Here is a 71,364-nt window from a genome sequence, read left to right as displayed (position 1 = left end):
ATTTCAATCTTCCACAATTCAGCTGACTTCAATTTGCATTTCCCATTTCATGGTTCCCTATCCAAAAAAATAGAAGCCCAAATGCATTATACGAGCCAAGCTGCAGCAAAGCCAAAAATTACCCCCTCCAATACATATAGAAGAACTCCAAAAGCAGTTCCCAAAATTGAGCTCCGACACTCTAGGGTTCACACTTAACGTTCGAGATAACAATAATTTCAAGTAAAGTAATAGCAACCAAACGAAAATCAAATAAAATACCTGAATTTTCTGGGGACACAGCGTTGGGAGGAGATTGAGATTGAGATTGAGAGTGGGCGATCTGAAGCGATCCAAAGGAGTGAAATTGGCGGGATGGAGATTGAGAGGAGGAGCAGAAGCGTCCATGATTAGAAGAGCTAGGGTTTGCAGAAGGAGTTGGAGAAGAAGACGACGAACTGGATCCTTGGGCTTTGTCAGGCAAGATGGACATGAAATTGTTCGATGGTACTCCCACCCCTCTTTTTCTGGGTCGTCTTTTCAATTTCTCAGCTTCGTCTTTTCTCGTCTTTCTCTGTTATCTCGTTTTATTGCTTCTATTTCGCACGCTTTCCAGCTACGCACGTGTCAACATAATTACACATAATTTTTTTTTTTGAGAATTATAGAATTTCACTTTACGCCTTCCTGTTGGGTTATTCACTGTTTTTGATTTTTTTTTTATTTTTTTATCATCGTGTATATTATAAATTGTAATTGTTCATAACATTATATAAATTTTTAAAAAATTTTGAATGGTCAAACATGTTATTTTTACGTGTGCAACAATATTTTTTTAATTTAATTTTTGGTACTGGAAATTATTCAGAATTTTTTAAAAATCACGTTAATGTTCTAAATAGCTTCAATATACACGATTATAAAAAAAAATTATATCAAAAACTATTCAAAGGTCGATAACACTTAAAGCGTCACCGCCGATAAGACTTAAAATGAAATCCTTACCGTAGAATGGTCCAATTTTTTTTCTTTCATTTTACTAAAAACCCATTTATTTATTTATTATTATTATTTTAAGATAAGATAATTATAAACATATTAATTTGCCATATAAATAATTGAAATGACAGCATATTATTGATATTATTATGAGAAAATTAGATGAGGAGGTGCCGACACACCGCATCTTGACCGTGGACAACTTGATCCATTTTTCTATTCTCATTTATAGATAGATGGAGTATAAATGAGTAAAGATAATAATTTATATCAAATTATTTTTTCTGTGGTAAATCATTTTAAATCTACTAGAATTATCTTAAATAAATGTGAAAAAAAAACACATATCTATTCTATATTATATATAATTATTATCCAATGTATGTTTGTTTAATTTTAGAAAATTTACTTATTTGGTATTTTATGTTTTTGCAAAGTATTATTTTGCTACTATTTGTTTTCAATAATACTCATATGATATCCTGTATTTTAAAATCGTACATATTTGGTACCCTAAATTTAAATTTGATAGATAAAATTTTGTCAATATGATCAAACTGTTATCAGTTATATGTAATTAAGTAATTAAATTTAAATTTGGAATTTACATAATTGACAGCAGTTTGATTAAATTGGTAGAATTTTATTAATTAAATTTGAGTTTAGGGTACCAAATATGTACGATTTTAAAATACAGAGTACTATATGAGTATTATTGAAAACAAATGGTACTAAAATGATACTTTGTAAAAACACAAGGTACCAAATGGTTACCTCCCCTTAATTTTATTTATAAAATTTATTAATTAATTTTATTAAACTTGTATGATTGTGATATAAATTTTAAATAAATAAATAATATTATATATAAAAAAAACATAAGCATATAAAAAAAAATTAAATTAAAATACTATTTATAATTTTTTTAAATATATATAATATATTAACATTTTTTAAATATAAACGATATTCTCTTAATAAAATTTAATATTATGTATTATATATTATTTTTATAATGATAATTTATAATATTTAAATTTATATTAATATAAGTATTAAATATCTAGTTTTGTATTAAATATTATTATAATAATAATATTTGAATCTATATTAATATAATTATTAAATATAGATACAAGTAACGTGCAATGCACGTTTGTTTAGTTTTATGAATAGAATTTATTAATTATTTTTATTAAATTTCTATCATTGTCATATAAATTTCAAATAAATAAACAGTGTTATATAAAAAAGAATGACATAAATAAATTAAAAGAAAAATTAAACCAAAACATTGTTTATAGTTTTTTTAAATATATATAATATGGTAACCTTTTTAAATATAAATGATAAATTTTTTAATAAAAATTAATATTATGTATTATATATTATTATTATAATAATATTTTATAATATTTAAATTTATATTAATATAAGTATTAAATATTATTATATAACATTTGAATTTATATTATTATAATTATTAAATATCTAGTCTTATATTATGTATTATTATAATTATAATATTTTATAACATTTGCATTTGAATTTATATTAATATAATTAATAAATATATATTTTTTAGTTAGTTTTAAAAGTATATTTCATTCAATATTTAGAATATTCCGTTAAAGTTTATAAAACAAATCGTTAAAACAAAAAATTTCCGTTATCTACGCACTTTTTATATAGAAGTGTTGACGCGGTTCTTCACCAACAGGTAATTAAGAAAATAAGAGAGTGGGATTAGTGTTAAGTATTGAACTGAAACAGACGAGTAATCTTAAAATAAAACGGTAATGCAAAACACTTTTTTTAGGTAGTTCAAAGGTTAAAATCCTTCTACTCCACCAGTCAATATTATTGGTAGTCTTTTGTGTTCTTTACAGAGTATTTCTTTACATAATAGAGTCCAACCCCTTGCAACTCCCAGGCTCTCCATATTTATAGGAGAGGGCACCTGGGGGTTGGCAAAGGGGGTCATCCCGTGACCTTCTTACTTATCATGTCATCTCTGTGACATTCATGATTAATTCCTAAAACCTTACAAATGAAGTGAGGTCTAATCAATAGGTAAGGGGGATAGTGGGCCGCACGGCCCAACCCAGTCGTAGGCGCCTGAACACGCACATTTAGGCTGCATATCCGAGAATTCAGGGACATATCAGACACGTGATGCCTGATATATACACATTTACATTGCGTGGTTGACTTTATAAGGGGGTCATAGATGCCAACTCAAGCCCGTACCTCGAGTTGGACGTCTTCTTAGTCCGTGGTGTCCATACTCCTGACCCGACTTCTTAGCAACTCCAGTGAACCTGTGGTTACCTCAAGCTAAAGAGGTGAGACCTGGGAGCAGCAGCTCCCGGGTACACATCATCCTCGTGGTTGATACACAATTATGCATACTTAACCCTGCTAATAGCCCGTGGAGAATTTAGGGCGTATAAGAAGAATTTACGTTAATATATTTATTATATTAATATAAATTCAAAAGTTATAAAAAAAATATTATTATAATAATATATAATACAAGACTAAATATTTTATAATTATATTAATATAAATTTAAATGATATAAAATATTATTATGATAATAATATATAATCCTAAATTTTTAATGATGTTGACACGGTTTTTCGCCAACATATAATTATACGAATAAATATGATGGATTAGTACTGATTGATAAACCGTAATATGAAAATAATAGTATTCTAGGATGTGAGAATAAATTGCAAGGAAACAATGGACACTCATTTTTTAGGTGGTTGGAGGTTAAAATCCTCTTAGTCCACCAGCCGATATTATTGATATCTCATCACTATTTATTACAAAGTGTTTGTTTTACAAGAATAAGCCAACCCCTTGCACTATCAAGGGTTTCAGTATTTATAGGGGATTGATCTCTGAGTAGGTATTTGTAATGACCCACTACTCTAGACTATTTGGACCATTAACGAAACTATACCTAAAACTTACATTTTTACGAAAATACCATAATTTATTGAGTAACTTGCAAAATGAGAGTTATTTACAAACAAACAGAATACTAAGAAGGATTATGGGATCCCATTGTTTTAAAACAAAAGATGATTTAAAAATGAAAGACATTACATATTTGTTGCGGAAAATACACATAAAATCATAAAAATTTAAAAGGAGACTACATCCTCGAATCGATTAACGCTCGGCCCCTTGACTCCATTCACCATCGATACACATCCTCCAAGCGTCACGAATCTTACCGCCTCTAAAGCTTATTTTCCTGCACATAAACAGAAAGGAGTGAGCCTAATGCCCAGCAAGGAAAATCTAACACATAGTCATACACATAAATTTCATAATGAACGTAAAGACATATCATAACACATAATACACTTATTATAATGGCCATTATTACTTGGGGTCCCATAGACTAAACAAGCTTATGCCCATGAGATTAGTGGGGTCCTACCAGCTAAATAGGCTTATGCCCACAATCTTTTTGGGGTCTTGTTAGTCAAATAGGGCATATGCCCAAGCCTACAACATACACATCAATAACATATGAAAACATAACACATAAAATAGCATAAACATAAACATATAGATTCTAGCCTATTTTCCTTACCAAAGTTACCGGGATTATGGACTGAGTTGGGACTTTTGGAACACTCCTAAAACCATAAGAAAGAGTGAGTCTAAAGAAAGGAGATGAAATGAAAGAGATGAAAAGACTAAACCATAAAAAAAAACATACTTACCGACTTATATGCTTAAGAGCTTGGATTCCCTAACCAAAATAAGAATAAGGTTAGGGGACTGAGTAGAAGGTTTTGAGAAAGGAAATAACATAAAATACAGAAAGGAACTAGAGTTTTGGGTTTACCTCAAAGATTGCAAGATCAATCTAACCTCCACCGAAATACTATAGAACTCACTTCCCAAAGTGTTTGGTAAGCTTATGATGTTTAAGCTTATAGTTTTTCCCTAAACCAAGTGTTTACACTCTCACACTCACTTAACACTAGCAGCTTCTGAACTTAGAGCAAATGGTGAATAATGGCTGGGTACTAGGTCCTATTTATAGAGTTTGAGAATGAAAATATCTTGATTTTACTTGAATAAAAATAATGGCTTTTTAGGTGAAAATCATTTGAATAATCGTTCAGCAGAGGCTGAAGACTCGTTCAGAAGATGCTGGACTGTTGAAGGAGTTTGAATGGCTGAAAGGAAAAGAATTCAAAAGTATTTGAAAACATGCTGGTGGAGGCGATATATCGCCCCCTATAGGCGATATATCGCCTGGACCTTTGTTCCCGAGGCGACCGTGCATCGATTCGTGTTTTTCGTATCTACGTGCTGCGATATATCGCCCCCTATAGCTGCGATATATCGGCATACGCTGAATATTTAAACACGAATTTACACATTTTTAGCTAAGTTTGAATGGAGTAAACAGCCTTGACTAAGCCCTCAACGTACTCAAAGCTGCTGACTGACCCTATAACATTCAAACTTTACCCTTATTTAATTTAATCCTAAAAAATACTTAATCCTTAATTACCATTCAAAACATGTGCTTAAAATCCTATTGGTTGATGTCTAAACCTTATAATATAATAATATAATCCTTAATATCAGTCACATTAATCAAACCTTAGGTTATACTTAATATTCTCAAACTATAGGTTAAACTTAGAAAATCTATAAGTACTACTATGAGTGTCCAAATAACTCCCGGTCTGAACCAAAAATCCATAGTAACAATGATAACACTAAACATACTATAATACTACTAAACAATTAGCTAAGTAAAGTTCTTGGACTCTACAGTATTTGGGTCATCCCGTGACCTCTTCATCCATCAAATCATTTATGTGACATTGATGATTAATTCATAAACCTTGCAGTGAAGTGTGGTCTAATCAATAGGTATGGATGGGTAATGGGCCGCATGGCCCAAATCAGGCGTGGGACGCTTGAACACGCACGTTTATACTGCGTGTCCGAGAATTCAGGAATAGAATAGACACGTGATGTTTGGGATATGCACGTTTATATTGCGTGGTTGACTTTACAAGGAGTCGGGGGTGTCAGGCCTCTGATGCACTACGAGCTTAAGGTGGAGCCAGCTTGTGGCTCTCACCATGTCGACACAATGGCTCCAAGGAATAGCTAAATGATTAACCAGCTCGGGTTGGTTAAATTAGAGGATGGTAAAAACAGCTCCGGATGGATGGCTGACACGTGGCAGATTGAGTTAGGCCCTTTTCTAGCTCGCCGAAGTGTGCGAATATTCAGGGCGTACATTTGCCCCCTAAGCCCTTGCTCGTGACTTACAACGTCACCTCTGATCTTCACAAAGGGGGTTTTTAAACTTCCCTTTCGACTCTTCATGTTCTGCCCACTACATTGGTACCAGACACGTGGAACGTCGTGGTTGGAGACTGTTTGGATTCCGAGAATTGCATTAAATGGCCTAGCCACCTTTCTGCTGTCGTTTCGCCTCCCGAGTTATGACCCTTGTATCTCGCATTAATTTGATCAGACGGTCCTTGCTTCCTCATGCCTCTTACGTATATATAATATAAAGTGGGCAATCTTCAATACTAGTCACTCTTTGCTTGAAAAAATTTCTCTTTCATTATCTCTTTTTGAGTTTCAGAAGTTCTTCTTCTTCCAGTCATAATCCCAGAGATCCCCAAATTCTTGCCACAAGAGTATCCCAGAAGTCCAGCTTTAAGGCTTCAACCAGGACTCCTACCCTTGCGCTTTCAGCACTTTCACTCAGAAAAATATACTGTAAGTTTCCTGTCAATTTGCATGCTTCGTTTTCCCTGTTTCTTTGATAGGCAAATATATTTTTTAGTCGTAAACAATAGGTTGTTTCTGGCTAGTCTTTGGCGCGTAGGTTTCGATTCTAGGCATATTGATTACACCTAGAAACACGTCTAAGAATGTGATGTTCATAACTAGGGGACTTTTGGGTTATTTTCTGGGTAAATTTAGGAAATGCCTATTTGGAATATAAAAAGTGAAAGGGTTTTAGGGTGCAAAACCGGGTAGTTTAGGGGTCACGCTTCCTAGGTGGTCTTTCTTTCAAAACTTCCCTTCCAATGCAAGTAATAATCTGCCTCTCCTGACACAAAGATCCCTGGAGATCAAGGATCCGTCTGAAACGTGGGCGTGTGACCATGGCAACGCGTGCCTTCACACACCACGGGCTGAGATTACCTTAGCTCGTGTATGAAAATTGCTTATTCTCGTTTGAGTCATTTTCACGACATCCGTTTCCACTCCAACGGGCTGATCAAGGGGTTGGCTGGTTCCGTCTGATCAAGGGGTTGGCTTGTTCAGGAATTCATCCACGGTGTTGGCACCTCTTCTTTGGATTTCTTTCCACAGCCCGCCCCCAACGAGGATTCCAGTCCTCAAAGCCATGAGCTTGGAACTATCATCCGCGCCCCTAGCTCGGGCTGCAACGTTTGTGAACCTGCTCAGGTAAGCTTTTAAGGGTTTCTCAGGTTGTTGCTTCACGTTCACCAGGGTGTCAGCTTTTATGCGGGCTGCTTGAGAAGCTCAGAATGCCCTTTTGAAATCGACAGAAAAACTCTTCCACGAGCTAATGGCCTACTTTTTACACTGCTTGAACCACTGTATAGCTGGTCCGATTAAGGTGGAAGGGAAAATCAAGCATCTCAGCTCGGGCTCGATATTATGGCCATCATCAGGGTATTGAACATACCCAGGTGATCCGACGGGTCCCCTTCCCCATCGAATTTGGACAGATGGGGCATCCGGAATCCCGGCGGGTACGTCGTGGCCTCTATGCTGGGGAAAAAAAGCTTGAGCTCTCCCCCGAGTCATACTCGTCCTTGTCCTTTTCTGACAAGAGTTTATTCATTAGCTCCTCCATCTGAGCTAACCGTTCTAGGGTCTGGTCCTTAGTCCCTTGGTTGTTTTGGGGCTGTTCAACAGCTCCAGTTCCATTGTACGCGTTAGGCGGATTATTGTCCCTCCAAGCTTGAGCTTGGTTTGGCGGGACATTCCCACTGTCATGTACTTCGGAAAGACCCTATCGGCGAGCATGACTGTCATTTTTGGCCGGATCCCCCCTCTGCAAGTTGAGGTGATCTCGAAGGTCGGTCCTCGAGGCGGCTCGAGGACTTTGCGCTGAACTTAAACGGTTACGTAGGTCTCCACTGGGTTTGCCACTTCGGTGGCTCTTGGTCCAGTAGCTCCCGTTGGAAAAGCTTGGAGCTTGCTGCCGGAGGTGAGGATCCGGAACATTCCCGTGTTCTCGTGGGCGATGGGCAGGAACAGTGGGAGGAGGATTCCTTCTGCTGCCCCCGTGCGCTGGAATATCTCGTGCAAGACGAGGGGGAGATGGGTATCTTATCGACGAAGGGGGATGCTTAATTGGTCGTCCCGTCCGGCCTGATTAAACTAGCTCGCGGTCGTTCTACTATGCCGTCTCCAGTTTCCTGCGCTCGGCGGTCTGACTGCGGCACGGGAGGGCTGGCCAGAGCAGGCTGTCTGCGCGAGCTTTCCCCTGACCTCCTCCACGAGCTGCCACGAGCTCTTCTGGGTGTGTTCGATGGTGGAGCCGAATTAGGAGTTGAGGTTCTGACTGATCGGCTGAATTGCTGATTGGTCCTGGGAAACTCCTCAAACATAGCTTCTTGGTTATGGTGTGACATGGGTGCAGAACTCGGGGTTGAGGTTCTGACTGATCGACTGGGTCTGGGCCGACTATCCCTGCGGGACTTTTGAGTCCCGCTTTGCCTTTTTCCGACGTTAACGTCGGTTGCAAGAGGGGGTAGTCGGGCCAAGACTTCCTCGATTTGCTTACTTGCTCTGGATAGCTGTCTCATCAACTGTATGTTCTCCATTTCTATCGCCGTCAGGTAACCCGGGTTCGAGTTTGGCAGTCGGGGCGCCGAACTCCCGGTGTCATCCTGGCCCATCGGTTGCCTTCCCAACCGCTACTGGACCTTGGGGTTTGGTTCGTCGGATATGGCGGCATGGTGGGCCTTCTGCTCATCATGTTGATCTGCCTCGTTACCATGCCTCGACCGAGTAACCACCATGATCAAGTTTTTGTGATAGCACTAATCTAAATCCTCTCAATAAAAGCACCAAAATATTGACGCAGTTTTTCGCCAACAGATAATTATACGAATAAATAGGATGGATTAGTGCTGATTGATAAACCGTAATATGAAAATAATAGTATTCTAGGATGTGAGAATAAATTGCAAGGAAACAATGGACACTCCTTTTTTAGGTGGTTCGGAGGTTAAAATCCTCTTAGTCCACCAGCCGATATTATTGATATCTCCTCACTATTTATTACAAAGTGTTTGTTTTACAAGAATAATCCAACCCCTTGCACTATCAAGGGTTTCAGTATTTATAGGGGATTGATCTCTGAGTAGGTATTGGGGTCATCCCGTGACCTCTTCATCCATCAAATCATTTATGTGACATTGATGATTAATTCATAAACCTTGCAGTGAAGTGTGGTCTAATCAATAGGTATGGATGGGTAATGGGCCGCATGGCCCAAATCAGGCGTAGGATGCTTGAACACGCACATTTATACTGCGTATCCGAGAATTCAGGAATAGAATATACACGTGATGTTTGGGATATACACGTTTATATTGCGTAGTTGACTTTACAAGGAGTCGGGGGTGTCAGGCCTCTGATGCACTACGAGCTTAAGGTGGACCCAACTTTCACCATGTTGATACAATGGCTCCAAGGAACAGCTAAATAATTAACTAGCTCGGGCTGGTTAAATTAGAGGATGGTAAAAACAGCTCCGGATGGGTAGCTGACATGTGGCAGATCGAGTTACGCCATTTTCTAGCTCGCCGAAGTGTGCGAATATTCATGGCGTACAAATAATTATATTAATATGGGTTTAAATATCATAAAATATTATTACTATACTAATATTTAATACAACACTAAATATTTAATACGTATATAAATATAAATTTAAATATTATAAAATATCATTATAATAATAATATATAATACATAACTTCAATTTTTATTAAAAAAAATATAAAATACAAATTTGGCCCATATATTTATTCTGAATACGCAATCGGCCTCTGAATTTTGTTAATTTTTATTTGTTATTTATTTGAAATTTATATAATCATCATAAAATCTTAATAAAAATAATTAATAATTTTTTTAAATTAAACTAAATAATTGTGCATTGTATTGTACATTGATTGCAACTAGTTTACAAGTAAAAATGTGTAGGCCAAAACTTAAAAATTAGAGAGCTATTTATCTCTCAGCTTCAACCTAGATAAGTCCAAAAAGAGAATAATATTATCTTCTTGCCTTTGTCGAAGCTACCACCTTCATTTCTTTCTCCGAATGCACCTATCGTAAGCTCATTATTTTTTCCATCACTACTCATATTTGAGCATTGATATTGGTGGATTCACAGTTTTCATTTTGACTTCTCTATACTTAAGTTATGTTGGCATGACATTACTTTTTTAAAAAAAAAAAGAAATGTGAGTTTCTTCAGATGACTTTTTATTTTTATCTGACTCTATCGTCATTTAATTGCTTTTAATTTGAAGTAGGAGTATACCGTGGCATTTTATTGACCATTGTATGTAAATTGAAAGATGTCAAAGTTTGAAGCCTTTTAATGAAGGAAAACAGTTTAAGATATATTCATAATTGGTCTTTAATTCGTGCCAAAGTAAAATAAAATGTCAACGTATCTAGTTTCATTAAAATACAAAACAAAATGAAACTGTTACAATTAATTCAAAGGCTAGTCTTACATAATTTTTTATTGTGGTATTTACCACTACTTCTACGATATTTACGTTCTACTACCAATTATTTGCCTAGTAACGATAAACGTAGACTCTCGAACTTCAGATAAATAATGTTTAGGCGAAGTGTATAAATGTATATCCAAGTAAAAAATAAAGAAAAAAATACAAAGGGTGTCGAGGTCTGGTGAAGTTTGGTGAGGTATGTTCATGTTGAATTTTATTGAGATTTGGTGAGGCTTGGTGAGGTCTGTTCATTTCAAATGTTATCAAGGTATGACGAGGCTTGGTGTGGTCTAGCGAGGTGTGTTCATATTGAACGTTATCGAGGTGTCTAAAGAGGCTTGGTGAGGGTTGTTCATATTGAACTTTATCAAGCTCTGGTGAGGCTTGGTGAGATGTATTGATTTTTTTTTTTTTTTTTTTGCAAAAAATGCATAAAAAATTAGATTCATTCAAGTTCAAGAAAAACAAAAACAAAAAAAATGAAGATAAATATACAAACATATATGTTCAAAATATGATAATAAGTATAAAAAAAACAACACTCAAACACTATATGTACTTACCCATTGATTTTATGCTCCAAAAGAAATTTTTGGAGGAATGGGAGTTCCTTAATAGAGAGGAAGGTTGCCTATGAAGAAGAAGCATCAAGGAGGAGGCATCGCCGCATCTTGGTGTGGATTAGAGCTATAAATGTGGGTCGGCCCGACCCGGCCCACATTTTCATGCCTTCAAATAATTCAGGCCGGGCTGAGCCCATATTTCAATTCGTGTCAGGCCAGGCCGGCCCATATTTGAAAGAGTAAGCCCAACACAGCCTATGGGCCTGACCCATGTCGTGCTGGCCACTAATCTTATTCAGGCTCAAATTTGGGCCCACTTTTAAGCTCATTTTATTACTGCCAAAACATGTGAGGATGGTGAATTGAACCATTCACCTCTTCTTTAAAAATCAATGGACTCACCACCAATCCAAATACATTTTTTTGTGTAAATTATAGTTTTAGATATTTTTATATACTTTTTAACAATACTTTACCCAAAATTATATCAAAGATAATTATTAGAATTTGAATACCTGTTAATAAATGCTAAAAAAATTAACTCACAGATATTAAAATAAATTAATACCTCTTCTATATAATAAGTGTGTAGATAACGAAAATTCTTGGTTGTTTACCCATGAATGGACTACTAGGCATATTATGATTATGTGTGAAACACTCACACCAAACCTTAGGTCCATATGAGTTCATACCCAATAGTTATGCTTACCCGATTGAGCGTAGCGCACTTATGCTAAGCTCATTTTGACTTTGCGTCAATACCACCGATTATGTTTACTTTCCATCAAGACTTGATCTAATGGTTCTAAAACCATTTTTACTTCATCAATGAGACCTTAATCATACCTCAATTATATTTAGTACATGCACTAATAGTCAATTTTACACCGAAATACTAGTAATCAACATTGTACTATTTTTCACTGCTTAACATCTTTTGCCTTCTATATCTCACTCTTCTCACTTGATTTCATGTCTTGTCCATGTTGTACTATTGAACATACACATATACATTATATACACAACTTTTATACTTATACATGGAAACACTTATAAGAATATGCATATGCTCAAATCATATTGTATGATATGTAATGCAATGAAATGTAATCATGTGAGTATTGGCTATATAATATCAAAATAATGTGGGTGCTACAAATTGGCCACCCCTTGGAAGAACGGATGAAGATGCAAGGTTGCCTTTGCCTCAATGTGATACCTCGACCAAGCGCTGAAGGCGCCCCCAGGCAAGTTTGCCCACTGGTCGATTGAAGGCTTTATTAGGGTTATCCCAAGAAGTCCGTACTTCTTGAGATAATTCCCTACCATCCTAACTGTGATGTTACTAGGAGGTACTACGTACCATTCGACCCTTGGTCGAATGACGTCTCGAGGTTGGGCTTTAGTTTGAATTTCTGGCTGGGAGATGTTTTCAGGTTGAGGGTTAGTCAAAAGAGTTTCAACTTGAGGAGCAGGTTGATTGGCAGTAGGCTTGGTTGTTTTCTTTTTCTTTTGTGCGATGGATTTTACACGACCCATATTGGTTGGGCTGGTTGAAGGTCTACGTGTGGGGTTATGTTGAGAAAAGGGAATTTTCGAGAATGACAGCGACGACTGTTCTTGATCTTCGAGTAGTAGCGCGAGCAAGTCGTCGTTGATCGGTCTCTTACTCCCCACGAGTCGTGCATGAAAATCTACGAACAGAGATGGAGAGATGAGAATCTATGGCCAATAGACTAAAGAAGTAGAAGCATTGGGATATCGTTGCTCGTGTATAACAGTTAAGCTTTTATACGACCAGCAGCTTCCTAACATAAACATTAGATAGTATGCGAATAACTTGGAAAACAGATTAAAAAACAGAAGTGCAAAGTTTTCCCAAAAAAAATTTCGACTCTGAGAAAGGGCGGGAAAAACCAAGTTTTTTCTAAATGTATAAAAATCAAATTTTTACTTCGATTTTACGCCCTAAATCAATAATCCTAACTCCCAAGCCAATTCCTAAGCCTCATTTAGTGTTTTTTCCTTATCCTATCATGTTAATACCTACTAACACGATTATCCCAATCATTTTTTTTCAAGATCATTCAGGAACTTAGAATTAAAAAACACACCTGAATACTCGAAATATAACTATTGCATGGCATCTCAGAAACGAAGAAGTTCAAGGGACTTACTTGAGTATAAGGTTGAAGGAGAGATACGAGCGTTAATTTGAGTGGTTGAACAAAGACTCCACGGATCACCGAAGTCGTCTGAGTTATCTAGGTCCTTCGCACCACGGTCTTCAGTTTTCTATTTCGTTCTTTAGTGTTCTTGAGGATAGAAGGAAAGTAAAAAGTGAATCTGAGAGTTATTTATAGTGGTCGATGCATAGTTAATAAAGTAATGATGGGAGATGGTTTTTCGAGGCATGAAAAAGTGTAATAGCCATCAAATCGCTTTTTTGGAACTGCAATGACATGATTAGTTGCCTTTTTCTAAAAAACAATGATGACTCTGACAGGTCACGTGAAGGGTCACCCGAAGGGTTGGTCGTTTAAGTTTATTTTATACTGGTTGTAATAAAATAAACTTGGGTGGCAAATGTTTACCCAAGAATGGACTACCTTATGATGTGGTATAATTGATCTACATGTGGGAAACACGTGGTAGTTTTAAGTGAACATATCATCCTCGACCCTCGATTAGGGTTGTGCAGAAATTTTTACAACCCGCCCAACCCGAATAATCCGCCCAAACCAACCCGAAAAAACCGCCAAAAAACGCAACCCGAATAAACCGACCAAAATTTAAACCGCCCAATTGTTACATTGGACGGGTTGAAAATAATTATCAACCCGCCCAATTAAGAATTTATTATTTTTAATATATTCAAATAAATATATAAATTAATTAAGTTTTGTTTTAAATTTTTTACTATAAATTTAAAATATTGTTTTAAGTAGGGCTGGCAATTTTCGATACGACACGATGACACGACTCGAAAACGACACGAAATAAATGAGTTTGGGTGACACATTTAATTTTCGTGTCATAATCGTGTCGACACATTTAACACGTTTATTAAACGTGTCATTTTCGGGTTAACCCGCTTATCCCGAAAATGACACGCTTAAGACACGTTTAAGATTATATAAACATTTTAATTTATTTGTATTATGTTAATCGTGTCAATTTCGTGTCAATTTCATGTCGTGTCAATTTCATGTCGTGTCATTACATGTTTAATTGTGTATTAATCGTGTCAGTTTTAGATTTGTGTCAAATGACAAATTAATTAAACGTGTTATCGTGTCGACACGTGTGACCCGCTAAGATAATCGTGTCATGTACGGGTTTGGATTTCTGACACGAATAATAATCGTGTCGTGTACGGGTTTACTCTAATCGTGTCGTGTCATAATCGTGTCGACACGATTATGACACGATAACATGAATTGCCACCCTTAGTTTTAAGCTTAAAAATATAAACATCACATTATTAGTACTATTTGTTTGGGCTGGTTGACCCAACCAACCCGCCAAAAAAAATATGCAATTTTGGTTTGGGCGGGTTCCCTTAGTTTTAAGCTTAAAAATATAAACTTCACATTATTAGTACTATTTGTTTGGGCTGGTTGACCCAACCAACCCGCCAAAAAAATATACAATTTTGGTTTGGGCGGGTGATAACTTTACAAAATAGAGTTATTTTACCATATTTTGTATACTAATTGTTGCTTAGTTCTTGAGTTTTTAATTAACTTATTAAGTTTTTATGTAATTTTTAATTTATTAGTCTTAGTGTAGTTTTATAGATTTTTATACGTTTTTATAGTTATTATATTGTAATATGTTGTAATTTAATTATTTGAATTATTGTTGTGTGTTTAGTGGTAAAAATAAATGCATATTTATTCAATTTAAGTGTCAAAACAAATTAAGTTTAAATTAATATTTTCTTTAAATTAATGAGATGTATTTGTATGCTGAAAATATTTATTTGAAGTTAATTTATACTATTTTATAGAAATTAATTTGCATTTTTGCATTTTTATTTAAAGGAAATCAATGATAGAAGTGGCATTTTTGAGAAGAAGGCAAAGAAAATGGCTCAGGCATGGCCCAGGCCCAGCCCGCCTGTCCTCTGGCCCAGCCCGCCTGTCCCCTGGCCCAGCCCGCCTGTCCCCTGGCCTAGCCCGCCTGTCCCCTACTCCCACGCCAGCTGTCACCGAAGCCTCCCAGCCTCTTCAAGAAGCCAGCAGCCACCGTGGGCCTTCCTTCTCTTCAGCCTCCACGGCCCAAGTCCCCAAGCCTCCTGGTGCTTCCTTCTTCAGCATCTCGGCCCAGCCCGCAAGCCCACGCGTGCCAGCCGCCTGCCACCAGCAGCCTAATGCTGCATTTTGTCATTTTTGAGCCTAAAAATGCATAAGTGTACCAATTGTCCCCTAGGCTCAAAATGCCACTTTTTACCCATTTTCTATACACTTTTTACCCCAAAATCATCATCACTCCTACAATTTACCCCTATTTACCACATTATTATTAATTTAATCAATTTACTTAATTTAAATTGATTATTTTAATAATCTCATTTTGGTTATAAATAAGGGTTTTGAAGACCATTTGGGGGTGCTTCATGTTTTGGTTACCATCTTTTTCTCCCATTTTCTCTCTACCATTCTCTCTTCCATTTGGGTTTTTCAAGAGCATTTTGCAAGTATGTATGTCTTTTATTTTGTAATTTCTACCCTAGTTATGTGCTTCTAATCTTTTTCATAAGATTATTAAGATCATGATGAAGCAACTTGTAACTAGATAATATTTATGTTGTATGTTGATTTCCATTGTAATACAACAAAGTCTATGGATTTTTCTTCTTCATATACTTCTTTCATCTTAAATATCTTGTATTTTAGATTGTTAGAACATATATACACTTTGTTCTTCATTATTGCATAAACATAATATTCTTTGTGTAAGATGTGTCATTAAATTGTACACATCCATGCTTAGAACAAAAATATTATGTTTTGCCTTATAAATAATGTTCATTGATTTATTTGTTATTTCATTAGATTGATTTACACTAAATGCTTTGAAATTATAATTTTGAAAAGTGAAGAAAAATCCTATCTTTTTATAAGAAAATTGTGCTTAAAATTATAAATATTTTTGGAAAATGATAGTTTAAATTATTTTAACTATCACTAAAACTTGGGAATCAATATACTAATAAATATTATTAAACTTACATTTTGTGGATTCTAGTATCTTAATAATCTTTTCTTTTAACACTTATTGTCAACTCATTATTGCTTTATTTTTATTCTCTTAAATAGCTTTATTTTCAATCTTTTATTTTATGTTCATAATATTAAAATTCATCAATCTTTGGAGCTATGTTAGAATTTATTACTTTTGATTTAAAATAGTTTCATTTTCGATTTTAGACAACTCCTTTGGGTTCGACATCCTTGCTTACGATCACTATTCTATATGGACGATTCGTGCGCTTGCGATATATAAATTTTTAAACATACCCGTTTTGGGTCCATCAGCGGGTTAACCCGCCCAAATTATTGGACGGGTTAAATTTTTTTTTTTCTTAATTGGGCAAGTTACGGGTCACTTTTGCTAACCCGATTATGACATTGGACGAGTAAAAATGCCTTGTAACCCGACCAACATGCCCAATGCTCAGCCCTACCCTCGACCAGGATCATTGGCTTAACAAGTAATCATGGGCGACCAACCTCGTCGCGTATATTCAATTATTTCATTCAAATATGCAATCTTGTAATTACATATTAATGACAATTTTCATTATTGTTTAGATACACATGTATTAAATGTAATTAAGGCTCATTGGCCTAGAAAATCTCCTTGAGCCTATAAATAAGAATCAAAGGGCTCAAGAGAATAGACTTTTTGGCTTGAGAACTCTTGGGCTAAGAGATTCTAAGAGAGAAAAAGAGTGTTGTTATCCATCACAATTGTATTTATCTGAGATCTAGTGAAACTCGTGAACCCTAGTTCATTGATCACTGTTCTTGGAATACTACATCAATAAGAACACTAAGTGGACGTAAGTTGTTACCATTCTATTGGGGCCGAATCACTATAAATTCGTTTATAAATTGATCTGGAGTTCTTCTCATTTTTCATCTTATTTTCTATTTGTTGACGCCGTTTTTCGTCAATCAGTGAAAGAAAAACGGCGTCAACAGTTTGGTGCTTTCATTGAGAGCCTTAAGCATTCATCCCTGAAAAAATCATGGCCACAAACAATTAGAACACAATTGAAGAAAATGACCCAAGACGTCCTGGAAAACAACCAATGGAGAACCCGGATGTTGAAGAGAGAAGTGAGTCTTCTGATTCCCGGGGACCACCTCCTCCACCAAGAGATGAGGATATGTACTACAATCCGGAGCGGTACGTTCCTATTGTGGAACTTGAAAACCGGCAATTGAAGCAGCTGTTGGTAGTGGCCAACAAACGGAATGAGGAGTTGACAAGGATGGCTGAAGAGGCGCAGGTGGCTCAGCCCCCGCCTCCGCGCGAAACCAAGTCCCTCCTCCAAGGGACGTGCATGTTCCTCCCCGGAGACCCCGTGGGCGTCCACGAAAAGATGCTGCCACAAGGAGGCCGACTCAACCTCAGGCACCAGCAGAGCCATCCGCTTCACTTAGGCCCCAGAGGAGTACTCGGGCTCGGGCCCCGGCTAACCCGCCTGTGGAAGTGCCTGCAGGAACTGAGAATAACCGAGCCCCTGCAGAGGCTCGGACTCAGGTACCTGGGAGCGCACCAAACGCGACCGACCCATCTCGGGCAAATTCTGGACCCTCTAGGCCGCGACAAGGGTGGCAGCCACCGTCACCTATACGGTTCCCTCCATCACCCATAAGATATCCTTCGCCCCCCCGCAGGAACGCTCAACCCATTCGAGATCAGGGCGAAGGGCGTACGGGGGGAAGACAAGGAAACGAGGAGGCTTTCCAGGAGCGGAGAGGTGCCCCATCTGAGAAAATTCAGACGTCTCGGTCTCGCATGGCGTAGACGAGGCGACGTGAGAAGAATCCCTCACGAAATAACCAAGCAATGAGTTTTACCAGTAATGAGTCCGGAGAGACCAGGTCGGTCAGCAAGCATGACCGAGGTCGTAAGAATACCGGAAGCCGCAAAAATCGTCACGACCTGCGAGACCACCTGAATTAGAGTCGGGGTTATGGTGACCAAACGAATCCTGACTTGAGGAATCGCTTGAATAGGCGTAGAGATCCCATGCGGAGACGCGAGCCTGGGATTGTGATCGATGACAGCCGATTCCAGACAGTACCTCCTACGGACCCAGTCCAAGAAAGAATCGATCAACTTGAAAAAGCCTTTAGGCTTTTGAAGAATGAACAAGGAAATGGTCGATATGAGGACTCTGACGAGGAGCTCGAGCCATTTGCTCCTCATATTTCCAGTACTCCATTTCCTCAAGGGTTCCGGATCCCTCACGTCCCAACGTTCGAAGGAAAGGCCGACCCGTGTAGTCACCTGAGCACGTTCAACACTATCATGAGAGCCAGTAACGTGGGTTACGAGCTCAGGTGCATGTTGTTTCCAACATCATTGGCAGAACCTGCCAAAAGTTGGTTCGAAAAATATAAGAGACACTCAATAACTTCTTGGGAGCAGTTGTCTAAAGACTTTAAGAAGCAGTTCAGAGCAATGATGTGGGTCAGACCAGAGGCATCCACCTTAACTAACGTCCGACAACAGCCGGGCGAAACACTAAAAAGTTACCTAACAAGATTTAATCTGGAAGTCGCCCAAGCTTGGGACGTGGATGACAGTGGGCACCTAATGGCTATCCGAGCTGGTGTATTGCCGGGAAGTGCCCTTTGGGACGACATGCAAGGGAAACCGGTAAGGTCAATAACCGAGTTCAACAGACGAGTGCAGAGGTTTGTCAATGTAGAGGAAGCGAGGTCGACGCTCAATACGACTTCCCAGCCCGAAACTACAACGATAAACATCAACTCTGCCTCAACCTCGGCGGACCCAGCAGCTCCAAAGCCTGCCACGGAGAACCCCTCCAAGAGGAAAAAGAACGAAGGAAGTAACCCCGAAGCCAAGGGAGGAAAGAAAAAGAAAGGGGAGAGGTATTTCTCCGTGTATAGAGTATACACCGTGCTCAATGAATCTCGGGAGAACATATACCTTGCTAATGAAAACCAGGTCCCCTTTAGGCGTCTGGACCCGATGAGAAATCAAAAATCCAAAAGGGATTCTAGTAAGTATTGCCGGTTCCACAGAGACACCGGACACACAACCGATGAATGTCGACAACTGAAGGACGAGATCGAAGGATTGATCTCGAGAGGTTACTTCCGACAATATGTCAAAAACCAGAATACTAGTCAGGCAGCCGCGAGCCAGAAAGTAGCCGCGCCTTCGACGACACAAAACAATAGTTCCCGAGCTCGGGAAGAAGACAAGCCCCCGCCGATAGATGGAGAGGATGTAATAACCATCTCGGGAGGGCCTCATCTCGCAGGAATGGGCAGGAACGCCCAAAAGAGATATGTTAACGAGCTGAAAACTGGGGACGGGTCTCCTTATGAACCCGAACCTAGGGCTCCCAAAAGTCAGAGGATTGAGACACAACCAATAACCTTCACCGAGGAAGACGCATCCCATGTCCAGTTTCCTCACCACGATCCGCTGGTCATTGCTCTTCAACTGGCCAACAAAAGGGTCCACCGAGTTCTCATAGATAATGGGAGCTCTGTCAACATCCTTTACAAAGCAACCCTCGAGAAGATGGGACTCTCCCTTCGCGACTTGAAAGCGTGTGCAACTACTTTGTACGGCTTTTCAGGAGAAGGAACTGCCTGCATGGGATCCATCAAGCTCCCCGTGACCTTGGGAGACTACCCAGTCTCGACAACCAAGATGATGGAGTTCGTGGTAGTAGATTTACCATCAGCCTATAATGTGCTGCTCGGGAGACCCGCCCTGGTCAGGCTGGGGGCAGTTTCATCAGTAAGGCATTTGGCCCTTAAGTTCCCAACCTCTAGCGGGGTCGGGACATTGAAAGGAGACCAATTAGCAGGGAGGGAATGTTACAGCATCTCCTTGAGAGGAAAGAAACAGACGAGCGCACAAGCACTCGACATCATACAAAACAAAGACGGAACGGTCTTAGAGATTGATGAAGAGATTGATCCAAGGATTGAGGAGAAAGTTGACCTCGAACCCTTAGAGGAGCTCGAAGAAATTTAGCTCGAGGAAGCTGATCCCTCGAAGAAGGTGAAGGTCGGAAAACACCTCCAAGATGAGGCAAAATAGCAATTAATTTGCTTTTTGAGGAAAAACCAGGATGTCTTCGCGTGGTCACACTCAGAAATGGTGGGGATAAGCCCGAATATAGCAAGCCACGCACTGAACATAGACAAAAGCTTCCCCCCGAAGCAGCAAAAGCGAAGACAGCTGGATGAAGACAGAAAGAAAGCACTGAAGGAGGAGGTTGACAGGTTAAAGGCAAACCGATTCATAAGGGATGCTTTTTACCCTGACTGGGTAGCCAATCCGGTGTTGGTCCCGAAGCCCAATGGGACGTGGCGAACCTGTATTGATTACTCTGACCTCAACAAAGCTTGCCCAAAAGACTGTTTTCCATTACCAAGGATTGACCAGCTCGTGGACGCCACGGCGGGGCATGGCCTGATGTCGTTCATGGATGCTTATTATGGATATAACCAGATTCCCATGCATGCCCCCGACCAAGAACATACGAGCTTCATCACGGATAAAGGGCTATACTGCTATAATGTCATGCCATTCGGGCTCAAGAATGCTAGAGCCACATACCAGCGGCTTGTAGACATGATGTTTTCAGAACAAATAGGGAACAACATGGAGGTTTATGTTGATGACATGCTTGTCAAGTCTCAACTCAACAAGAACCATGTTGATGACCTCGAAGAGTGCTTCGGCGTGCTCAGGAAGTATAACATGAAGCTAAATCCTCAGAAGTGCACTTTTGGGGTGTCTTCGGGAAAGTTTTTAGGCTTTATTGTAAACTCTCGTGGAATCAAGGCTAACCCCGACACGATTAAGGCCCTGATTGACATGCCCTCACCTCGGAGGCACAAAGATGTCCAAAGCTTGACTGGCAGGATGGCAGCCCTAAGCAGATTCATCTCGAAATCTACGGACCGTGGTCTTCCATTTTTTAACTTATTAAGGGGAGGTAAGAAATTTGAATGGATGGAGGAATGCGAGCTGGCTTTTCAGGAGCTCAAAAAGCACCTTGCAAAACCACCCGTCCTGTCAAAGCCTGAAACGGGAGAAATACTGTACCTATACCTTTCAACCACCAAACACGCGATAAGCGCAGTGCTCGTTCGAGAAGAAGAGAAGGTGCAAAGACCCGTCTACTACATCAGTAAAAGATTACTGGGGCAGAGTCAAGATACCCATTAATGGAGAAACTCGCGCTCAGTTTAATTCATTCGTCTCGAAAACTCCGCCCCTACTTTCAAGCGCATCCCATCCATGTGCTGACTGATCAACCGCTTAGGCAAGTCTTGTCCAAACCAGAAGCTTCAGGTCGACTTCTTAAATGGGCTATTGAGCTCGGACAGTTCGAGATCACCTACCACCCGAGAACGACCATTAAGGCACAGGCATTGGCGGACTTCATAGTGGAATGCACTGGAATAGCCGACGACGAGGTAATAACCACGGCCCACGAGTTGTGGAAACTTTACGTCGACGGCTCATCAAATGAAAATGGAGCGGGGGCAGGGGTCATTCTGGTTACCCCCGCAGGGAGTAGATTTCATTCTGCCTTAAGATTCGACTTTAAAGCGTCGAATAATGAGGTCGAATACGAGGCTTTACTCGCGGGACTTTGTATAGCAAAGGAGCTCAAAGCAAGAGCTATACATTGCTACAGTGACTCCCAGCTCGTGGTTAATCAAATCCTAGGAGAATACCAGGCTCGTGGTACAAGAATGGCAGCTTATATGGAGAAGGCAAAATCCGCATTAGAGTGTTTCGAATTCTATACAATCGAACAGGTTCCCCGCGAGCAGAACTCTAATGCAGATGCCTTAGCTCGACTCGCCACATCCACTGAAAACGAAGAACTGAATGTTGTACCCATAGAACACCTATCAGCACCTAGCATTAATGAGCCATAAGAGGAAGATGTGTGTATGATCGAAACAGAGCCGACCTGGATGACCCCAATAGTTGATTATCTCGAAAATGGAGTCCTCCCAAAAGATCGAAACCAGGCTCGAAAGTTGATGTATCAACTTCCCCGTTACACCATTTTGGACGGAAAGCTATACAGAAGGGGATATTCCATGCCGTTACTTAGATGCGTAACCCCTCCCGAAGCTAAGAAGATCATTGAAGAAATTCATGAAGGATTTTGCGGAGATCACACCGGGGGGCATAGCCTGTCCAAGAAGATCATACGCCAAGGATATTTCTGGCCAACCATCAAAACAGATTCTTTCAAGTACGTGAAGAGATGCGACAAATGCCAGAGATTCGCCACGATACCCCGAGCTCCACCATCCAAGCTGACCATGTTGACTTCCCCATGGCCTTTCGCGGTATGGGGCATCGACCTTATAGGCTCTCTCCCAACCGGCAAGGGCGGAGTAAGATATGCTGTGGTCGCCGTGGATTACTTCACAAAGTGGACAGAGGCTGAACCATTGGCGACTATAACTTCAAAAAAGATCCTTGATTTCATGGTAAAAAGCATCGTATGCCAATATGGGGTACCAAGGAAGCTCGTATCCGACAATGGAACCCAGTTCGATTGCGACTTGTTCACCAACTTTTGTGAAAAGAACGGCATAATAAAGAGTTTCTCATCAGTAGCCCACCCTCAAGCGAATGGCCAGGTCGAGGCTGTAAACAAAACTCTCAAAAGTTCTCTGAAGAAAAAGTTGGAGGAAGCGAAGGGGCGGTGGCCCGAAGAATTGCCCCAAGTCCTTTGGGGATATAGGACCACAGCTCGAACATCAACAGGGCATACCCCGTTCTCTCTAGCATACGGCTGCGAGGCAATGTTGCCCATCGAGGTCGAAATCCCAACGATCCGAACTCATATTTACGATCAAAGTTCAAACCATACTCGGCTCGAGGAAACCTTAGAATTGATTGAAGAAAAGAGAGAAGAGGCTCAGCTGAGAAACGCTGCTTACCAGCAACGAACTACCAGGTATTTCAACAAGAGGGTCCGAGATCGAAAGTTCAGAATGGGAGATCTGGTGTTAAGACGAGTATTCTTGGCAACGCGAGATCCAGCAGCTGGGGTGCTCGGGCCGAATTGGGAAGGACCATACCAGATAGAGTCAATCATCCGTCCTGGTGTGTACAAACTTGCGAGATTGGACGGGAGCCTGGTGCCACGAGCATGGAATGGCGAACACCTTAGACCTTACTATCAGTAGTGTAGGAGGAGTGTTGCCTATAACCATGAGTTTCTATTTGTATTAGTTTGTTTGCTCTTTAATTTCCATCAAATAAAGATTTATTTCATTCAGTGTATTATCTTTTTTTTTTTTTTTGCAATCTCTCTTAATTTAATAACCTATGGTCACACTCATAGGATATTAAGGGGGCATCATTGGTATATATACCATCAGCTTACAAAATAAAAAATATATAAAGTATTTGGATATAACCAGATACGCGAGCTTAGATAGTTCGGACATAACCGAGTTATCAAAAACATGAAAGTATTTGGATATAACCAGATACGTGAGCTTAGATAGCTCGGACATAACCGAGTTATCAAAAATATATAAAGTATTTGGATAAAACCAGATATGCGAGCTTAGATAGTTCAGACATAACCGAGTTATAAAAAACATGAAGTATTTGGATATAACCAGATACGCGAGCTTAGATAGTTCGGACATAACCGAATTATCAAAAACAAAAAACGTTTGAAGTTAGCCAGATGTGCAAACTTAACAGGTTCGGAACAAACCATCCAAAAAACTAATTGACAATAAGTAGGAACCTAAACCTACTTCGGGATAAGTCGAGATCGAGGCTGGAATATCTTAAAGAAAAATAGTTTCAAACTCTTAACCTTGGAATAAAAACTGAGGACGAGGAAAAGTAACTAAGCAAAAAAAAAGATATAACCAAACCATTCACGTTACATACCATATAAGTACTTTCGAGTTCATGGTTAAAGTAACATCCGACTTTGATGAATAACGAGGTCGGGAGCAGATAATTTGAACAAACTATGCATGAATGCATCGAGTTTCGAGCCTAAATCTAGAATATGTTTGTAAGAATAAATAAACATAAATGATTCATCCATATAAAATGTGCAAAATATTTCGAGCCAAGAAATGTAAAGCATACAAAAGTCAATGTTAAAAGAAATTGTATCAGCCCCATGGGCATATAAATTAAAAAATTTACAAAAATAAGGGGACGCAGCCCCAATAAGTGATTTCCCTGATATTAGATTTAAGGAGGAGTCCCCTTGGCCTTCTCAGCATCAATAGCACCGGACCCCCCAGGACGAATAGCGTGACTATCCTCCTTGGCCTTCTCAGCATCAATAGCACCGGACCCCCCAGGACGAATAGCATGACTATCCTCCTTGGCCTTCTCAGCATCAGTAGCACCGGACCCCCCATGACGAATAGCATGACTATCCTTCTGAGCAGTCTCTTGAGCAGCTTCGCTTGCCTCAAGACGGGCATTCCACCGCTCAACATACGTGGCCTCGAGAGGACCCAGGAAGCTAGTGTCGAGGTCGGCATTATCAGCCTAAATCTTGTACATGGCTTGGTCGACTGCTCTCTCCTTCTGCTCTTTAAACTCGTCCCGGAGGCGGGCCTTCTCGCTCTCCATGATGTCGAAGGTAGCAGATTTCTCCTCTTCGAGCTTAGTATTAGCCTTCTCAAGACGAGTCTTCGCCTGCTCAAGCTCGGTATTCGTCTTCTCCAGCTCCTCGAGACGGGTCTTCACTTTTTCAAGCTCGGTCTTCGAGTCCTTGAGTTTGTCAGCCATCTTAAGCTGGAGGTCCTTCGACTTTTGGGCCAGAGACATGCTCGTGTGCACCTCGTTGGTCAGCTTATAGTTGAGCTGTGCTGAAACGACAAGGGCCTGAAATACAAAGAATGAGTTAGGTCGCGAGCTGAGACACAAGCATTTAAAGGAGAGTTGCGAAAGCTACCGTGGCAGTGAGTTCGATACTCTTATCATAAAGAGTATTGCAGTCCGAGGCCTTGTGCACAAGGTCCCAATGGTCGGCGCCGAAGCCTGAAAAGCTTTGACCCACTCGAGAGAGGATGTCCGAGCTGAGCACAGCCCCTTGGGTCCCAGCGGCGCCATCAAGCACGAACTCCTCAATATGAGGTCGGGCCGTCGGCAGCTGAACCTTGGAGACAAAAGGTGTAACGCCCTGGCTACCCCAGAACAGTTACGGTGAACGGTGGACCGAAAATTTGACTCACTACCTGAGTCCTTTGGTCAAAAACATGCTCTAAGTGTAATTAACAGGTCAAGGTATAAAGCTAGTAAAAAGGTAATGGAGATTTTCATTACAAACTGCTCTGCAGAGCTAAACAAAACGTTTACAAGCTGTTCTCAGTACAAAATGGTCACTACTGTTGTAAAGTTACAATCCCGCCGACTTAAGCGGCAAAAATAGGGTAACCCCCTAGTTCCTCTGAGAACACCTTGATCGTGGTGGTCAAGCGGCTGCATATGTACACACCACCACATCAGCTCTCCACTCAAGGCTAGGTGAGCTTCTCTTTCCCTTTACCTGCACCACATAGCACCCATGAGCCAAGGCCCAGCAAGAAAACATAACACTTTATATAAACATTATCAAATGATTATCATTATAATCACACTGAGCATAAAGCTTTCAAACAAATGAGTAAACACCACATGAGGTCCTGATAAACCACACTGAGTGACTGACAAGCAAGTCACTAATTCAAATGGAAGAGTGGCTGATAGGTAAGCCACTAGCCTTCAACAGGTTCTGGTAACCGTACTGAGTGACTGCCATACATGTCACTAATTCAGATGGGAGAGTGGCTGCTAAGTAAGCCACTAGCCTCCAAGCGCTTATTTCATTCGTCGACCCTCGGGGTCGGTCTGGCATTAATGCTCTTTGAGTCATTCAATGCTGATAATTGATTTGATCAAATCTTGTTGGCTTGCGTGACACACGTTAAGGCCGTCCTGACTAATAAGTCAGCTCAACATGATCAGTGCCCAGTACCACCGCCGAACTTGACTAATAAGTCACAGCTTCACAGTTGATACTTGCACCCTTGCCAAACCTGACTAATAAGTCAGTACCATGCACTAATGAGCAACATATGCTAAGCATTCTATATTCAATTCATGTCCATATTCTCACAATCACATGTCTCATGAATATCCACACATGTCACATTTGGGGTGCAGTTTTCTTACCTTTGGTTCGAGCAAGAACGAATAAAAGAACAACCCTGAGAACGATCGACTTTTTGGTCCTTTAGCGGTTACCTGGTCATAACCAAATCATGGGGTTCCATCAATAAAATGAATAATAAAAGGTTTCCAAACCAAAACCTAACCTCCGGGACCTCAAACACTGCTCAACCGGGTAGTAGGTTCAATCCCGAGGCCTTAGGCTTGCATCCCCGAGCCAAAAAGCTAATTCTGGCCAAAAATGCCTTAAGGGCCGCGGCCCGCCCCTCAGACAGAGGCGCCTAAACCCAGCAGCCCCCAAGGGCCGCGGCTCACCCCTGCCATGCCGCGGCGCAAGCTCCATTTCAGCCAAAACCCCTATTTTTCCTCCCTTGCGTTTTCCCTTAAAACCAACCCTTCAAACCCAAATTAAACACCACCCAAACCTCTCTCAAACACCCATTTAAAACTCCAAACATCACCCATAACTATCCCTCATCATAAGCCAAGTAAAACATCCCAAGAACTCCCCTTGATTCCAACTTTCCATAGCAAAATCTAAAGCTGAAAACTATGAACGAAAACAGAGCAAAACCAGTAAAAAAAAATGGATAAAACTCACCTCAAATTCGAAACCAAACCCTCTTCAATGACTGAGCTATGTCTACAACCTCAACCTCCAAGTTCCCTAGCTTAATTCCACACCTTGAGCTCAAAACTCCAAAGAGGAAGAAGAGAGAAATGAACTTACGGGAAGGAGAAGAAGCAAAACTCTATTTTGGTTATGTTTTATCTACAGCCATCTAAACCATATATATCCAAATCCCAAATGACCATTATACCCCTAGGTCTTTAAAGCTTCTAAAACCAACTCAAGGGTAGTTTTGACATTTTCCACCTACACCGTTAATCATAATTAACGCTTCCCTTTTCCCGCTAATCTCAATATCCTCAAACACCAATATTTCACCTCCCGTTACCCTTTAATGTCCGGTAACACTCTAATCATTAAAACACCCCGAGACTCACCCCGAGCCCCGAGCTTAAACCTGTTATGACCAAACCGATAATCAACATTCCTTGATCGTCTCATGCCAAATGACTCGAACAAACCCACATCATAATGTGGTCTCAAATTATATCACCAACATGCGAATAAATAATCAATTTACCCTCAACGGCCAAATTACCATCACACCCCTGTAACAATAAATATGGACTCACATGCATGCATTTCACATCATATCATAATATAATCAACATATACATGCATTTTATCAATTAATAACATAATTAAGCAAGTATGGCCCTCCCGGCCTACTGTTCACGTCGTTAAATACATCGGAGAATTTGGGGCATTACAGAAGGTTTCTTCGGGGGCCGACCGACTGGTATTTGAGTATCGGTCGGAGGAAGCGAGATGGGCACGGTTGAGCCAGATGCATCAACCTGGACAATTGGCTCCCCGGTTATGCTCGCAGTAGTCTGAGTCGTCGGGGTTTTCTCGTGGCGTCTAGGGATTTTGGAGAGTCGGTCGGGCCTCCGCGAGGCTCTCGGGCGTTTACTCTTCTGAGCTCCGGCCCCATCATCGCTAAATAGCACAGTGTCAAGATCGAGGTCCATGGCACCTGCGCAGTTCCAATCAGAGTTAGACTGACAATAAGCTTGAAAAAAAAAAAAAACCAAGTGAAGAAAAGACCTAACTGGAACTCTTCCCCGAACTAGAGCTCGGGGACCATGAAATTCCCTCATCTTCAGAAGAAGCAAGGGGAGTTCCTTCCCTATAGGTGGGTGATAACCTCGAAAGGTCCCTATAATCGTTGGTCCCGTACTGGACAGCTATCCCGTTCCACATCTCGTCTGAAGTATACATAATGTCATACTTCCCGAGCCCGCTATCAAACCTATGGACACAGTCGTCTACCCAACTCCATATGTAGAAGTGGTATCTATCATGTGGGCATGAGACTAACCTATTGGGCTTATGCCTTAGTAAGGTGGGGGACCACATTCTCGAAGTATGGAGGGCTTTACCTTCATCCGAGTCTGAGCTCGAGGCTTCGTCATTAGCCTCGTTCCCCGACGGCGGACTCCTTGTACGAACTGGAAGTGGGGTCCTCACCTCTCTCCTCGGAGGGAGGACGCTTGTGGGCAGCGACACCTGCTCCCAGCGTTCATATTTTTTATTGGACCAGTCCGTGGTAGACCGGCCCTCCCCCAAAAGCCCGCATTTTCGGAGCTTATCCTCATGTAAAAGGTACAGGAGAGACCTCCTACCATGAGGGAGTTAGAGCAGGGTCTCCTTATGTCCCTTCATTGTCTCGTCAGGAGTGGGACGCTGAAAATTGGCTGGAAAGCAAGATACATGTCAACTAAGTACGGATCTAAGAGCTAAAATCTCGAGCACAGAGATAAAGATAACGGGAATACTTACGAATCCGCCTGAACGAGTAGTGTCGAGACGGGGACAGACCGTCTGTCCAGAAGAAGGCCTTTTTGAAATCAGGCGGATGATTGGGAAGATCTTCGAAGACCTTCTTTTCTTTGGGATAGCTCGAAAGATAATAAAAGCCATCTCCTCCCCGAGCTCGGGAGGGGTTGCTTTTCAGACAAAAGAGATATAAAATCTCTTGAGGCGAAGGCCCTTCCCACGTCAGCTTGTGGTATAGCGACCTCAGGGCAGACAGCACCCTGTAAGAATTGGTGTTGAGCTGGAATGGAGCCAACCCAACGAAATCCGTGAAGTCCTTGAAAAAAGACTTCAAAGGCAATAGTGCCCCCGCCCTCATGTGTTCCTGGCTCCATGCCGCGTATTTCACCTTGGCGTCGCGGCCCCCAGGGGCGAAACAACTTCGTTCGTGGTTGGCCAGAGCTCGACACTTCAAAGAACCAGACAAGCTGAGGCCATGGTGGGCCAAGATGTCAGTTATCTGACTAGTCGAGGTAACCGAGCTCCAATAGTGCTCGGCCTCGAACATTTCTTTCCTCGGCTGTGAGGAAGAAGGTTCCCCCATTAGTGAAAATTGAAGTTCCCCTGGATTGAATGCGACAGTGACCTTTAGTGCAGGGTCGAGGGGAATTGGCCTAGGCCCTGAATTGAATTCTGGATAAAGGGCTTCCCGAAGAGTTCTCCTCTTCCCCTCTATGACCTCGTCTATCTGACGACGATAATGAGCTCAAATATCCTCCTGCTCGCGCGCAAGCTCGTACTCCCGAATTCGGCGTTGATTTCGAGCGAACAACGACTCCGGGCTTGGGGTTTTTGGCTTGTAAGGGATTTCCAGCAGCGACCCCCACCGTCTTTCCAGATTCTGTGACATCTAGCGAGAAAGAAAAAATGGTGAGGGCCATGCATGCAATAGTTCAAAGGTTACGAGCTTGACAGGACAAGCTCGGGTCTTGTGGACGAAACGAGCTCGATGTTAAAACCCTATAAAAGAATCAGAACGTGTATTCTACAGGAAAGAGGAGGAGAGTGGACATAATTTTTTGAAAATCCCGAAATATTAGGGGAAAAAGATGGCGGTTATTCAGAAAAGGTAACGTGGGGTATCGTGCATTCTTTAAAAACCAAGATTGTGTTCCCAAATATCTTGGTGTGCAAGATACGCTTTTTAAATTTTGAAAACCACATAAACTGGATTTGAAACCAGAGATTCAACGCCTAGTACGAGAACGTAAATGTAGAAGCCTATTAATCAAAAACTCCCTAGCATATAATACTAAATATATCAGTGCATTCCCAGAAATAACAAGAACACAATGGACAGAAACTGGCATAAAGGAAAATAAAAATTGCACACTTACACAATAATGGCGGTTGCAGAGAGATCGCTGATCGAAGGAGAGGCTGCAAATATGAGCTCACGGACTCGAATGAATCGGGAGTTCTTTGTTTTTTCGGCTGGGAAAACATGCACGAGAAAGGCGTTCTCTGGGATGGCCTCTGGCTTCGTCCTTTCCTTTACTTTGTTTCTGATGCGTGTAAAATGAAAAGAAGAAAAAGACCTTGGGTATTTAAAGGGAGAGAAGTGATGAAGAGGATTAATCTGGGCCATTGGCTAGAATCCTCAAGAAATCCAACGGTCAGGGGGCAATGACAAGGTGGCGCCGAAAAGATGGCAGATGAATGATCGTGGGCATGTTTCCAAAGTACTCAAGTGCCATGAATGGGCAATACCCAACTGACGCGTGTCCATTTTCAGGAGTATGACGGTACGGTTTCCGAAGAAAGTAGTTTAAAAGTTTCCTTCTCTTAGGATTCGAACAAATACTTTTGAGGGGGCAAGATGTTATACCCAGATTTCGAGCCATGTTAAATGTGACCTCGAAAGCTGAATTCGCAGTGTCCGAAGTATGCTCCAGGATTAGATATTGAGCCTGCAAGACTCGAGACGACCTCGAATGTGGTGACCTTGAAATATTCACGATCTCGAAGGGTAGCTCCCGAGATGCATCTATCCCCAGGAATGACCTCGGATCAGGGGCGCCGAGCCTGACACACGTGCGACCTCGAAGCCATGTGACCTCGAGAGATGTCATTAGCTCGAAAGCTGATGAGAAACCTGGGAGATTAAGGGCTTGGAGATATATGATAATGACTTTGAATATCTATAAGTGTTGTTTATAAAGGGCGTGTTCTGCATTTATTATTGTAAATCCCATAAAATCTTGGGATGTTATTCGATTAGTTATACGCCTCCTGGTCTTCAGGGGACGTTTCCTTTTATATCGGATTGCAGGCATTTAAAGCCATTTATTTTATTTACACAAAAAGAGTAACTACCCAAAATATGTGGGATAGTATTCTGCATCCTTCTCTATAAATAGAGAAGTCGTGCACCATTGTAATGGACCGAAAGTCTGAACCTTGAGAGAAAACTCTGAAGAATTCATTCTTAAGAATTTTCAGAGATAATCTTGAGTTTAATAACAGAGACTCGTGGACTAGGCAGATTTAACTGCTGAACCACGTAAAAATCGTGTTTTGCGTTGTTATATCTTAATTGGTCATTACTATTTGTTGTTTACGTGCTCTTCTTTCACTGATTGACGAAAAACGGCGTCAACACTATTGTTTATCGACTTTGTGTCGTTGACCAATTCGAGGGTCAATATTGGTTTTAACGGTTTTTTATTTTTTTAATGTTAACTTTAATAGAATATTATTATATTTAACAGTAGTTTGTAAACACTTAAACTTAAATAAAATAAAATAAATAATTAAAAAAAATTAAAATAGGATAGTTTTAAGATTAATATAAATTTAATAAAAATAATTAATAAAATTCTATAAATAAAACTACGCAAATATACATATGACACTTTGTTTGTATTTATTAAAATATAAATATTGAGAAAAATAATAGACTTTTATTATCATTTTAATTTATAAACAATTGATAAATAAAAATTCATTATTATTATTAATGTAAAAATATCAGATTTTTTATCGTATTGTGGTTTCAGGCAAGTTTGTTCGTGCTTTCGTGTCATGCCTTCGGGCTTGTTATGCTGTGCCAATTTTCAATTCGTATCGTACCTGGCCCAAATCTATATTTTTTCGTGTCGTGTCGTGCTTCTCGGGCTAATGCCGGTTTCATGTCGTGCTAGAAAGCCCAACTCATATTTACAACTCTGAATGTTGGAGTGGTGGCGGAACTCACGGCCGGAGGAGATGGATTTTGGGGGAAAAAATTGAGATAGAGAGAGGTGACAAATTATGTTGAGCGCATTTTAGGAACTCTAACAAAGTTTAGCATGTTTTGGTATAAAGAAAGATAGCCAACATTTTTTTAGTTATAGAGTAGGGACTTTTAAGTATAGAATATGGAGTTTTCCTTTTAGATTATAATTGCTTTTTATGTAAAATATAATAATTTTTTTTAACACACATTTTTCGCCCCGATGACATCACTAGGATGGATTTTATGGCTGGAGAGATCCTGAAATTTTAATTATTTTAACTTTTTCTTGTATTTGTTGTATTATAATAATTTCCAAAAAAAAATATCTTTTAAAATAAGAAAATTGAGGTACGGGGGTGCAATTCGTAAAAAGTAAAGTTACTTTTGGCAATTTCTTTTGAAAATGGATAATATGTTATTGGTGTATGAGTTGGATGATTAAATATTTATTAATAATAGGCTGGGAATGACGTCTCTAATTGAATCACCGTCGTTGCTCATTCCTAACAAAACTCCAAAATATAATTTTAGCCATATTGGAATTCTTTATTATTATAAATAAAAATAAAATAAAATAATTACTGGAGTGAGAGAGAGATTGGGAGGTGTTTGATTTGATTTCAAGAAGAACAGCATTTAAATTTAAATACATATTATATCTATAAATATCTATAGATTTCTATAAATATATAGAGATAGAGAAAGATAGAGAGAGAGAGAGAAAATAGAGCATTTTTAGTTTGTGTTTTTGTGCGAATCGTTTTCAAACTTCATCTTCTTCCTTGAAATTCTCCGCATTGATGCGCTTCGCTTCTTGATCTCGCTCTCGATCTGCCTCCGCCACTCCGATCTGAATTATCACCGGTAAGTTCATCTCTCACGTCGCCAGATCTTTCTTTGTTTTTTCTGTTTTTTTCTGATCTGATGTATCGAAATTCAGATTCGTTCATGCGAAAAATTATTAGAAAAATAATCGGATAATGTAATTGTTTGTAGATCGTCTTTGATTCGGTGTACAATGACGGCCGACGCTTTTGAATCTGTGGCCGCCAATGGCGGTGAGGCGGTGACTCAGGAACAGTCTGATCGGGATCCCAGCCCTACTACTACCAGTAGTCACGATCCTGCCAATGCCAAGGACGAATTCGATGGTTCTTACGTTTTCGTTTCAGGTACGGACGACAGGGATAAGGATCTCGTTGACTCTGATCTCAATAGTGGCGAAACTATTCACTTGCCTGCGGAAAATAATGACAGTGTTCAATTGGAGGAGGGCGAGTCTTTAGTAGTCGTTGAAAAACCAGATCACAATGGTGTCAATGATGATAAGGTCGAGGGAGGAGGAGAAGAAACGCATGGTAGTAATGGTGACTGTCAAACCGAGAAGGAAACGATTGCCGTTGACCAATCTGAGCCACCGTCTCACAATGGCGGAGTGGAGGCTGTTGAATTCAGTTATGATTTATCGACCGCTGACAATAAAGCTGAGGACGAGACGATTTCCGTTGACCAATCTGAGCAACTGGCTCTTAATGGTGAGGTAGAGGCGACTACTGACCATAAAACTGAGAACGAGACGATTACTATTGACCAATCTGAGCAACCGGCTCACAGTGGCGATGTGGAGGCTGTTGAAATCAGTTGTGACTTGTCGACTCCTGACCATAAAATTGAGAGCGAGACGATTTCCATTGACCAATCTGAGCAACCGGCTCTCAGTGGCGATGTGGAGGTTGTTGAAATCAGTCGTGACTTGTCGACTCCTGACCATAAAATTGAGAACGAGATGATTGTCATTGATCAATCGGAACAATCAGCTCACAATGGCGACGTGGAGGCTGTTGAAATCATTGGTCACTTGTCGACTGCTGACCATAAAATTGAGAACGACGCAATCGTCATCGATCATTCTGAACAACCGGCTCACAATGGCGATGTGGAGGCTGTTGAAATCAGTAGTCACTTGTCAACTTCTGATCATAAAATTGAGAAGGAAACAGTTGTCATCGATCAACCTGAACAACCGGCTCATAATGGCGATGTCGAGGCTGTTGAAATCAGTTGTGACTTGCCGACTGCTGACCATAAAACCGAGAATGATACGGTAGTCATTGACCAATCTGAGCTACCAGCACACGATGCCGAGGTGGAAGTTGTTGAAATCAGTAATGATTTGTCGACTGCTGACCATAAAACCGATAATGAGACGGAAGTCATTGTCCAATCTGAGCCACCGGCCCACAATGTTGAGGTGGAGGCTGAGGAATCTAATGATGACCCAAGAGGTGAAGATGTTCATGGTAGTATGACTACTGACCATAAAACCGAGAGTGAGATGGTAGCCGTTGACATACCTGAGCAATCGACTTACAATGGTGACGTGGAGGCTGCTAATGATGACAAGGCCGAGGATAAACCAGATTTGGCTGCAGATAAAAAAGAACATCTGGAGTCTGACATTGGAGTTACAGATGTTCAAAGTTCTACACATCAGGAGAAGGAACAAGCTGAGCCTTTCAATGAGATTCCTTCGGGAGATTCATCTGGGAGTCCAATTAATGATTTGGAGCAGGTCCAGCAGGATCCTACGATAGCTCCATGTGCTGAAGCCGTAATAAAGGATTTGCCTGTCTCCAATGAAAGCTGTGATGTTGTACCTGCTGCTGTTTATGAACAGGATGGCATTTCAGAAGGTGTTGTCCATGAAAATCCAGCTGAAGAAAATGGCCCTTCAGCTCTTGATGATGAGAAACCATTGAGCCTCTCTGAAGAGGTTCCTGTGGAAGGTTCCCTAGGGGACAATGGAGTGGATTTAGAGCGCAGTTTGGAAACACCTTCATGTTCTGAAGTTGATCAAACGACAGAAGTAGAACTCAACGAAGGTCCTTTATCTGAAAATAATGGAGAGGACTTGGCCGCTGGTCTTGAGCAGGAGAGCATTTCAGAAACCGTTATTATTACTGACTCGGTTGATGCCAGTCAAAATACACCTGAACAAACTGAGTCTGTTGAAAATGCTGAAAGCTTGACATCTTCTTATGATGGTTCCAATGCGCTTGTAAGTGGTGAAAACGTTCCTGATGCCTCTGTTAATAAAATAACAGAGAATTCTGACGTTGAAAATGAAGCTTCTTTGCCTGCTGGAGATCTTTCAAGTTGTGATGTTGAAGAAGTGAGATCAGAGGCTGATAATGGAAAGTCAAATCAGGAAAGCATTGAGATTATTCCAAACTCCCTTGATAATGATGTGAGTTTCCAACCCGAGATCGTCAGCACTTCCAATGTCGAAGAGAAAGTCTCTACTACTGATGCCATAGTTGTAGAATCTGAAAATTCAGACAGGACCCCTGAATGTGCTGGCAGCCAGTCTATTTCTTGGGCTGAATCAGTCGATCATGACAGTAGTTTGCCAGTGCTTGTTGCTGCTGATGTAAAGCCAGAGTATGAAGCTGAGAATGCATCTGCAATAAGCGAGAGAGATATGCCCGGTGATGATGTTACTGCTTCCGAAGGTAAGGATACTGAAAGTGGAGTAGATAGTAATCATATTTTGGAGAATGTAGACAACGATGTGAATTCCACATGTCAAGAAGTTGCAAGTATTGACAGAAATCAGAAGGATGAAGCCTCTACATCATTACCCGAAGATTCTTCAGAAGGACAAAATGTTGAAGTTGAGGTGGTTAAAAGACCATTCTATTTCTTGATAAGAATTCCCAGATTTGATGATGGAGACTTGAGAGAACAGATTAAAGATGCTCAGTCACAAGTCGAAGAAAGGACTAAAAGTAGGGATGCATTTCGTGCCCATATTCAGACAAAAAGGGTGAGAAATTTCTGCAAATGACTGCCACCATATTTGAGTGTATGCTTTTTTTTTTCTCTTATTAATTGTGGTGATTTTTTTAATGGTCAGGCCGCTCTTAAGGATTACTCTGATAAAGTTCAAGCTCTCTTAACGGAGGAGAGAGCTGCACGAGACTTGTTTAAGTCCAAACGCCAGGAAATGGATTCTGCTCTCTCAGAGATTAACAAAGTGAAGAATGCATTATCTGTTGGGGATATTGATGGCAGGGTACACTTTTTTCTTCTTCTTTTCTCTCAGAGATTACTGATATTTCTGGATTTTCTTATGTTTACACATGTCCTATCTTATTTAATTTGTTGCTCATGAACAGATACGCAGTATGGAACACATGATAGAACACGAAACCCTGCCTTTGAAAGAAGAGAAACAGTACATTCGAGAAATTAAGCAATTAAAGCAACATCGTGAACAGCTCTCTTCCAGCATGGGTACGAAGGATGAAATTCAACAGACTTTAGACCAGAAGGATAAAATTGAAGATCGCTTGAAGGTACCATTTCCTACTTGATCTTGATTTTGTTTACATAAATAGTTTGTGAGAACCCAGGAAGGGTAGATCAAATGATCAAGTATGTAGTTTGCTTCCACAAGATCCGAGGTTTGAGTCCCTCCTAGGTACCTACATATCAATTTTTATAGTTTCTTGGTATCCAAATATTATAGGGTTAGGCAGGGAGCCTAGTTTTTTTTTTTTTTTAAAAAAGGAAGTACTGAGATGCCACTTAATTTGCTAGGTAAAGTTTAAGGCTGCAGTGGCAAGTCACATAGTCATTTGGGCACATGTGGATCAAAGTTAATGTCATACTATATTGTCAGCAATGTAGGTGAATTGTTAATTTATATTAGCTTCTGGTAATTTCAGGTTTTAAGGAAGGAGTTGGATCAACTAAGAGACAAACTTAATAAAGCTGAGGAAGCCACCCAAACTGCTAAGAAGAGTTTTAAGGATGAAAATGAAAAGTTGAACAGCATTCTATCCCAATACAGAGCTGCAGATGACGTTCGTCAAGATGCTTATGCACATTTACAGAGTTTGAGGAAACAACAATATGAAAAGGTACTTTTATTTATTGAGTCCGTTCTTTTCTCCATCTTTTGAAATTATGCTGAAAGGGGCAATGTGGTTGATACTTTCAATATTTTGGTGGTTTTCCATCCCATATGTAACATCTTCAGTCAAGAAGATTCTCATGCTAGATCTGATCACTTCTATTTGAACTTTTTCTCGTTTAAATGGTCATAATTTCTTGGGTGATGAAACTACATTGGATGGATCATGATTTTGATTTGGTTTGCAGAACAAGAATTTTTGGAGGTACAAGGATGATGCAAAGGCAGCTCAGAATTTATCGTTAAATGGAGATAAAGAGCAATTGCAGTGTCTTTGCCTTGATCAGGTGAGTTCATCGAGTCGTTTGATACTTTTTGTTAGTCTTTCTTTCTCTAACAAAAACTCTTAACTTTTTTATGATTTCATTAACCAACCCAATTTTTTGTATTGATAAATAAAATTATACAGGTCGAGAGAACCATGGAACTCTGGAACAACAATGATGCCTTCAGGAGAGAATACATTAAATGGAATACCAGGAGTACACTCAGGCGGCTGAGAACATCAGACGGTCGCGCACTTGGTCCTGATGAGGAGCCACCAGTGATACCTGATATTGTAAACAACAGAGTGTACAAGGATAACTATGTGAAAGTGGCTTCCATTCCACAAGAAGTAAAACAAGAGTCTCTTGTAAAAGTTGAGAAACCAGATCATAAATCAGTTGCAAAGGTTGTGGAGAGAGAGGATCGAACTGCTAAAACCAAGGCTGCAAAGTCTACTATTAGCCCTGCAATCATTTCTCGTGAGGATGAAACAAAAGAGAAAGAGAAAGAGAAAGAGAAAGTAGAAGAGCCTCGACGAACCAAAGAGGAAGAGGAGCTGGCTAGAAAGGAAGAGGAGCTGGCCAGAAAGGCAGAGGAATTGAGAAAAGAAGAAGCAGCGGCTAAGTTGAAGCAACTGCGTAAGTTGGAAGAGAAAGCCAAAGCTAAGGAAGCAATGGACAGGAAAAAGAAAATGGCTGAGAAAGCCCGAATCAGGGCAGAAATTAGAGCACAGAAGGAAGCTGAAGAAAAAGAAAAGGTATAATGTATATTCATATTCATATCAGCGATTGGATTGATCGGACACTTGATAATTATTAAAAGATTACGAGATTTTTCAAGGACAAAATCCAATATTTGTTTGTTGTTGCATGGGGACAATTCTTGTTCTTATTCTCATTATTAAATTGTACCATCATTTGCAGGAAAGAGAGAGGAGAGCTAAGAAGAAGGAAAGAAAGAAGGCAAACGAAACAGATGTTACAAACGAGGATGAAGTGGACTCCGCTCCAACTTCAAGCTCGGAAGTTGCTGCTGCTAGTACTATTGAGTCTGAAACCAAGGAGAGATCTACAACAGCAGCTGTGAAGAGGCCTCAGAAGGGGTCTCAATTCTTAAAGCCGAGCAGGGCTAAGTCTATGCCTCTACCTCTTCGAAACAGAGGCAGGAGAAGAATGCAGCCATGGATGTGGGGAGCTCTTGCACTCGTTGTCGTTGTTTTGGCCCTGTTTTTGGCGGGCATCGGCGGCTTCTCCTATAAATCATGCCTGCGATGGTTCGGTTTGTGAATGAGTGAGTGAATACACACACAAACTGGCTTATTTAGTAGGCGAGAATAACACAGTTCGGTGGGACATTCCCAAACATATATAATATATTTTTATACTAATATTTATCTTTCAGTATATAGGTGATTCTTTGGTCATGTTTAGGGGTTTGTTTTCCTCTAGTTTGCATTTGGGTTACGATGATCAATTTTTTATTTTCTTTTCATTTCATTGAAACACACCGGGGTTGATTGGTTTGCTTATAAGTTTCACTTATTATTATTATTATTATTAAATTTATAGTGAGAAGAATTTTAGCGGTATTGCTTCTAATTAGTATTGATAATAAAAGGGATTGTTTTTGGTAGTTTGTGTTTTGATGCTCTTCCTTTTTTATGTTCTCAATAGAGATAAGAATATTAATTGGTCCATGTTAGTCATAATCTTCTACATTGCTTTCAAGTTAGAAAATTAGAATTGAATGTAAACTTGTGATCAAGCCTTGAAATGGTCGTGAAATATCTAGCATCAAACTTTTTTCATCCAAACCAATTCCCATTTGCATAGAATTCATTGCCAATAGTCATAAAGACACAATGAGATCAGTTTTATTTAGTTACTATACAAAGTTTTTTTAAAAAAAAGTAACGAGTGAAGCTCAAAGAGGTATGTGTTTGGTAACAAGAACTAGAGGCCTGTCAAAACATTCAAGAAGCTCTCACTGCATCAAATACTTGATACCATGTTTGGGACAAAGTTGACAACAAAGGTGCGAATTTCCATTGGGGCAAGTTCCACAACTAGTGCTGAAGGATCAACCGGTCGGCCCCTTTCGAGCTTGGAATCATCGTTGTTTTTCGAGGAAGGACCTTCGACTTTCCACACCAGTCTCTTCTTCTCCATTTCTGTTCTCTTTTGGTTCGCAGATAAGCTCATCTCTGTCAATTTGCTTATCTGAGAATCGAACACGAGGGACACAAATAGTAAGAAACAAACACATCAAAAAGGTTGGCTAATGTTGAGGAGTTTAATGCTGCTCTTCTTTACTAACCTTCTTTCCTGGAAATAGCTTCTTCAACTCCACATTCGACTTTTCAGATAGATCCGCGTCTTCTCCAATCTTTGTATAGCCATATTAAACATGAAATTCAGATGCGAAACATCAGAAATCCAGACTAACATGCAAAACATCTTAATAATATTATCAGTATGGATTAAAGTAACATAAGTGATGTATTGCTAGCTCAGGGAAAAATTCAAAACTAATTTACAGTTACCTTCTACTAGTAAGATTTTCTAAAATGAAGAACAATGAGAATGTAAAAATTGTAACCTCATATAGATGCGCCAACCGAAGAAGCACTTTCCCGCCCTCGAGTTCCTGTAAGATTTTGAAAAGACAGCAATTAAAAAAAGAAGGATAACAGGGAAATTACAACGTGTTTATGATTGGTACATCTACTTGGGGTTGGCCATTGAAGTCCAAATACTCCTGGAAACACTCAATTCTTCACATTAACAAGATAAGATAAATTCATAAAGCATCAATCAAGAATTATTGCCCAATGTAAAATTTGTACCTGAAGAGTAATTATAGCAACATTGTCAGGTAAACTGTAGGAGGACTCAACCCCAGAAAAAGTTGCTCTATGAGATTTAATACCGTCATCACTATCCTGCGAAAAAAAGAACAGAAAAGAAAAAAAAAAGCAATGACCTTTGAGTGACCAATTTGGCAAATTAGAATACTTGAGATATGAACACTGTACTCAACAATGTCCCTTTTATTTGTGATTTGTTTCATTTATCATCACCTGCTCAGAAAAGGCAAATAGAAGTGGAGAATATATTTCTTGCCCAAAAGAACGACGCCACTTAGCACCTTCTCCGAGGGGGTCGATTCTGTAATATACTTTTCCTTGGATCTGAATAAAGTAAACAAGAATAAAAGGCAGGCCAATATTCAAAAATTTATGACAAAGAAAAGTGTAGCAAGTTACTGAATCTTGATATGTTAACAATGACAACACCAAAAGGAAAAATATGGATATCTTATATGTGTTAGCAAATCTCAGAAGACAACTGGAAAAATTATGATTTCCTAGAAGTATGATAACTACAAAACCACATGTGCATAGATAATCTTGTCTACATGAAATGATTTAGTAAGATTACTTGTCAAGAAAGAAGAGTGTATCTTTCACAAAAACATATGGTTCTAACCTAAGAACTCAGAGCTATTGCAGGTCCTCCAGAAGCTAGAACAACTTACTAATACCATTCATTAGAGAAGCGATAATAGATATACCACATAAACCTATTACCTATGGTTCAAAGTAGGAAGAATATTAGATTCTGATTAAAAATCACGAGTACTTACAATTAGTCCTTTGCAATCGTCGAGGACACACACTGTCTCATTTAGAGCCTCAGCAACACCTCTGGAGTCATCTAAAAGTAGTCTCCTGTATTGCAAGAGAAACCAGAGGAATTTCGAGTATGACATTGAATTTCTATACTAAAAAATCCATACAGAAAGAATTATCAGTTTTCTGCTTTAGTTTATAGTTGCAACCGATATCATCTTGTTTCTTTCTCCATTTGTCAAGGTAGGGAATTCATTCCAAGTTAACAAAATTGTAATGAAGATAAGCATTGAACCATCTTTATAAGTGATCAAGTATTAAGATATGCTCTGTGATGGAGAAGCTTTTTCGAATATCACCATACCTGTGGAGCATCAGCTCGATTTGTCCATCCACTATACTGGATCCCCCGACAGATCGATCTACCAAAACTGAAAATTCTTTTTTATCATCTTGCATGTAAATTCCGAGATTAATCTGAATAAGAACACAAAAATATGTGACATTGTTTTGAACATTAAATGAATTTCAAATTCATAGTGATGTAGGGCATGTAATATGAACAGCAAAACAATGTATAGAGATACAAGATAATCATAATTATTATCCCAAACTTCTCCTTTTCATACATGAGAAAGTCCATCTAGGCATACTTTACTAAGTTTTGATTAAAATTTAAAGGTTAAAGTTTCAAAAAGACTATCAATAAAAAAAAAAATTTTAAAAAAGAAAGAAAAAAAATGCAAAATTGGTGGTTTCTCCAGGGGACTAAACATACTGGATAATAATTTCCAGCAACGGGTTGGTTCACTTTAAGGTCCCAATCTGCTCTGTAGTCACGAATCTGCAAAAAGAAAATCCAAGGATCATTTTATGAGCATAAGAAAAAAAAACATCACTTAAGTGGAAGAATAAGCTGAAATACCCGTTTAATAAAATCGCGTCCATTAGAATCGGTGTAGAATGTTTTGTTGTTATTCACAGTAGATGTTATTTGAGTTGCAACTTCTTTGCCTGTTCCATCATTAATGGGTATAGGTCCAACCTGAAGATGCATATAATGTTAATAAATATAAATCATCAATCTATATTCAGAATTGTAGTTACTAAAGCATTGGCTCAGGAGAAAACATCTTGATAGGCAGTGAAGTACTCTTACAATGTATTCAACTTCAACATGTTCTTTCCCCTTGTGAAGCCTGGTGATCTGCATGCATAATTGACACAACATTACTGACCGAAAGAAATTCGAAGCTCTTTATCATATTAACAATAGAAGAGAGGGAAAATCCTCTATAACTTGTAGCGAAATATCACACAATGAGATGATAAACAATAACTAGAGAACATTCTACAACAAATTAAAGAAAGCACCTGATATATCCATGAATTGACCTTCTGATGCACTTCATCTATTATTGGCCCACGAACTATGGTGGAAGAGGCCTGAAACACGTATAGCAAATAACAAAATTACTGGAACTTGTTAAGAATTTCAGTCTATGTATTATGTATATATAATTGAGCTTCTTGAATACCTCTTCTGGTTTTATGAGAAATGTGCCATTTGGACGAAAGATATATGCCCCAGAGTTCTAAGAATAAAAGTAATGATAAGATCACACTTTAGAAATCATGAACTTAACTGTTATATCAACCTATCAGACATGGAAGTTTATGATAATAGCAATAAAATCAAATGTATACAAGTACAATACACCTATCCAATTATCTACCTGGGGAGCTTTATCCTTGGTCCCGTCGTATCCAGTGTAAAATCCATAAGATTGCCCCAATGTCTCCTCAACCTTAAAAATGAATGGATCATTAGCTACAAATTGATAAGTAAAATCCTGCTAAATCCTTTCCCACTTATTACATACCGAGTTTCTTTTGTTAACATAATTAGTAAGTTTGTCTTGATTTGACGAAAAAGTAAGCTTCAAATTTCCTTGGCCAACTTCAACAGTAGATTTCCCACTAGTGTGAAATGTGCGTACTGATGATCTAGTTGAGCTAGAACCTACAAGCAACAAAAAAAAAATACAACTTACAACCCTATAACGGACTTGGAAAATAAGGTATCGTGTCCCTTCAAGAAAAGATGATAAAGGAATAGCAACTGTAAGAGAGGACCTGGCTTTTTTGCGCTTGAGATTGTGTAGCTTCTGAAACCAAGTGGTGGAATGGATACTGCAAATGCAAGCCAATACTTTGGTGTCTGAGTTGGAGTTTGGCCTAAATATGCCTTAACATGGTAGTTCCTTAAGCTCACATGGGCATCAACAAGTGGAACAAGTTGTGATTCAATTTCTTTTCCTTCAGAATCATGAACTATGACATCTTTATTAATCACCTACAACAATTAAAATCTTATAAATAGAAATTTTGATTCAATGTATCTTATAAATAGATATTCAGTTCCATTAAAGCTAGATTCCTTATATGATACATTTTTTCCACTTTTTTTTTTCAGCTCCAATGAAATAAGAGGTACAAAAAACAATCAATACATATAAAGTCAGAACTGAACATCCATCAAATAAAACATAATGGAATTACTTACAGGAATTCGAATCACATCTTCTCTTTTCCATCCAAGAGAGTTGTAGATCACAACAACCTATAGATGATAAAATACCATAAGATTCTAAATTTAAAAGTGGGAAAGTTGCACCCATTATACGAGAAAGAAATGAAAAGTGGTAAAATTCTTCCTTACCAAACTTTTTCCTTGAGACAGATGAGCTTCTGATGCAGGACAGTAGCTTACATTTAAAAGTGGGCACTGAAGGAAATAAATAAAAAATAAAAAGAGTTATCCATAAGGTATTTATATTCTGGCTATGACATCATTAAAGGAAAATAGTTGGCAAAATTAAGAGGACAATAATGCTTTGCCTGTTGAAACTTTGTAGTAGGTTTCTCACATCCATCTGCATGGTCAACTAAGCAAGCAAGTGAAGATGAAACTAATTGCTCAGCCTGCCAAAAGATAATATACAAGTGAGTAACACTTTGATCAGAAATGAAAAACAAAGGGCAAGATAATCCACACCTTCTTGTAGCCTATAAAAAGTCGTTTCACATAATCATTAGCCACATGCTGCTTTTCTGTGCCAGTGACTGCATCATGATGTTGAGCAATCGCTAAGGCATCTCCTAATGAATCTGTATTGATTAATTTATTTCTCCCTTTGAAAAACTCTAGTTGCCTGGCAGCCTGATAATTAAATATATTGATATGAAAACAGTACTACGTCAGAACTATTTTTAAACATATGATAAAGAGGCTACTAAAGCATTCAAAACTAAAATAAAATAATAATACCAGATAATAGCCACTCATTATTCTAACGTAACGTTTCACGGATGGCCTGCTGGTAAAGTACCCTGTCCAGTAACCATTCTCACGATCGGCATAACTGCAAAGATGCATCATATAAAATCTAATAAAAGATTGACACAGGAAGAAAAGAAATTGTATTGACTGTTGAACATCAAACTTACGGAAAGAAATCATCAGTCTTGAGCGGCCAAGATTCATCAGTAGCATATTTTGCATCAGTATATATGGATGGAGAAGAATATAATGCATTAACACGACCATCCTAGATAATGTGTAAAAAAAATCATTTAGAGTTCAGAATTACAAAAGTTCTAAGAGAGAAAATGTTCTATAAGAGCAGAGGAAACTAGACAGATTGACAGTAAATACCATGGAAGCATGAAATAATGAACCATCAGTCAAAACAAGCTAAAGCCATTTAGGCAAGTCTTAAGGAGCAGTTACCAAGTTCACATAATGAATAAGCTTGTCCATCTGCCTGAACCATGTGTAAGCATACTGATACTTAAAATCTGTGCCCATAGTCCACATTATGTGATTTGTCCGAGTTATGTTAGCCTGAGAATGAAATAATTACAATCAGCAACTGAAACACCTTAATGAATTAGGAAAAAAAAAAGGGTTTTCAAAACAGCTCATTCTACTAATGTTATGAATGCACCCATTATAAAATCTTTAAGAAAAGTCTAGAAAAAAATATGATGCGCTAATATTTTACCTGTGCGACTGCAGCAGCGATAAAGTCATTTACTCGCACTTGAACATTGTAATCAAACAATTCAGGGTCATCCTTCAAGCAAGTGAAATAAATAAATTTAGGAGTATAAACAAGTTGCACCAAAGAAAATCTATAAAAAATTTGTAAGTTTTCTTGGTTTGAACTTGAACTACTGTTGAAGCATCATTAGCCTCAAAATAGATAACAAACCTGAACTACTGCCGAAGCATCATTGACCTCAAAATAGAAACCAGATGGAGGTTCATAGTTCTCAGGAAATGCACCAGCAAAAATCTGCAACCATTAGGAAGAGTTTAATTATGAGAAACCAAGAAACAAACTTGATTCAGCATAAATGAAAAGATAAAAAAGAAAACAATAAGTGAGTATTAAATGCCACTGGAAACACATTACCTTTTACCAACAAAAATATATAGCATTACTAAAAAGTCAAGTAGCTATGCAAAAATAGAATAACATAAAGGGCTAGCTTTTTACCTGAGAGGATGAACCAAGACTCTTAGAACCACGCCAGACAACTTCAAGACTCTTTTCACCTTTGCGTTTGGCTCTATCTTGATAATCTATCCGACCATAGAAAAACGAGTCGAATCCAACCTACAGCAATAGGAAAAGTCCACACCATGTAGAAATTTACATACATAAATAAGTTTCCCTTCAGCATCTAAATAATCAACAAACAAATACCTCAAACATCATTATTTAAGGCTATGACAAAATGGGAAATTTTCTGCCCAAATTAGGCATTAATAATATGCTTACTTCAGCTCCCAACAAGTAAGCCTGCACTGCAGAATGTCCAAAGGGGTCAATCTGCCAACCAATTCTGGGGGTCACATTAAACTCCTCCTTAATGAATTGATGCCCAAGAGTTGTCTGATCAATCATGTCAATATAATGGGTGGCTGCCTCATCATGCATACACATGGCCCCATTTCTGCAACAAAAGAAAATAGATAAAGATTCAAAATCCAATTGGTATTTTTAAACATGAAAGTTGTGTTCATTTTTCTTGTTAACACTGGATACTTACATGAACTCAAGTTGCCCCGAGTTGACAAGCTGCTTTACCACAAGCTGCATTGCCTCACTCTGATCTCTCCACCATCGCTGAAAGAATGCCTGAATCAATGAAACAAAAGAAGACAAAGTCATACATACATACAAACATACCAAATCATAAGTCATTTACTCAAAATCCCAAAGACTCACCTGCTCAACATATATAAATTTGCGATTCTTGTCAGCCAACAATGCTGGGATTAAAGAGTCCAACACATTTTGCACGCAAGCCCCCTTTCCCAATCACAAAACCAAAACAAAAAAAGAGGAAAATAGTCTCAGACTCCAGAAGTTAAACTCATACAAAGAAAGCAAATATACATATAATTATATATAGTCCGAGAGAGAAAATATACCTGGATGGAATTGTTGGAACCAACATAGTATTGGTCAACGGTCTTCAACCAGCCAACATCGTCGTGGGTGTGAGGAACCAAATGGACGTTAAGTTTGCCAGGGACAATGGAGTGAGAGGTGTTGTATACCATAAACTTGGATTGGGTCACTGCAACTCCGGCCACCATAACCACAGAGAAGAAGAGCGCCGCCGCAAGAGTCCCCATTTCAAACCCAACTCAACTATTTGGTGTTTGAGCTATTTGTGTTTGTTTAAGCAAAAAAGACAGTTTCTTTAAGTGGGCTAGTTGGGCATTGAGTTAAGTGATCATGCATGAACCGGTAAAAGAGAGAGTGAGAGATCATACATACATTTATACAAGGAAACTACAGATAAAGCTGAGACTTTTAAGGATTAAATTATACTTTTTTTTTTTTGGGTCTATTTTGTTTTGGTAATAAAGTAAAGAAGAGTGCAGTGCAATGCAATGCAAAGGGGGACACATTCGTTGGGTAGGTGGGCCATATGGACGATGGAGATGGTCCTTATCCCTTGTTATCCATAAACCTGACTTTTGAAACAAAATTTCTAATATTTTTAAAACTAAATACTACATTTTATTGAAGAAGAAAAAAAAAATACGATCTTGACCATTCATATATATATATTCGATCATATCATAGTGTATCAAGCGAAGATTAGCATCTTTCTTTTCTATTATTATTCTCAAAGATTAGCATTAGCATTAGAATTTTCTTTTTTATTTATTATGTCAAATATCAATATTTATTCACTAAGAGTGTTGTTGCACGTGAAAACTATGAGAGTGGACCTCTTTTAACATCTTTTACAAGTAATGAATTATCGTAACTGTGTAAAGTCTAGTTTATAATTTTATATGGTCTCTTTGTTTCTTATGAAAAAGACGAGTAAGAGGAGTGGTGTTGAAGATCACGGATGAAGGGACTCTATTGACAAGATAGGTAGATGTGCGGACAGCCTCATCCCAAAATTTTAGGAGCAAAGACTCATTAGCAAGAAGAGCGTGGATTGTTTCGACAAGATATCTATGCTTTCTTTCAGCAATACCATTCTGCTCATGGGTGGAGGGACACGAAACTCTATGGTTAATACCATGATCAAGAAGGTACTGAGTAAAGGCTAGATACTCACCTCCCCAATTGGTTTAGATAGTTTTTATTGAACGACCTAGTTGAGTTTTAAAGTTGATGAATGTCTGAACAGTTTCAGACTTAGATTTTAGAAGATACACCCAAGTGTATCTAGAAAAGTGATTAACAAAATGTATGTAATATTGTTAAGCATTAGAAGAAAGAACAGGAGTTGGACCCCAAAGATCCGAATGAATTAATTCTAATGGATTATGATATTCAGATTGAGAACTAGGAAACAGAAACTTATGAATCTTGCCTTGACAACAAGCTGAACAGAAATCGAAATTTGTTTTATTGATATGAGGAAGATTACAATCAGAGTTAGAATTTGTGTTACAACTTTGGCAGATGGGTGCCTATTGTGCCAAAGCAAAAAAATAGATGTAGGAGTAGCTGACTTATTGGAATTAGAAATATTAGAAACAAAAGTAGTTGCTGCAGAGTTTGAGTTGAGTGAATCAGGCAATTGAGTGATGTTGACAGAGGAAGAAACGGAGTAAGGATGAACCAGACGAAATGTTGAGGAAGGGAAAGCATAAAGACCATTTTTAAGAGTCCCTCGAATTAAGATTTGCTTGGTGACCTGATCCTTAACAAGGCAGAAATTAGAGTGAAATTCACAGAAAATATTGTTATCACAAGTGAGTTGAGAAACACTAATAAGATTTTTGGTAATATTTGGAACATGAAGTAACTGATTAAGAAAAAGACGTTTGGGTGAATAAGAGGATTGTATTGCAGACTTACCAACATTAGAAATAGTGAAACCAGCCCCATCACCAACATTTAATTGTTCAGATCCAAAATACTAGCCTTTGCTCATGAGATTGTGCTCATTACTGGTGCAGTGATTCGTGGCTCCAGAATCTGGATACCAAGCAGGGTCATTGACCATATCAATTGTAGCAACAAGAACATTAGTAGCTGAAGCAGACTTATCAACAGGTTCAACACCAAAACTAGTGAATTCGAGGTTGAACCGTTGATAACATCTTGAAGCATAATGTCCCGGGCAAGAACAAAGTTGGCAAACAGGCTGAGTATCACTAGGAGAAGGGTTAGGAGAGACATTCTGAGCATAAGGTTGAGGAGAACGAGCATCAAAATTGCCACGGCCAACAGAAAAAGGATTCTAGTAATTTCCTCGAGCAGGCAATGGGTGAGAAGAACAATTGTGACCATTGGGAGAAGAATAGTTGGAATAACCACTTCTCTTCATTGCTGCATTCGCCTGAACAAGAGTGACAGCAAGAGGACTGGAATCAAGTTCTCTAGAATGCTTCTCAAGACGACTTTCTTGAGACAACAGAAGAGATTCGATCTCAGCAACCGAGTAGGGTGATTGATGAGAGTTAACAAAAATGATGAAGGTGTCGTAGTCCGGTGGTAATCCATTGAAGATGGCAACGATGTGATCTTTAGCAGAGGTCACATGACCAATGGAGCTTAGCTGATCCACAAGAAGTCGAACCTTGAGAAGATACACATTCAAAGAGAGGGAGCCTTTCTTGAGCTTCTGTAACTGAGTACGAAATTGGTCAACCTTGGCACAGGTTTGTGTTGTGAAGTAAGTTTCAAGAACGTACCAAGCATGAGCAGAGGTAGGAGAACTAACCACACGAGCAAGAATTCCCTCGGACATGGAAGAAAGAAGCCAAGTATACAGTAGCTTATCTTGTTGTTCCCAATCAGAATACAACGGATTGATCTTCTTTGCTTGGCGATCCGCCTCAGTAAGAAATTTCTCAGGATTGTAATCTGGATCGATGTACTCTTGAAGCTTATGGCTATGAATAGCTCCAAGAACCTGAGTACGCCATAGGAGAAAATTGCCATTATCGAGCTTCACCGAGAGATTGTGTGTGAAAGCAATCGGAGCAACCGAGAAAGCAAAATATGCTGATGGATTCATAGACGCCATGAGAGAAAAAAAAAATCGAAGATTGAAGGGAGGAATCAAGAAAGGAGAAAGCCCAAGAAAAAACAAATGAGAGAAAATCACAGTGGTTCTGATACCATATTAGGAAAAGAGGTTAAGACGAATAAAATGAATGCTGATGCAACAGCAAAAACAAATAATGTAACAGAAAGAATAACTACTCCAACTAACTAAGACAGTAATAACAGTATACTAGCTAATCAGCTAAAATACTCTGCTTTTTAGAGTTGCAAATCCAAATGATTCATTTTGCTGGAAGAAGTAGACAGCATAAATTAAACAAAGAACGAGGTATGCTTTTATAGCTCTTAGTAAGATATCCCTTATGCTTTTATGGCCTTTTGCTGGTATAATATATATTTATACATGTCAATATTATTCTCAACATTACCATACAAGATACAACACAAAATCTACTCAGAATTACAAATAAGGACCATAGGCAATCTCATTTTCATCCTCAAGCAAAATTGTAGAGAAGGCCAATTATGCAATGCTCGTTATCTTTTATTTCAGGAACCAAACACGCGGATATTATCAAACTCGATAAGGAGAGTGCGGATTTCCATGGGGTAAAGTTCCACCATCAGTTTTGCAGGGTCAATAGGCCCTCCTCTCACCACTTTCTTTGACTCTTCACCAGAGCCTTCTTCTACTTTCCATACTAGCTTCTTCTTATCCATCTCAGCTCTTTCTTGATTCGCAGACAAATTCGTCTCAGACACTTTGTTGATCTGAAAACAATGTATAGGACAAATATTAGTCCATTTCTGGATGAAAAACAGCACTCAGTTTCAACCGAGCCCTCGCCTTGTCGTTTACCTTTTTCTTTGGAAATAGCTTCTTCAGTTCCACACTTGCCAATGTAGAGTAGTCTTTGTCCTCACCAATCTTTGCATACATCAAAACCCAGAAAAATATGAGGAACTTATAATAGTTCATGACAAACTATAAGCTTAATATATATAAATATATACTTAATGACAAACTGTATTGGATTATGAATATTGGTAATGTTTATTTGCCAATTCAGCAAGTTAAAGAAAAAGAAATCAAACCTCGTATAGATGCGCAAGTCGAAGGAGTACTTTTCCATTTGCAAGCTCCTGCAGTTCAGAACAGGATCACAGTATCACACTGGTAATCTTCCAAAAAAAAAACAACTACAAAATTTTGAAGCTCATATTCTAACCTACAACTTATTGAGAATTAATATCTGATGCGTACCTGGAGTGTTATCAAAGCAATGTTGTTTGGTAAAGCATAAGAAGAATCAAATCCAGAAAATGTTGATACATGAGATTTTAAGTACTCATTTCCATCCTGCAGGGGAAGAAAGAGATCAACTAAGCATTGTGGCCAGATATCAGCAACCTAACTATTTAACAGGTTTTGTTTACCTGTTCTGTAAACGCTAAGAGAAGTGGAGAGTATATCTCTTGGCCAGTTGTGCGGCGCCACTTGGCACCTTCCCCGAGAGGATCAATTCTGACATAAAATTTTCCTTGAATCTGAAACAGCAAGAGAAGTGGGCAATTAACCAATAAAAAACAGGTAATTGAACACCCTATGCAAAAGAGGTAAATCAAATAGGGCAGATGGAAGGGTAACTCATCAAGATGAGAGGGAGTTTTCTATACCATTCCACCTATCCTATTGAGCAGCCAGAAGGAAAATACTTCCTCACTATATATTGCTTATAAATCCCCATCACTAGGTAAAGGAACTTTAAAATCAGGCGACAAAATGGGCCTGATATAAGAAGTCAAAAACATATATTGTCTGATAATCTCCACATATGTTTGTCAATCCTTACTATCTAAAGGATCTTTAATTAGAATCAGACCTTGCAAAATGGGTCTAATATAAGAACAACAACTAAATCAAACAGAAAATAATAGCTTAAAAAATATCATATTTTCTTTGGTCTTCTTGATTGTACACATCCGTATGGAACCTGAGTCTATTAGTTCTCCATGTGTCATTTGAAAATTTGTTAATAGACACCATTATCAACTCAACTATAAATAGAGGTTGGAAAAAATGGTATACTTACAGTTAAACCCTCGCATTTATCATGAAGACAAACTGTTTCATTCAACACCTCACCAACTCCTCTTGAATCATCATGAAGTAATCTCCTACAAAATCAAAGCAGCTTGTTCGAAGTCACGAGGAAGCAATCCTAGCTGATTAAATCAAATGCATTAAACCAAGGAATAATAATTAATCTTGGAAAAAAATCAAAGAGAATAGAAACCTGTGGAGCATAAGCTCTATCTGACCATCCACTAAACTGGATCCACCGACTGAACGGTCAACCAACACTGACAGTTCTGAGATACTGTCTTGCACGTATATTCCAAGATTAATCTGAAAAATAATAACAAAAGGCAAGAAAGCAGTCAGAAATATAATACATAGAGAATGCTGAACATGGGAAAAACAAAAGCAAAGCATATGTTTTTGGATTTCCTCTCAAAAACTGAATTGAGACAGTTGAACTGAGTACATGCTCAATAATTGATGCTTACTATAAAACCCGGAAAATGGAATGGAGGTAAGATCAATGCAGCTTGAGAATAAATTGAATCAATACCATATCTATATGAATCGTATGTTTCAATGCGTCAAGAAACAGAAGCATACAAGATAATAATTTCATGTATGCTTCCATGAGATGGAATAAAGACCAGACCCATGAAGACTTGAAAATAAACTGGATCCATATCATAATATTTTTATATTAAGCATATGTTCGACATGTCAACTGTCAAGAAGAAGCATACAGGATAATAATTTCCAGCAACTGGTTGGTTATTTTGCAGCTCCCAGTCTGTTCTGAAGTCCCGAATCTACAAATCATTTGAAAACATCACATTGGAAGCTACCCCTAAGAAATAAATTAACAATTGTGAAGAGAGAAATTTTCCCCAATATATCCCCTGCTCCTGAGTATCTATCAAATTTTCCATCAAGTAACAAACTAACTAAAGTAAAGTGAGAATAGAGAGCCGTGTTGGCTTGAAATAAACCGCAAAGATCTTCAACTTCCATATATTTAACTGTACAATTATATATAAAGTAGTACAGTGTGTGATTCAAATATCTCTTATCAAATTTAAGTATTAGAGATTTAGAATACCCTCTTAATGAAGTCACGTCCGTTAGAATCTGTGTAGAATGTTCCATTAGTCTTTAAGGCTGTTGTAATTTGAGTAGTGATTTCTTTTCCTATGCTATCATCCACAGGTATAGGTCCAATCTAAAAATAGAATAACATAACCAGCAAACAGTAAATTGACAATTATATATATATATATATGAAAAACAAAGTTAACAGGATTCTCTGTGCTCTTGGTAGATCAATTTCAGAAGTTAACTTACAGTAAACTCAACTTCAGCGTGCTCCTTTTCCTTGAATACCCTAGTAATCTGTGCATACATTTGGGTTTGTTACTGAAATTATAAGGAATAATGTCCCTAGGTTGAGAACACAAATCCAAACATGTTATCTAAACAATCCTACCCAATTACAGTTTGATATATCAAGTCTAAAACAACTGTATGATCTTGTTATATTTGGAGCAGCAAATCACCTGAGATATCCATGGATTGAGCCGTTGGTGTACTTCATCCAGTACTGGACCTTGAACCACAGTTAGAGAAGCCTGGAACATAGGAGTGTTACCTTTAGGTACTCAATTCTATAAATTGACACTTCATGATCATTTAAAAGTTTTACACAAATTAAATGACTTTAGTTACCTGGCTATCGGATTTTATTGGAAATGTGCCATTTGGACGAAAGACATATGCTCCAGAAGCCTTCAACAGAAAAGACAACACCACATTGATAACAGCTAAAACTACTCTAAACAATAGAAGTAATCTAGGAATTGACAAAGCATAGTAAATTTTTTAAGTGCATAGATAATTCACTACCTGTGGATCTTTATCAGTTCCATCGTTTCCATTGTAATAACTGTATGACTGTTCTGCAGATGCTGTAATCTTCAATAGGAACATAACATAGTAAACACATCACCATCTTTGTCCATCAATATAGAATTTTATAAAACCATGAGCAAATACATGAATGTACAAGGAAATTGGAAACCAAAAAAAGAAAAAGAGGAAAAAGATTAGCATCACTGTCCGTGACATGTCTATGAGATAATTTACCCATATGTGTTAATTTTGAATTGAGATTGAATATTAGAAGATGCATAAACAAAACTCCATACAAAAACAAATCATATAAAATGAAGTGGAAAAGGTACTAGGAAACTAAATCTTCAACGTAGCATACCAAATTTCTGTTGTTAGCATAGTGTGAAAGCTTTCCATCACGAGCTGAATAAATTAGCTTTAAACTTCCTTGTCCAACTTCTATAGTGTTGTCTATACTTTCTTCTGATCTGTACACAGAAGAAATGGCTACACTAGAGACTGTAAAGTAGAGCAATAATTAGATTATCAGGTCCAACTTGGAGAGCTCTTATATGTAACACCTTAAACATTACAATATGGCCAACCTGTTTGTTTAGTGGTCGAAATTATGTAAGTGTTGAAACCAATTGGTGGTACTGACACTGTAAATGCAAGCCAATATTTAATTGTTTCTCTCGGAGGTTCACCCAAATATGCTCTCACATAATAATTTCTGACACTAAAAGTGGCATTCAATATAGGAAGAAGCTGGGCTTCAACTTTCCTCCCACTAGAATCCTGAACACTAACTCTGTCAGTGGAAACCTACATAAAATTTCAGTTGCAAAGCCATTAGTAATCATGAATAAGTTAATATATACAACCTTGAATTTTTTGCAGTTTTCTCCAAGTCAATGATGGTTACTTCTTAAATTAAGAAAGTGTTTGACACAGATAGACATAGCGTTCTGTCCTCAAGTGTTCAATATGGGAACTCTTTTTTGTTGAAAGTGAGTTATAGAAATCATCAGTTCAAGTAGACCTTTTCAAATTTATGTTGATCAGCATATGAAGTACAGTTTAGCTACTTACAGGAATTCGTATTACTTCTTCTCTCTTCCACCCTAGCGAATTGTAGATGACAACGACCTAGCAAGAAAATACATGATGATAAGATGACATAAAAAAGGGAATTCTCTGATACTCAATTGAGTTGGATATCACAACTTATAAGTAAAAATGTACTTACCAAACTTTTCCCATCAGACAGGACAGCTTCTGATGGAGGACAATAACTTATGTTAAGAAGAGGACACTGCCAAGAAGAGCCAAAACATAAAATTGAATTGATGTACACTCTGTTACTGAGAAAAGTGTAATAATAATGGTGCTGAAGATTGAAGTTAGAGGTGCTTAAATAAATGCATCAACATTATAAAAGCCTAAACCAATCCCTTTGGAAATGAAAGCTAACAAAGAAAAGTTCAATTTACTCCCTTTCATGCCTCAATGGCATGTAGGTTCCCAAGTTTCAATTGACTAAGATGCCTCATGCAACATGGGAAATGAAATAAAACCATTTATGCCCTATTTGTATATGACCAAAAAAAGGGTTCCAGTAGCAGGGTAAAAGAAAGAGTACATAGGGGTCAAAACTCACAAGTAAGAAGGAAAATATTGTAAACCTAGTGACAACTTGCCTGTTGAAAGTTTTCAACTCCAGAGCTTGAATCTAGTTGTGTCAAGTATGCTAAAGAAGAGGCAACCACCTTCTCAGCCTACAAAAAAAAAAAGTAAACAGAAATGATTCATATGAAATTTAATACACAAAAAATATTTTGAAGTTAACTTGGTTGTTGAAAATATGCACCTCCTTGTAGCCCAAAGAAAGTCGCAAAGCATAATCAGCAGCAACATGCTGTCTTTCTGTACCACTAACTGCATCATGATGTTGAGCAATTGCCAAAGCATCAGCAAGTACCTCAGTGGTTGGCCCTGAGTCAACCCTTCCTTTAAAAAACTCCAACTGCCTAGCTGTCTGTTCATTATAATAAAAAACCAATAGATGTTTAAAAAGAGACAGTAGAAGCCTGCCAGATACTTGAGAGAAACTCTAAATAAATAAAAGAGGCTCAGGATATACCAGATAGTAACCACTCAAAGCTCTAACGTAACCTTTAAGTCCTGGACGACTTGTAAAGTACCCGGTCCAATAAGCATTTGGATGATCTGCATACCTTTAAAAAAGGGAATACATTTTAAGAAGCAATTCTTGAAAACTAAAACTGAAATGCAGACATCAAACTTTACTCACGGGAAAAAGTCATCAGTTTTAAGAGGCCATTTCTCATCAGTTGCATGTTTCGCATCAGTGTAAAGAGATGGTGTTGAATACAGTGCATTCACACGCCCATCCTAAGACTCGACAAATTAATGCAATTTAGTAACTTTAAACTTCAACAAGAGCTCCAGGATGGAATGACAATGAACAGGTAATACATATTACTTCGGTATTCGGATTGAGCAACATATTTCTATTTAATTCATTCAATATGCAAAGATCTATAGGACTACCTGATTTACATAGTGAATAAACTTGTCCATCTGCCTGAACCATGAAATTGCATATTGATAACGAAAATCTGTCCCCATCATCCACATAATGTGATTGGTTCTTGTCACGTTAGCCTAAAAGAAGAGAAAATGTTTACTTTAATCATTCCAAAAGAATTCCACTAAAATCCCACAAAATTTGAGGTTACCAAAAACAAAAAGACTAAACACAAAGGTTTATCAGATATATCACGATCTACACGATGAACATAATTGCAATTATTAGGATATAGAGTTTAATGTGTAAACTCCTATTATTTTGAATATTGATCATTTGCATACAGTAATCTAGGGAACATGGAATTCAACTAAATGGTTCCTCTCTAATTCTTACCTGTGCTAAAGCAGCAGCAACAAAGTCATTCACTCGCTCTTGAACATTATAGTCAAACATAAGGGTATCATCCTGCAACCAAAAACATGCTTCAAAAGATATTCAGATGCAAATTTTCAGTTATTATCTACATTACTGATCAAATCAGATTTACCTGAATAGGTGGTGAAACATCATTTATTTCAAACGTGAAACCATCAGGAGGATCATAATGTCGGGGCGATATGCCAGTGAAAATCTGAGGATAAAATTAATAAAGGAAGTTACTTGGAATCCAAGCACAGGACTAGTAGAAGCGACAAATATAAGAATTAATGTATCAAATCAATTAGTGGTAATAAAACAAAGAGGTTCCTAACCTGTGAAGAAGAACCAAGGGACCTAGATCCTTGCCATACAACATCAAGAGTTTTCTCTTTGAGACGCTTAGCTCTGTCTTGGTAATCAATTCGAGAAAAATAGAGGGAGTCAAATCCCAACTGCAACCAATATAGAACTGCATGATCAATTCAAAAGATCTGAACATTTTGTAAACTGAATAATTCTAATATTCCAATATGGTTTGGTTTCTAAGAAGTGTGAAAATGGGGATTCACAGAAGGTATACCTCTGCACCAAGCAAGTAAGCTTGAACAGCAGAATGGCCAAAAGGGTCAATCTGCCAGCCAACTCGTGGAGTCTGACCAAATTCACTCTTAATAAATCGATGCCCCAACGTTGTCTGATCAATCAAGTCTATATAATGAGGAGTTGCCTCGTCATGCATGCACATACCCCCATTTCTTGAACAATAACAACAAAAATTTAAATAGAATGAGAAAGAACAAACTTTTAAGCATACCCAATTACCAATTACTAGTACAAGTAGTAAAAACAAGCAAAGTAGTACATGAATTCTAGTTGACCAGTGTTGACCAGCTCCTTGACCTTAATCTTAGTAGACTTGCTTTGCTGCCTCCACCATCTCTGGAAGAATGCCTTTTGGAAATGGAAGCAACAATAGTAAGTAATTAACACACAAAACAAACAAAAGAGAGAAAATTTAGTAGATACCATACCATCTCAACGTAGATGTACTTGCGGTTCTTCTCCTCCAACAAGGCCGAAATGACAGAATCCAGTACATTTTGCACACATGCCCCCTGCCAAGCAAAAGCTCAATCAAATCAAAATCAATGGCGATCAAAGTACGCTAAGAAGAACCAAGTCACTCACGGAGAAAGAAAAGATACGAACCCGAATAGAATTGTTGGCGCCAACGAAGTACTGATCGACAGTCTTGAGCCAGCCAACATCGTCGTGAGAGTGAGGAACCAAATGAACATTGATTTTGTTCGGAACGATTCTCGAACTGGTATTGTACTCTATGTACTCCGACTTCGCACCCAGTAAAGCCACCACTCCCAGCAGGGTCACCAAGAACAGCTTCGTCCTCATCGCCATTGACAAAAAAATCGAGTCTTTCTCTTTCTTATTCGAACACTATATAGTATATATACAAGTAGTTACGTAATATTCCCAGTTTTTGAGAACTTTAATTTTAGTAATTTATTAAAAATATGTAATATTTGAAATTAATGTTAATATTTTTTTAAAATTTAATAATTATAAAAATGTAATTATTAAATATTTGTTGTGTCATTGTCAGTTCACTTAAATACAAAGCAATACAGAGACCTTTTTGGGTTTCTTATTTATGTGACCAAAGAGAAGAGGCGTGCACACTCCCTCACTACTCTGATGATTAATTGAAGATTCTAAATTAAGGGAAAAAAAAAGCAATAATTATTTAATTTACAATGAAATTTATCATATTATTATCACTCATCTTATCCAAATGCCTACTTTATTAATTACTTCAATGATTCCTTACTAATCAAGTTGCTAATTTGTTATTTTAATTACATTTATATTGACTTTTGATCCTCAAGGACTTATTTCTCACACCAAATTTGCAATCATTCTCTTAATCTTCTTGCTTTGTTCTTGTATTGAAGCTCTTTATGAGTTCATACCAACAATTTTTCTAAGTTCTCGGTCAGATCTTGATAGTATTCTTAAATATTGTTCACTTCGTTGTGGGTAAAACTAAAGTATTAATTAATGCTTATAAATTATGTTATTCGGAAGATAAACATTGTAGCAATCCTCTAATAAGGTAACGTAATTGTTTTAAGAAAATAGTACGAAACACTAGTCTCGACTTAATTACAAAATCTTATTTTTATTTGTAGCAATTGTTTTTTTTTTTTTTGAAAGACATCTCAAATTTTATTCATCTCAAATCAGCCACCAAAACAAAGAATAACTCCGAGGTAGCATCAACATCACAAAAAATACAATCAGCAGGAAGAAGAGCGGCTCTAGCAACTGTATGAGCGGCTCTATTTGCAGATCGCTTTACAAAGAACAAACTGACAAAAGATAACTCTGGGACAAATAATTTACAATCATTAATAATTGAACCAAAAACAGAAGGCATGTAAATAGAACTTCTCACAGCTTGCACAACCACCAAACTATCCATCTCAATTACCACTCGTTGCCATTGTGCAGTTTTGATCCAACTAAGGACCTCCTTTAATCCCATTGCTTCAGCCACATCAAGTTGCAAATTGCCTTGCTTGCACCACGACCGATATGTTAAAACAACACCTTGGTGATCACGAACCACTGCTCCCAAACCAAGTTTGCATTCATTAGTAAATATAGCTGCATCAATATTTATCTTGACACTGTTTGCATCAGGTTTCGTCCAAAGCTCCAAACCATCACCAGGATAGGTAGGTCCCAATGACAGAAAGAAATTGTTATCTTGAGCTTTTAGCCATTAATCAAGATAAATTCTTGCTGACTTAACAATGTACTCAACCGAGCTAGTCCTTTGCTGCCACACAATACCATTTCTCGCATTCCATAACGACCAACAAATCATCAGTACAAGAGCAGCAACACCAACATCAACCCGACCCAATACCCCCCGTATCCACGATCCAAACGTAACAACATCACCATTATAATTGTCCAAACCAGCATAAACCCAACACATTCGAGAGAAAGAGCAAGTAACCAAGCAATGAAACGTAGTTTCATTGTACACCTCACAGAAAGGGCAAAACAAAGAAACTTGTACCTTTTTAATTCGAAGATGCACACGGGTAGGAAGACAGCCCATAATAGCACGCCAAACTGTGTTCTTCACCTTTGGAGGAACTTGCAGCAGCCAAAACTTTCTCCAAAAAGCAGTTTCCTCCCCATTCCCATCATTAACACCATGGATCATTCTATAAGCACTCTTGACAGAGTACAAACCGGTTCTATCCAAGCCCCAATACCAAACATCACCCTCGCTGGCAATACCCAGTGGTATACTAAGAATTGCCAATCTATCCCGATCATTGAATAAATCTCGAACAACCTCCTCATCCCAAGCTCGCTAGTTCACCATGAAAAGACTGTCCACACACTTATCTTCCAAACCATGCAACTCAGAAGTAACATAAGGATGTTCTTCAACAGGCAGCCACGGATCCAAACTTATTCTGGTAGTGCTTCCCGTCCCCACTCTTCTTCTGAGCCCCTTTTTAATAACAGCTTTCGTCTCAAAAATGCTTCTCCAAATGTAACTAGGATTGGACCCTAATTCAGCTTCAAGAAATTCACCTTTAGGAAAGTATCTTGCTTTAAACACTTTACTAACAAGTGAATCCGGTCTCACAACTAATCTCCAAGCTTGCTTTCCCAACATGGCTAAATTAAACTCCCGCAAGTTGCGAAAACCCATCCCACCTACATCCTTTGAACAAGCCAATCTTTCCCAACTCATCCAATTAATCCCATTTCCCTGAGTAGAAGAGGATCGCCACCAAAACTTCGCCATCATTCCTTCAATTTCCTTACAAGTTCCCAAAGGAATTAAGAAAACACTCATAGCATATGTAGGAAGAGCTTGAACAACATTTTTTATTAGAACTTCCTTTCCTGCCCTTGAAAGCAATTTTCCATCCCAACTAGTAATTCTTTTCTGCATTTTCTCCTTCAAGATGCCCAGAACAACATTCTTATTTCTTCCCATGATAGTGGGCAAACCCAAGTAGAAAGTATTGTCATCGGCCTCCTGAATTCCCAGCAAAGAACAAATCTCATTTTTGATATCATCCCCAACATTTAAACTAAAAAAGACAGATGATTTAGCCATATTTACTTGCTGCCCATAAGCCTTTTCATAGATGTGTAGGAGGTCAAGAACTCTTCTTGCAGAGTCACTCGTTGCTTGGCAATACATGTAACTATCATCGGCGAACAACCTTACACCATTGTAACAGTCTGCTCCTTTCATACAAATGAATAAGTGAAGAAAAACCCTCAGCACATAAGAGAAATAAATAAGGAGACAATGGATCTCCTTGTCGAATTCCTCTTGTTGGCAAAATAGGACCCATGACATGCCCTTGATGCGTGATTTGATACCTTACTGACGATACACAAGTAAGAATCAAACTAACCCACCTTTCATGAAAGCCCAACCGAGCCATTATAGCACCAAGAAACGCCCACTCAACTCTATCGTATGCCTTACTCATGTCAAGCTTCAAGGCCATATATCCAACTTTTCCACTAGTTTTTCTTTTCAAATAATGCATCACCTCATAAGACACCATAATGTTATCAGATATCAGCCTTCCAGGGATAAACGCACTCTGATTATCGAAGATAATGTCTGTCATAATGTTCTTCATACGATTTGCCAAAACTTTAGCTAACACCCTGTAAGCCACATTGCACAATGATATTGGCCTTAAATCTCCCATCTGCTCAGGAGTCTTTTTCTTAGGAATAAGGACTATATTTGTATCATTCACCTCTCTTGGTAAAACCCCCGTTTCAAAAAAATCCCGAACCATCTCCACCACATCCCCTCCTACTATATCCCAATATTTTTGGTAAAAACCCGGGCTCATTCCATCAGGGCCCGGAGCTTTGTATGGGTGCATCTGCCATAAAGCCGCCTTCACCTCTTTTGGGTCAATAACCTCTAGCAAGCTGTCATTTTGAGCATTGGTAACCTTCGGATTAATACCATTAACTACCTGCTCAACATCAACACCAGAAGTAGCAAACAAATTTTTGAAATAAGTGACCATCACATCCCCGAGTCCATTACTCCAATCAACCCAATCACCACCATCATTTTTCAACCTGGCTATAGAATTATTACGCTTCCTAGCACTAGCCTTAGCATGAAAAAATTTGTTATTCCTATCACCTTCATTGAGCCATAACTGTTTAGACCTTTGCTTCCAATAAACTTCCTACTGAGTTAACACCTCAAACAACTTCCTCTGCTCAGCCTCAAAAAACTTAACAGATTCCTCATCACGATTGCCCTTAACCCTTCCAATATTTTCCTTGCACTCATGAATTCTTTTTTTAAAAGCCCCAGTGAACTCACGACCCCATATACCCAACACTTCCCCACAAGCCTTGATTTTTTCATTTATTTTCTTCCCCACACAACTTACCCTCACATCATTCACTACCTGCTTACAAGATGGTTCACGAAGCCAGGCGTTTTCAAATTTAAAAGAATAAGTTCGAGGCCCAGCACGACAATCAGCAGGGACTAACAAAAGAGGAGTGTGATCGGACGAAGTGATCTCTAAATTATAAAGCTTTGCATTCTGAAACAAATTCAACCAAGAGCTAGAAACCAAAGCTTTATCAAGCCTTACCTCAATCCATTGAGTTGTACCTCTACCCTTCTCCCACGTGAACAAATACCCCGTGAGCTCAAGATCCACCAAATCACAGTCTCGGAGGCAGTCTTGAAATCCCTGGATTAAGCTTGAAGGATACCTTCGGCCACCTCTTTGGTCACATAATATTATAGATAATTCTCTTATTTATTTTTTTCCCATATATGTGTGTATGATTAGTTATAACCTTTAATATATTTCCTGTAATTCTTTTAAGAAAATGGTACGATACACTAGTCTCGGCTTAGTTACAAAATCGTATTTTTATTTGCAGCAATTATAATTGATAACATGATATTATAGATAATTCTCTTTTTTTTCTTTTACCATATATGTGTATGATTAGTTATAATCTTTAATATAGTTCCTAACACAAACTACTCCCTTTAGAAAGAGGTCAAAACTCACAAGTGAGAAGGAAAACATTATAAACCTAATGACAACTAGCTTGTTGAAAGTATTCAACTCTAGAGCTTGAACCTAATTGTGTCAAGTAAGTTAAAAAAGAGGCAACACCTTCTCAGCCTACATAAAAAAAAATAAAAAAAACTACATATAAATTATTCATAAGAAATTTAAGACATAAAAAATATTTTGAAGTCAAAACTGGTTGTCGAAAATATGCACCTGCTTGTAGCCCAAAGAAAGTCCCAAAGCATAATCAGCAGCAGCAGCAGCAAAATGTTGTCTTTCTGTACCACTAATGCTCAACAATTGCCAAAGCATCAGCAAGAAACTCAATGTTTGGCCCTTGCCCTATGTTATGTTCGGTAGCAAAGAAAGAAAATAGGAAAGAAGAAAAATATATGTGGGATATAAAATTAGAAAGAAAAAAATTAAAATATATTAACTTGCTAGTTGTTTGGTAGGTAGGAAAGAAAGAAAATTGGAATATAATAAAATTATTATATTATCCTACAAAATTTTAATATTATAAATTTTTGTAGAAAAAAATTTGGCGAACCCATCTTATATTTTTTCTCTTACTTTTCTCTTCTCTTTATTTTTCCTTCTTAACAAACAATTCAATTTTATTTTTCTTTTTTTCACTTTTCTCAATTCTATTTTCTTTCCTTACCAAATATAAGATTAGTCACTCCAACTATAGTTGAGAGAAACTCTATAGTAGCCACTCAATACTCCGATATAACTTTTAAGTCAGGGTCGGCCTTAGGCATAAATGGCCCCGAAATAAAAAGATCCTATTTTTTTTTATACAAAAAAGCCTATAATTTTACAAAAATATAATTTCATATACAAATATTGTAAAAATATCAAAATTTTGCTTGATCCCTGCCCTGCTTTAAGTCTTGGTCTTCTTGTAAAGTATGCATTTGGATGATCTGCATTGCATACCTTCAGAAAAGGTAATACCTGTTGAGAAGCAATTCTTGGAAACTAAACATGAAATGTACACATCAATTTTAAGAAGCCATTTCTCATCAGTTGCATGTTATATATAGAGATACTGTTGAATATAGTTCATTCAATTTACTAACTTCAAACTTCAACAAAGAGCTCCGGGATGGAATGACAATGAATAAGTGATAAATATTACTTCAGTATTTAGATTGGAAAGCATATTTTTATTTAATTTAGGGTTTATGCTTGTTTGTATCCTGTATTTTTTCTCATTATCTGTTTGGATCCTGTGTTTTGACAAATTACTTTTTAGACCCTATATTTTGTAAAATTATTAAAATAGAACCCTAAAATCGATTTTGGTCAATGTTTTTTCAACTAAAATTACAAATAATTTACCAAATTAACAATTCAGAACAAAAATAAAATCATTCTGTTTAAAATCTGTGTTGTTATATTCAATTTTTTGAGTTTAGGGTTCTAATTTAACTATTTTACAAAATATAAGTTTCAAAAAATAATTTATCAAAATACATATTACAAACAGATAATAAGAAAAAACAGTAATAAAAAAAGTATAAACCCTTTAATTTATTCAATATGCAAGGCCCTAAAGAACTACCTGGTGAATAAACCTGTCCATCTGCCTGAACCATGAATTTGCATATTGATAACGAAAATCTGTTCCCACCATTAGCCGAAAAGAAGAGAAATTGTTTACTGTATGATCAATTCAAAAGATCTCAACCTTTTGTAAACTGAATAATTATAATATTCCAATATGGTTTGATTTCAATCAAGTGTGAAAATGGGGATTCACAAAGAGTATATGAACATACCCCCATTTCTAGATCAATAACAACAAAAATCGAAATAGAATGAGAAAGAACAAACTTTTAAGCATACCCAGTTATCAATTACTAGAAAAAGTAGTAAAAACAAGCCAAGTATTACATGAATTCCAGTTGACCAGAGTTGACCAACTTGCTTTGCTGCCTCCACCGTCTCTGGAAGAATGCCTTTTTTCGAAATGGAAGCAATAACAGTAACCAAGTAAGTAATAAATATAAGGATTAACAAACGAAATTGAGAAAAAATTCAGTGGATACCATACCATCTCAACGTAGATGAACTTAAGGTTCTTCTCCTCCAACAACAAGGCCGAAATCACAGAAAGCTCAATCAATCAAAATCAATGGCGATCAAAGTATGCTAAGGAGAGCCAGGCCATGGAGAAAGAAAGAAAGATACCAACCTCAACAGGGTCACCAACAACAGCTTCGCCCTCATCGCCATTGTCAAAAAAACCAAGTCTTTCTCTCTCTTTCTTATTCGAATAAAGACTCGGTTTTTGATATTGATAATTATTATTTTTTTTGAATTTAATCATTATAGAAATGTAATTAGTAAAAATATAATTAAATATTGTTGTTTTCACTTTTCACTTGTGTGTGTGTGTGAAGTTGCAGAGAAAAAAAAATGGTAGGATTGAGTCTTGTGAAGCTCCGGCTATGGCCGATTGCTGGAGAAATGGTCTCCCTTGGTCGCTCACTCACTGCTACTCGTCTCTATTCCTTCTCTTCTTCTTCTTCTGATTCAGAGGATGTTGCCGTGTCAGTCGATCATCAACTCCCGACGCTGGAGCCCTCGACCGACGCCGATTCAGTAGCTAAGCTCCTCCTCCACCATCACAACCCGTTTCACGCCATGGAATCTTCTCTCCAACTCTATGGAATATCTCTTTCTCCAGACCTTCTCAACCAAACACTCCTCCGTCTCAAGCACAGTTCCAAAGTTGCTATCGCCTTCTTCCACTACGCCAAACAACTCCCAAACCCTTCTCCTCTCAGCACCGCCTCTTACAATCTCCTCGTCGACATCGTCGCCAAAGTTCGGCAATACGACGTCGCCTGGCAGCTCATTGTTGAGATGGAGAATTACGATCTTACCCCTACTTCTACTACCTTCCTCATCCTCATCCGACGGTTGATATCCTCCGGCCTCACACGCCAAGCGATCAGGGCCTTCGACGACATCGAGACCTTCGTCGGTACCAGAACGACGTCGGAGGATTTCCACTTCTTGCTCGATACCCTATGCAAGTACGGATACGTGAGGGTCGCGGTTGAGGTTTTTAACAGAAGGAGAAATGGGTTGTGTCCCGATGTGAAGATGTTCACTGTTTTGATTTACGGGTGGTGCAAGATTGGTCGAATTGACATGGCCGAGAGGTTCATGAAGGACATGGTGGAGAGAGGGATCGAGCCCAATGTAGTCACGTACAATGTGTTGTTGAATGGGGTTTGCAGGCATGCGAGTTTGCACCCGGAGGAGAGGTTTGAGAGGACTATAAGGAACGCAGAGAAGGTGTTCGACGAAATGCGGAAGAGAGGGATCGAGCCCGACGTGACGAGTTTTTCTATTGTTCTTCATGTCTATAGCCGGGCTCATAAGCCGCAGCTTTCGCTTGACAAGTTAGAGGAAATGAGAGAGAAGGGTATCTCTCCGAATGTGGCGACGTACACTTCAGTGGTGAAGTGCCTGTGTTCTTGTGGGAGGCTTGAAGATGCAGAGGAGTTGCTCGACGAGATGATCAGAGGCGGAATCAGTCCGTCGGCGGTGACTTATAACTGTTTCTTCAAAGAGTTTAGAGGAAGAAAAGATGTGGAAAGTGCTATGAAACTGTATAGGAAGATGAAGGAGAAGAGTCTGTGCATGCCTAGTCTGCATACGTACAACATTTTGGTTGCCATGTTTTTGGACCTGAATAGTTGGGTGAGTGTTAAAGAGATTTGGAATGACATGAAGGAGAGTGGAACTGGGCCAGACTTAGATTCCCATACGACATTGATTCATGGGTTGTGCCAGAAGCAAAAATGGAGGGAGGCTTGCCAGTTTTTTGTGGAGATGATAGAGAAGGGTTTTCTGCCTCAGAAAGTCACTTTCGAGACCTTGTACAAGGGATTAATACAGTCTGATATGTTGAGAACTTGGAGGAGATTGAAGAAGAGACTTGATCAAGAGTCTATTACGTTTGGTTCTGAGTTTCATACTTATCACCTTAAGCCTTATAAGAGATGATCATGTGCCCATAATAATAATAATAAGCAATTATAAACTAACATATGATGCTGAACACTACTTGAGTTGTCAACTCAAATTACAAGTTACTGAACTTTGATCACTCATAAGATGTTAATTCAAGTAGTGATGAGCACCCATACCAGTTTCGTCCATGGCTGCCTGCTATGATGTGCATAATCTCTTTTCTTAGCTGTGGTTATCTCTGTTTTGGCCTTGATGATTAACTGTTATATGGGTCTGTTTTTTGTGTTACAATTTATACTTGTTTCTGTTATAAAGAAATATCAGTCTGGTTGTTTTCAATATATTGTTTTGGGTTATCTTTCAGGAGAGTTTTGGTTGTGTTGGACTTTGTCAAAGAAAATTTGTTAGAGTTATATTTCCCATTTGATCTGTGACATTCCATATTCCAATTTCTTCTATGTTGACCAACCCTCTTTGACCCATTTTCTCTGTATTTTGGTTTTGTATAGGCACTAAGTTCAAAATGAGATTTGTTGAAGCTTATATTTATATCTTTAGGTCAATGTATATCACTTTAAAAAATGCCATCAAATTAGTTAAAATGACTCCTCCAGGTAAACTTTGAATTATTGCTGCATCTTCTGTGTGGGTACAGATGCTGAAAACTAGTCCAAATTAGAAGAAGGTATTTTAATTTACAATCTCTTTCTCTAAGAAAATGGTAATCTCATATTTTACTCTTTTGGGCTTGATTACTTTTTATATTTAAAATATGATTATATATCACATTTGTATTAAGAAAAATGAATACTATATTTAGATATTCCTATATTAAGAGTTATTAATATAGCTTTACTAAAATAAGGAAAGGCTTATATTAATTAGTATATATAAGACGACTAAAAAAATGTGTGGTTTATATGGTTTAGAAAAACCTATAAATTAGTTTTATGTATTCATTCTCAAACATCCCAAAACAAAAAGAAGACAAGCTTAGAGAGAGAAGCTTTTGAGAGAATTTTTGTGAGAAAAAAATTCTTGGGTATAATTGGGGTGTGGGTTGTGAGAAGTGTTGTAAACACTTTGTGTATTTTTGTTTCTCAGTTTTAGTAAAAGAATTGCAGCAAATTTAGACATTTTTTTGCGTGTGTGTTATTTCCGCTATTATTTTTATTCTCACTAATCTGATTCATAAGAAAATTCGCGTAATTTTTCCCAACAACTGGTATCAGAGCCGTGGTTAGAAATTCTATCCGGAAGTCAGATTTGAGTGGGAGCGATGGCAGCAGACGAAGGAAAGGTGAAACTTGAGAAATTCGATGGTACAGATTTTGGATTTTGGAAAATGCAGATCGAAGAAGCCAGGGGTATGAAAGATGAAGAATGGAATCTTCTTGATAGACAAGCCCTCGGAGTTATTCGATTGACGTTGTCTCGCAATGTTGCTTTCAATATAGCAAAGGAAAAGACCACGGCGGGTCTTATGGCAGCACTCTCTAATATGTATGAGAAGCCATCAGCCTCAAACAAAGTTCATTTGATGAGGCGATTATTCAATTTGCGGATGACGGAAGGCTCATCGGTAGCTCAACATCTAAATGAACTTAACACCGTCACAACCCAATTGAGTTCAGTTGGAATTGAGTTTGACGAAGAAGTACGAGCATTAATACTTTTGTCTTCTTTACCAGACAGCTAGAATGCTACAGTCACAGCTGTGAGTAACTCATCGGGAAGCGATAAGTTAAAATTTTACGATGTTCGTGATCTAGTTCTCAGTGAAGAGATCCAACGGAGAGAGCCAGGTGAATCATCAACCTCTTCAGTATTACATACAGAGTCAAGAGGGAGAAATTCAACTAAAGGGAATGGCCATGGAAGATCGAACTATCGAGGTAAATCCAGAGATAGGAGGTCCAAATCTAGGAATCCCAATAATTCCCAAAGCTCGAAGGCCATCGAGTGTTGGAATTGCGGTAAGATTGGACACTACAAAAACCAGTGCAAAAGTGCACCGAAAAGCCAAGATGGGAAGGCAGAAGCAAATGTTACTTCTACCTCAAAGGGTGATGATGCGTTGATATGCTCTCTAGAGTGCAAGGAAGAATCTTGGGTGTTAGACTCTGGAGCATCATTCCACGCTACTTCAAAGAAAGAATTCTTTGAGAGGTATGTCTCTGGAAACCTTGGAAAGGTATACCTTGGTGATGACCAACCTTGTGATATTGTTGGTAAAGGTGTAGTGAAGATTAAGTTAAATGGGTCTGTTTGGGAGCTGAAGGATGTCAGACATATTCCCGACCTAAGAAAAAACTTGATCTCAGTAGGGCAGTTGGCTAGTGAAGGCTACAATACAAACTTCCAAGGTGATAATTGGAAGATTTCAAAGGGTGCAATGACAGTTGCTCATGGAAAAAAGAGCGGCACACTTTACATGACATCAGGTGGGTGCTATTCAATTTCAGTTGCAATAGGGAATGAAAATTCCAATATGTGGCACCAGAGACTTGGCCACATGAGTGAGAAAGGGATGAAACTCATGCATTCGAAGGGAAAACTCCCAGGTCTACAATCAGCTGAGATAGACATGTGCGAAGAATGCATAATTGGAAAGCAGAAGAGGGTAAGCTTTCAAACAAATAGTAGAACCCCAAGGAAGGAAAGATTAGAACTTGTTCACTCTGATGTTTGGGGACCAACGACTACATCATCCATTGGTGGGAAACACTACTTTGTGACTTTTATCGATGATCATTCTCGGAAGGTATGGGTTTACTTTCTAAAGCATAAGTCCGAAGTGTTTGAGGCTTTCAAGAGATGGAAAGCTATGGTTGAAAATGAGACAGGTCTGAAGATTAAAAAGTTCAGAGCTGACAATTGTGGTGAATATGAAGACAAAATATTCAAGAAGTTTTGTTATGAGCACGGAATCAGAATGGAGAGAACCATGCCAGGCACACCTCAACATAATGGTGTAGCTGAGCGTATGAATCGAACATTGACAGAAAGAGCGAGAAGCATGCGTATACAGTCAGGTTTACCAAAGCAGTTCTGGGCAGAAGCAGTCAACACAGCAGCTTACTTGATTAATCGAGGCCCATCAAGTCCACTAGAGCACAGAATACCAGAGGAGGTATGGAGTGGAAAAGAGATAAACCTATCACATCTAAAAGTTTTCGGTTGTGTAGCTTATGTGCATATTAGTGATCAAGGTAGGAATAAGCTTGATCCTAAATCTAAGAAATGCACTTTCATTGGCTATGGCGGGGATGAGTTTGGCTACCGTATTTGGGATGATGAAAACAAAAAGGTCATTCGTAGTAGAGATGTGATTTTCAACGAAAGAGTGATGTACAAGGACAGACACAAAATTGACGCTATTGACTCAGAGCATAGTGGGCCAATATTTGTAGATGGAGATTATGACCCAGATAGTTCTGTGACAGAGTCAATTGAGACAAGTCCTCAGGGAGAGAAACTTGTTGGACAAAGCAGTACACAATAGTCTGGCACAACGCTACCTCTTACTCCAGATCCTGTATTGAGAAGGTCTTCTCGACCTCATGTGCCTAATAGGAGATATATGAATTATTTGTTGTTGACTGATGAAGGAGAGCCTGAATGCTATGATGAAGCATGTCAGACTTGTGATGCAAGCAAGTAGGAGCTTGCCATGAAAGACGAGATGCAGTCTTTGATTTCCAACCAGACATGGGAACTAGCTGAGTACCCATGGGTAAGAAGGCACTTCACAACAAATGGGTGTACAGGGTGAAGAAAGAACATGATGGCTCTAAGAGATATAAAGCCCGATTAGTAGTCAAAGGATTTCAGCAGAAGGAAGGAGTTGACTATACTGAGATTTTTTCTCCTGTTGTGAAGCTCAATACTATTAGATCAGTGTTGAGTATTGTTGCCATTAAAAATCTTCATCTTGAACAGTTAGACGTGAAGACTGCATTTCTTCACGGAGACTTGGATGAGGAGATATACATGCATCAACCAGAAGGTTTTTCAGAGAATGGGAAGAAGAATATGGTATGCAAACTTAAGAAGAGTTTGTATGGCCTAAAACAAGCCCCAAGGCAATGATACAAAAAGTTTGACAGTTTTATGCACAAGGAAGGCTTCCAGAAGTGCAACGCTGACCACTGATGCTATTTCAAAAGATATAGGTCCAGCTATATCATTTTGCTACTTTATGTTGATGACATGTTAGTAGCAGGTTCAGATATGGATGATATCAAAAAGTTGAAGCAACAATTGTCAAAGGAGTTTGACATGAAGGACTTGGGTCCAGCAAAGAAGATTCTTGGAATGCAAATCACAAGAGATAAGCATAGAGGGATTT

At 38.5% G+C, this 71,364-nt stretch overlaps 5 protein-coding genes and 1 long non-coding RNA gene across 7 annotated transcripts in view; 2 read left to right on the top strand and 4 right to left on the bottom strand.

The window, feature by feature from the left end:
- LOC133816981 (uncharacterized) overlaps window positions 1-549 on the bottom strand; it is a 5,827-nt gene extending 5,278 nt beyond the window's left edge. The window contains exon 1 of the mRNA XM_062249344.1: window positions 262-549. Coding sequence (XP_062105328.1) covers window positions 262-472 — 211 coding nt within the window. The 5' untranslated portion in view covers window positions 473-549. The remainder of the gene's footprint in view (window positions 1-261) is intronic.
- Window positions 550-33,098: 32,549 nt separating this feature from the next.
- LOC133816979 (uncharacterized) lies at window positions 33,099-39,367 on the top strand. The gene is made up of 8 exons (XM_062249342.1): window positions 33,099-33,354; window positions 33,487-36,316; window positions 36,407-36,565; window positions 36,669-36,848; window positions 37,221-37,415; window positions 37,657-37,755; window positions 37,878-38,492; window positions 38,659-39,367. Exons 2-8 carry the CDS (start codon window positions 33,509-33,511, stop codon window positions 39,019-39,021), a joined length of 4,419 nt encoding a protein of 1,472 aa, XP_062105326.1. The 5' UTR covers window positions 33,099-33,354; window positions 33,487-33,508; the 3' UTR covers window positions 39,022-39,367.
- A 141-nt stretch (window positions 39,368-39,508) lies between these two features.
- LOC133816980 (probable alpha-mannosidase At5g13980) lies at window positions 39,509-47,300 on the bottom strand. The gene is made up of 29 exons (XM_062249343.1): window positions 46,873-47,300; window positions 46,667-46,750; window positions 46,488-46,576; window positions 46,217-46,391; window positions 45,932-46,051; window positions 45,644-45,727; window positions 45,434-45,505; window positions 45,160-45,273; window positions 44,877-44,977; window positions 44,698-44,791; window positions 44,425-44,589; window positions 44,268-44,351; window positions 44,089-44,154; window positions 43,933-43,989; window positions 43,503-43,722; window positions 43,250-43,389; window positions 43,103-43,174; window positions 42,905-42,961; window positions 42,741-42,812; window positions 42,526-42,573; window positions 42,292-42,411; window positions 42,145-42,210; window positions 41,731-41,843; window positions 41,381-41,465; window positions 40,815-40,925; window positions 40,581-40,676; window positions 40,334-40,381; window positions 40,052-40,120; window positions 39,509-39,954 (listed from the first exon to the last, which is right to left on the bottom strand). The coding sequence occupies exons 1-29, from the start codon at window positions 47,077-47,079 to the stop codon at window positions 39,727-39,729; spliced, it is 3,057 nt and encodes a 1,018-aa protein (XP_062105327.1). The 5' UTR covers window positions 47,080-47,300; the 3' UTR covers window positions 39,509-39,726.
- A 2,942-nt stretch (window positions 47,301-50,242) lies between these two features.
- LOC133816977 (alpha-mannosidase At3g26720-like) lies at window positions 50,243-63,344 on the bottom strand. Of its 2 annotated transcripts, XM_062249340.1 has the most exons (30): window positions 63,231-63,344; window positions 58,084-58,329; window positions 57,906-57,989; window positions 57,737-57,825; window positions 57,455-57,629; window positions 57,207-57,326; window positions 57,002-57,085; window positions 56,848-56,919; window positions 56,475-56,588; window positions 56,215-56,315; window positions 56,044-56,137; window positions 55,771-55,938; window positions 55,601-55,678; window positions 55,150-55,215; window positions 54,993-55,049; window positions 54,506-54,725; window positions 54,280-54,419; window positions 53,913-53,981; window positions 53,736-53,795; window positions 53,567-53,638; window positions 53,355-53,402; window positions 53,113-53,232; window positions 52,757-52,822; window positions 52,228-52,340; window positions 52,024-52,108; window positions 51,368-51,478; window positions 51,195-51,290; window positions 51,026-51,073; window positions 50,790-50,858; window positions 50,243-50,701 (listed from the first exon to the last, which is right to left on the bottom strand). In XM_062249340.1, the coding sequence occupies exons 1-30, from the start codon at window positions 63,327-63,329 to the stop codon at window positions 50,480-50,482; spliced, it is 3,186 nt and encodes a 1,061-aa protein (XP_062105324.1). In that variant the 5' UTR covers window positions 63,330-63,344; the 3' UTR covers window positions 50,243-50,479. The 2 variants fall into 2 exon arrangements, with proteins under 2 accessions (XP_062105324.1, XP_062105325.1); XM_062249341.1 differs by lacking the exon at window positions 56,848-56,919.
- Window positions 63,345-64,690: 1,346 nt separating this feature from the next.
- LOC133816976 (uncharacterized) lies at window positions 64,691-65,217 on the bottom strand. The gene is made up of 2 exons (XR_009885485.1): window positions 65,080-65,217; window positions 64,691-64,984 (listed from the first exon to the last, which is right to left on the bottom strand). It is a non-coding gene; the product is annotated as an uncharacterized LOC133816976 (long non-coding RNA).
- On the top strand, window positions 65,174-67,558 carry LOC133816975 (pentatricopeptide repeat-containing protein At2g13420, mitochondrial-like). The gene is made up of 2 exons (XM_062249339.1): window positions 65,174-65,276; window positions 65,429-67,558. The coding sequence occupies exon 2, from the start codon at window positions 65,445-65,447 to the stop codon at window positions 67,044-67,046; it is 1,602 nt and encodes a 533-aa protein (XP_062105323.1). The 5' UTR covers window positions 65,174-65,276; window positions 65,429-65,444; the 3' UTR covers window positions 67,047-67,558.
- Window positions 67,559-71,364: the final 3,806 nt, after the last annotated feature.

The sequence above is a fragment of the Humulus lupulus genome, chromosome 2 (assembly GCF_963169125.1).
Source record: "Humulus lupulus chromosome 2, drHumLupu1.1, whole genome shotgun sequence".
Taxonomy (NCBI): domain Eukaryota; kingdom Viridiplantae; phylum Streptophyta; class Magnoliopsida; order Rosales; family Cannabaceae; genus Humulus; species Humulus lupulus.
This window is presented reverse-complemented; position numbering and strand designations above follow the sequence as displayed.

What these genes read in the sequence shown, in the direction of transcription:
- LOC133816980 (XM_062249343.1), bottom strand. Translation starts at nt 47,079, where the DNA reads ATGGGGACTCTTGCGGCGGCGCTCTTCTTCTCTGTGGTTATGGTGGCC. An exon ending in ATGCTTCGGCAGTAGTTCAG is followed by an intron (nt 45,506 to 45,643) that starts GTTTGTTATCTA and finishes ACTTGCTTGAAG; the next exon opens with GATGACCCTGAATTGTTTGA. An exon ending in TTATTCATTATGTGAACTTG is followed by an intron (nt 44,978 to 45,159) that starts GTAACTGCTCCT and finishes CACATTATCTAG; the next exon opens with GATGGTCGTGTTAATGCATT.
- LOC133816979 (XM_062249342.1), top strand. Translation starts at nt 33,509, where the DNA reads ATGACGGCCGACGCTTTTGAATCTGTGGCCGCCAATGGCGGTGAGGCG. An exon ending in TTGGGGATATTGATGGCAGG is followed by an intron (nt 36,566 to 36,668) that starts GTACACTTTTTT and finishes GCTCATGAACAG; the next exon opens with ATACGCAGTATGGAACACAT. An exon ending in GGAAACAACAATATGAAAAG is followed by an intron (nt 37,416 to 37,656) that starts GTACTTTTATTT and finishes TTTGGTTTGCAG; the next exon opens with AACAAGAATTTTTGGAGGTA.
- LOC133816977 (XM_062249340.1), bottom strand. Translation starts at nt 63,329, where the DNA reads ATGCTTTGGCAATTGTTGAGCATTAGTGGTACAGAAAGACAACATTTT. An exon ending in TTATTCACTATGTAAATCAG is followed by an intron (nt 56,316 to 56,474) that starts GTAGTCCTATAG and finishes GTCGAGTCTTAG; the next exon opens with GATGGGCGTGTGAATGCACT. An exon ending in TCTTAGCGTTTACAGAACAG is followed by an intron (nt 51,291 to 51,367) that starts GTAAACAAAACC and finishes CTTCCCCTGCAG; the next exon opens with GATGGAAATGAGTACTTAAA.
- LOC133816975 (XM_062249339.1), top strand. Translation starts at nt 65,445, where the DNA reads ATGGTAGGATTGAGTCTTGTGAAGCTCCGGCTATGGCCGATTGCTGGA.